Source organism: Acipenser ruthenus, chromosome 4, assembly GCF_902713425.1.
Source record: "Acipenser ruthenus chromosome 4, fAciRut3.2 maternal haplotype, whole genome shotgun sequence".
Lineage (NCBI taxonomy): Eukaryota > Metazoa > Chordata > Actinopteri > Acipenseriformes > Acipenseridae > Acipenser > Acipenser ruthenus.
Window position 1 is genome coordinate 36,768,623 of NC_081192.1, and position 72,089 is coordinate 36,840,711.

At 37.9% G+C, this 72,089-nt stretch overlaps 1 protein-coding gene across 1 annotated transcript; it reads right to left on the reverse strand.

Moving 5' to 3' along the window:
* Positions 1-2,581: 2,581 nt before the first annotated feature.
* LOC117399463 (enhancer of filamentation 1-like) lies at positions 2,582-37,043 on the reverse strand. The gene is made up of 7 exons (XM_033998662.3): positions 36,705-37,043; positions 22,531-22,962; positions 9,585-9,686; positions 8,665-8,769; positions 6,050-7,234; positions 5,398-5,487; positions 2,582-4,551 (listed from the first exon to the last, which is right to left on the reverse strand). The coding sequence occupies exons 1-7, from the start codon at positions 36,714-36,716 to the stop codon at positions 4,042-4,044; spliced, it is 2,436 nt and encodes an 811-aa protein (XP_033854553.1). The 5' UTR covers positions 36,717-37,043; the 3' UTR covers positions 2,582-4,041.
* Between the last annotated feature and the right edge of the window lie 35,046 nt (positions 37,044-72,089).

The window sequence follows — 72,089 nt, forward strand, 5'->3', positions numbered from 1 at the left end:
TAGTTTATTAACATGCACTTGCCTACTGCTTTTCTCTTAATTATTCTGTTCATTTCATATGTTGATGAACACCCATCATGACAAGTAATAAATATTTATTTATTGATTGATTCATATTGTGTCTGGTGTTCAACTCCGTCTCAAAGACTAGTGTTCTCTTAGCCGGATACTGCTGTAGATAGAATGCTAGCTTTTTTCATTCTATTTATGATGTTTTTTAAAAAAAATAATTACAAAGCTTCTTTAGGGACTAAATTATATCAATCAAGTCAGTGGGTAATATTCTAGTGTGTCATTACAGCATGTGTATTCTTTTTTGTAAATCACATGTATAATTAATAGCATACACATTGTACGCATGCATCTCTTCACCATAAAGAATAGGTTTAAAACAGTGTGTCTGGATACAGTCGCAAACGAAAGTAATGGCATCCTACAATTTAAGAGAATTCAAGAAAACATGTAACATGGAAATAATTCCCTCCTTTTCTGGCTATCGACTTTATAATGCAGATTAGTTACTGTGTAATGCATTTCAATCAATTAATACAATCTTTTATTATTTCAATTACATTTTCAGACTTCATATTAAGCTGCCAATACTTTTGTCATGAACAAATATTTGAAATTGCTTAAATGCTTTTATTTTTTTTTATAAAGACTGTTTGTTAAGCTACCAGAAATTGTGTATTTTGGTCTTTGTCATATTAATTAGTGGGTAATGTTCACTAAATGCTTGTATTTAATGTTTTCTTGAATTAGCTTGTATTAAGTGTAGAGTGCCAACACTCTTGTCTGAGACAAAATTTTACTGCACAGCTCTTCAAAGTGATAGTAGCTGACAAATGATTTCACAAAACTGACTGGTTGTGTACATCCTTTTGTTTTTATATATATATATATAACACTCATAGAGTCAAGATTCGGTCAGCCACCGACAAATTATCAAAGAACGAAATGAAAGGTTATTTTGGTCTTTGAGCAAATTACTTTGCTCAAATTGCGAAATGGAAAATATCAAACAAGCAAAGAACGAAACACAAAAGAAGAGACAGCTTCTTTGGTCTTCGGTCTGCTGGAGGATCTCTGGAGCGCCTTTACAGTCGAACTGAATTTCAATTGTCCGATAGTTCATTCCTAACTTTGGACAAAGTACCCAAGGAAAACAAAAATACATTTCAAGAATCACAGTACAAGTATTAATACAATTAAGAGCAGGATAAAATGCAATGACAAATGCCACAGCAAACAAGCCTTGCAAAAACAAATAGTGATTTGTATGTTTCTAAATCTAAATAATTTTTTTTTTAAATGAGCTCTCATTATGGTTTCTTTACATGTCGCTAATTTTACCTGACTCTTATTATCCAGTGGAGCTCTCAACATGGTTTCTTTTGAAAATGTTAATTAGAACATAAGAAAGTTTACAAACGAGAGGAGGCCATTCAGCCCATCTTGCTCGTTTGGTTGTTAGTAGCTTATTGATCCCAGAATCTCATCAAGCAGCTTTGTGAAGGATCCCAGGGTGTCAGCTTCAGAAATTGCAAAATGGTTATTTATGTCGGTGACTGACCAAATCCTGACTGAGTGTAACATTTACATTGGGTCTACGATGTTCAACACTAAGTACACATGTCTTATGGGGATACACCTGGTTAAATAAATATTTTTGCAATCCATGCTTTCGGTTAGGGTTGCACTTCCTTGTAGGGGGAACTTTTCCCAACCCCTTCAATGGCTTTTTTTCTGTCATTAACCAGCTGCTTCCCCTATTGACTTACATGCTTTCATCCAGTAACATGCTTTGGCCCATAAAACACTGCTGATGTAAAAAGACAGAGGAAGCGTAACAGATATTGTGAGAATAAAGCTTGGAAACTTCCTGCAGTACCAGGTATATTATTTTTTTTAAATAAATGTTTGCTAGAACATGTGTTTCTTTCAAAACTGCACATCCGAGACCAATGTAGCCAACGGAAGTGCTGCAGGTACGCTTTATGGAATTATTCTGTTAGCTTGTTCACGCTGTTATAATGAATCAGATCTGCTAATCAGTTGCCAGTCCAAATTTTACCTATGAAAAATTATTGCTGTGCTAATCTGTAAAAACACAAAATGTGCAGTATGTGTCTGTATTTTTATTCCCATATTTATTTAATCCTAAAATAATAAATATATTTTTCTGCTGGTATATTTTTATTTTTAACTTCCACAATTTTTCTATACATATTTTGTAAATAAAAAGAAGAAAAGCATAAACACCAAAAGACCTTTGCAAAATATACCCACGTCCAATTTTCAAAGATAATTTTGCGTAGTGACTTGGTGTGGACCACAATGTGACCAAATTCTGTTTTGAAGAAGATATATTTCTGTAGTTGTTAAATAGATATTTTTTTGTTTGTTTGTTTTTACAAATGTATGCCCCAAAGTGATTTTTAAATTCCTTTCTAAATGTTGTTTTTTGTTTGGTTGGTTGTTTATTTCAAAAGTTACTGAGAAAAAAATATATACATTATTGTTTTGTTTATAATTGTTCAGCAGGTCACTGATTCTTCCAATTGATGCAAGCTCAAAGAGATTTATTTTTGCAAAGGAATTTAATTGAAATCCAATGAATTATTGGTCTAGGAGAGATTACACCTAACAAAACCACAGGGAAAACAATAAACAGTTGTTAATATTTGCAAAAGCTCGAACAGCTACCAAACTTCCTTGTAAATTCAGCTGTATTTGATAGTAGGTCTAAGTAGTAGCTAATAGGTCTAAGTAAATGTGAAGTGCTTTATGACCTAATCAGGAGTTTACCTGGTTCAGCTAAATGGATTAAAATACATGGGTAGAACAGACTTGGACAACAAGGACTAAGGCTGCCCCAATTAATTTTCTCTTAAAAACCTGTTCACATTTTTAAAACAATAGAAAGTACAATGGAAAATGTATTATCCTTTGATCCTTCATTTTTATGAAGTAATTTAACCAATTAAGCACAAAGACACTAAACAACTGGTCCTAGTAACTTACATTATGTATTCTTTATACATCTCTTTGAGGCATAATAATGCAACACAAGAATGATTTTGTTAAACTTTCTAGTTAATTTACCCAACACAATCAGCTCCAAATTGGTTTCAACTTCCAAACAACTTTAACATATTGATTGCTGAATGTATTACTGTCCTTTTTACTTACCAATCAGACCCCTTTTCATGCATATAAGAATAGACAGGCCATATTTTCACCAAGTTCAGGTAGATTACAAAATAATAAAAAATACAGTATAAAAAACATTTATAAGAAATCTTTAGACAAAATATATCATATCAATATGTACAAAAAACTAAGCTCTAATAAAATATCTAAAACAACTGATTTGTGGCAAACAGCTGAAATAAAGACACTGATACAATAAGCAATGGATAGTGAACAAAATATAGTCTGTTCAATTATGCATAAATATGCTGGTGGAAACATAGGCTTCTCCTTAACTATTGAGCTGAACTCAAGTACCTGATTTTATGCAGTGAAAATACAGCAAAAGACTTGTTTTGTTCTATATCTTGGAACCCCAGTTTCATCAACGAAGAGTCATCATTACACATAGCAAGAACACATTGTGACTTGTGATCATGTATACACCCTTCATCTTTTTTAAATTCATAACATTATAGTAAAAAGCACAGAAGACAAACAGCTTTTTGATTCTTTACATAAGTTTCTATGAAACATACTTTGTACAGAGGAGTGTATTACCAGTAAAATATGGCATTTAATAAACCAAGATATAGATCTACTGATGGAATATATCTGATGAATACTTCATAAGGTGCTTAATATGAATATCAATGGTGGAATGCTGGGACACGTCATCGTACTGTAAAAAAATGTTTTTTTTAAAGCTTCAAAATAGTCCTGTCAAGCTACCTTCTACAGGAAAAACACTAGACAAAAATACATACTAAATATGTACAACATATAAAATGCATTGGTGCTTCTTTCCAGAAGAAAGTTTAGAAGTCACAGTTTTTTTTCTTCTTTCTTTTACATAGACGCCATCTGTAGCAGCTGCCCCTTAAATTGTTGTGCATGATGGGAAAGATCCGTTACCCTGTCCACCATGTCCTGTACAGCTGCTGTGCTGGGGTAGTGCAGGGCGGCCATTTTGGTGGATGACACAATTGATTTTAGATGTTCGCACAGGATGTTGCTGCAGTTCATAACTTTATTCCTGATCTCCAAAGTGGATGTCTGTCTTGACAAGGTATCCCCAATAAACACGAGTTTGTGAGCACTGAGGATGACAAACTTGCTGTGAGCAACAAAGATCCGGGGAGGCTGGCCTGCACTAATGCAGCTGAAGAAGGCGTCAATGGCGTTCAGAAATGTAACAAAGTGGGTCTCGCACTGCTCAGAATAGAAGAAAAGCAACTGTTTGTCCTTAGCACACTGGCCACCGTTCATCTGGGGAATGTTCTGGGATGTGCTCCACATAGAAATGTCATTTTCTACAGGCTTGATAACCTCTTTCTCTAGCTGTTTGAACTGATTAAGCTGAAAAACAGATTTTTTTGTTTATTAGACACTATCTTAAAAACACAGACATGCTGTTTCCAGGCTGCAGGGAACGATACAGGCCATAATTGGGGTTAAGTTCAAAAATACATAAGTTCAAAAATAGGCTGGTTATACACTGCTAACTTGTGCCAGTTTCATAATGCGCATAGCTGAAGGTGCCACATTGCTGAATCCTTTCTACTGCCATTCTCTTACAATATCTTAGCAGAACTGCTCTACTGCCTATTGGATTTCTGATGGAGTATTCTGTTGTTTTTTTAAGCCTTGCATTGTGCTATTTTTATAGGTATCTGAAATGATGTTGTCCTTTCAAAAAAATATTTGGGATCTATTTTAAATACCTAAACTTTTATTCCAGACATTGTTTCAACCATGTCCTTAATAATTAAAACAAACCAATTTAACATCTGACCTGATGCTACAATTCTGAACAAACCCTGGCATATCTAAATACTGCATTTTTTATGGTAAATAAGATATGACATTTCTATTATCTGAAAATATGTCCTTACTGCTTTACTTGACTCTAAAGAGAAATGAAACATTTATGCTGCAACAAGCCTGTTGTCATATTTAATTTATTGCCACTTTATTTTAGGGGAAAAAATTGTAGCAGCAAGTGAATGTCTTTTTTAAACTGTGTGCACATGTATGTGGCCCATGACTGCTTAGTATTAGAAACATGCTGTCTATGGACAGGATTATTATATGTAGCTCAGGGACATCCAAAAAAAATATTTATTATCAAAAGATAAATCGACCATGAAAAGCACACCTGAAAGGGCATAACAAAGACGTGTCTGGAATGTAGCCGTGCCATACCTGTTCCTGTTCCAGCTGCACCTTGTTCTGTTTGATGATGTTCTCTTTCTCTAAAAGTTCTTTCTGTTGCCTCTCAAATTCCTCTTTTCCCTGTTGGAATGTATACATTGTGGTAATGAATGAGAAGGTCCTGTACTCGCAGCCTTTCTCTTAGTGATAAATTCCCTTCACAGGTGCACTGTCTCTTAGATCAGTATCAGAAAATACAAAGCTAAGGTTGCATTCATCACCCATTTTAAAATTAATATTACGATTACTATATGTAATACTTAAATACAATATCATCATTGTATAAGGCAGCCCTTTATAGAATGCAATAATGTGGTATGGTCATGGCTCCCATTTGCCTCCACTTGCCATTCCACTTGCACTTGAATTGTCGTTATAAACGATGAACATAAAATGATCTCTTACTGTGGCTCCTGATGAGCATTGTAAAGAGGGAGCAATGTACAAATTAAAATAAATGAACTGCCTAGTTTGTGTTTGCATGGGAATTGAACAGCAGCTAGGGTCCATAATCACACAGAAATCCCATCTACGTCAAGCTAGAACTATTTGGATGTTTCAAAGTTAGACAGTATCACCATGATACTCTAACCTACACCACCAGGACCATCAAAGAGAGAAGAAATGAATCAATGCTCCCTACCTGTAGATGAACGTAGTCATAATCTTCCATCCAGCTCTTCACACATTTCTCAGCGATGCTGTTTGACTTTTGGTCAGTATCAGCCAGACCAGACAAAGCCCTGCACTGGATGACTGTCTTGTCCTCTTTTCCCAGGTGTGGCTGTGGGCTGCTATAAATGTAGTCTTTTGAGTTTTTATCTTCAGCTCTGAGGTCATTGACACTATTCAAACCCAAGCCGGACGGGGACCTTTGAAACAGGAGCTCGCCGTTAGTGCTGACGGAGGATGCCAACTGCTTGACATCATCCGGAACTGTCCTTGCCACCATGACGAACCGGTCCAGGTCATCACATTTGTTGTGTGGCTTATTGGTAGCCAAGACGTTTAAGGACCAGCTCCAGCCATCCAGGGCATGGCTGGTTTGCGTGAGGATCTGGTTAGAATCCTCCAGTCTCTGAAGCTGCTTTTTAAGTTTGGTGTACAGGGGGAGGTCTGATAGGCCTGACGCATTGGCCGTCGCCCCTTTGCTGAAATTTAGAAAGTCGGTCAAGTTTTGCTTGACTTTGTCTACAGCTACATGAATCTCATTCGCATGCTTCTCCATATATTCGTAGGACCTCCAGTTGGGGGCCACGTAACCCACGAGCCCCGAGACAGACAACTCGATACTCTGCTGAAGCCAGGAAACCCTTTGGATGGCTGTGTCTAAGTCTAAAAGGAGTTTGTTCTCCTGTGTAGGGGTAGTGGAGATGGATGACTCTTTGGAGGTGGTGGAGGAGGTTGACATGTTGCTTCTTGTGCTTCCTGTGCTGGAGAAAGACAACCTGTTCATCCCATCGGTCACATCAAGGAAACCTTTAGAGTCTTGCAAAACCTGAGGAGGCACGTCATATATACCTTCTCCCTTCTCTGGGGCTAGCCTGTCTCCAGCAGCATTTTGCTTTCCAGGGAGTTGCATCCCTCGAGGAATATCGTACACATCTTTCTGGGCCGCAAGTTGGTGCCCAAGCAAGTGGGGGGGTGGGATGTCGTAGATGCCTTTGTTGTTGCATGGCACCATGTCAGAACTTGGTGGAAAATCATAGTTGGAATGTCCCTGTGGTTTAATGCTGGGAGGCGGTACATCATATACTCCTTCAGCTTTATTCCTCATTGGTGGAGGAAAATCGTAGTTACCCTCTCTTTGAAGGGGGGTGGAATACACCTAAAATAAATAAATATAAAACATATATATATATACACACACATTTTTTTAAATTTAGTAATCACCAATTATTTTTTATTATTTTCTCCCAATTTGCCATATCCAATTATTTTTAGGCTCAGCTCACAGTTACAAACCCCCATGCTGACTCGGGAGCGGTGAAGACGAACACACGCTGTCCTCCGAAGCGTGTGCCGTCAGCCAACTGCTTTTTTTCACACTGCAGACTCACCGTGCAGCCACCTCAGAGCTACAGCGTCGGAGGACAACGCAGCTCTGGGCAGCTTACAGGCAAGCCTGCTGGTGCCCGGCCAGACTACAGGGGTCGTTGGTGCGCAGTGAGCTGAGGACACCCTGGCCGACCTAAGCCCTCCCCCACCGGGCGGCGCTCAGACAATTGTGCGTCGCCCCCTGGGAGCTCCTGTCTACGGTAGGCAATAGAATAGCCTGGACTTGAACTGGCAATCTCCAGGCTATAGGGAGCATCCTGCACTCCACTCGGAGTGCCTTTACCAGATGCGCCACTTGGGAACCCAAAACCACTTGGGAGACCTTCATTTTTACCACACAGTCTATAAAAATAGGAATGAGAGTGAAAAAATATTTGGTGTTATTTGAAAATACCACTGACAAAACTAGTTATTTCAAAGTTATTTGCAGGTTAATGCTTACAGTTCTGAACCACTTCCAGATTGTTTTTCGGGCTTATTGTATTTATTTAAAGAAGCACCTATTACAGCCCCAGATCCCCTTCTCACACACCTTCTTGAATTTTGAACTATAACTGATAAAAAGAAGCAAATCTGCTTTTGCTACTGCATGTTTTTTTATTTGTTTTATTATTGTTATACATTGTTGTTGAAAATGCAGTAGCCAACAGTGCACTAGATATAGAACAGCTGTCGTTTTGGATGGTTGAACATTTGCATATAGCTGTGCGTAACTATAATAATATATAGATTTTATCTTGTATGTGTGAAGGTGTCTGCATCTATTGATCCGTGCATCTGTTTTTTTCTTAGATCCAAATATATAACATAACACGTATCTGTGGTTTAGTCTGCTTTCCATCTAATGACAAACTTTGGTTGTAGGTTTTAAAAAACACCAAAAAATTAGGACCTAAGTAAATAACAGATTCACTCAGATAGAACATTATTAGCCATTTCCTAACAACAAACGCTTATCTTTGCTCTTCACACTTTCGGAATGGTAGTTCAAAAAGCAAAAAACACATTTGACAATAATTCTCTCCTCTATTACCCTTCCCTGCTTTTACAAATACTCAAGTGAGTGGTGGGTGTTCAGTACATAGAGTGGGAGGCAATTTAAAGACCATTTAACACACCTTTGTCAACTCTATATTTGTAAAGAAATCGTTTGGTAGTGATTTATTTCAGTGAATGGCAGTTGTGTTTTAATCCACCTACCCCTTGTGTTGAAGGTGGGATATCATAGACTCCCTGAGCCCGAGGATCTCCCATCTGGCCAGGGGACATGGGGCCCTTTTGCATTGTTGGAGGGATGTCGTACACCTGCCAGATCAAAATGAACCCTCCAATTAACACAGAGAGTAAAATGTATTTTCAGGGGGTAAAATGCAACATTACCTTGAAGTCATGAGTAATCTTGATAAATACTGTACAATCTTTAATGGTAATTGGGTAGGCATTAAAAAAGAGCCATCCATTTTAACTGTAATGTTACTTTGAACTACTTTACAACCAGGTGTGTAGTGTCGAGGAGTCGGCAGGGAGCGCCGACCCCTCACTTCTTGAGCAGGGAGAGCACCGCTTGAATACTTCACGTGCAGAATATTGAACTTTTGCTCGTATTAATACATGTGTATAACCCATACAAATAAGAATACAATAGCCATAAGAAACCCTTCAGAGATAAATAATAAAAAAGTTTGAGTATAGCGTGCCTGGTCTAGAACAATGAGTAAGAGAGGTGAAGGGAACCTGTATCAACGCTGTGCTGAGGTGTCAGCGTTTTACAATTAGATGTAATAATTGGAACGGTTCTTATTTTTAAATGTCTTGCCGGTTTTATCATTAAATCGTGGTTTACATGACTACGAGGCACATACCGACATAAACCTGCTCATGGCTTTAAACCCCTACACGTCGTTTTTTCTGTTCATGGCTTGTGGTGTATAGATAAAAAGAATGGTTAAATGGTCATTCATTCTGGTACAGACTTGAGGTGAATATAAGTTTATTTTTATAGTAACATTAAATTTTAATTTAGTGCATATTTCAGAGTAAATTCATACATGACTCAGAAAGAGAACAGCGAGACAGTTGTGGACTTCCAAGTGGATCACACTTCAAAGAGAGGAACATACCCCTTGTGGTCGAATGGGCGGCACGTCATAAACATCCTGCTGACAGATCCTGGAGAGAGACTCATAGGCATAGCCCTGTCCAACCCGGACTGGGGTGACAACCTGTTTGTCAAAAACAAGGAAAAATGTCATTCAATTACAAAAATTATTTTCCCAACAATTACATTATCCCAAGTTGGCATAACTATACTCTAAGTTTACCAGCACAGAGAATATGAAATACTGTAAATACTTTTTATGTCCTCAACATTATTAAAAAAAACAAAAACAAAATTAAAAGTTAAAAGTGAGTCCCTGGCCAGTGTAAAATGACTCAATGATGTTTAATTCAGAACTATTTAATTTGGCCCCAACTTTGGGACCAAATTTTAAAAGTATAAACCTGAATTTAGGATGTGTGTAAGAGTTGACATCTATAGATGCAGGCCCTTATCAGGTTCAAGGGTACATACCAAAACTCCCCCAAAGAAGTTTTAATTCCCCTCTCTAAATTCTAAGTAAGCATGCATGTCTGCATAAATATCTCAGAATTACAAGCTCTGCAGTAAACATTTCCAAAGCTCGACAGTCTTAATCAGGTATAGTCCCTCATCTCACCCTCCCACGGTATTAGGTTCCCCTATCGTTAATCTTGATCATCTCCCAAGAGTATCTGCTTTGGGCATGTTTACAGGAAAATGCATGATCAACAACAGCAGTTAGATTTTCACTTTAAAAGAAATGGCAGAAGATTATTTTCTGTATAATTAAAGTAAAACAAGTCCTATTCTCGTCATTGTGCCCGGAAGGTTTATTTGGGACAAACATGAAAAAAGAAGAAAAAAAAAACAACTTTCAAGACCAGGCTTGACTCCCACAATTGTTGATGCTTATTAGTCAAACAAAAACAGCAGCCTTTTATACTTGGTCAGTTTAATTGTGTTTCTGAGAAACCAGAGACAAAAGTACAGCACCTGCTAATGACGTTGTTTATGACAGGGTTTCTTTTTTATCCAGACAAAGGTATCTTTGTTTTCTTACAATAACAACAAAATACATACCACAATGTACCCAGCCATTTTGTTCCTAAATAAGGAGTGTAGTATACATTATATTATACCTAGGGCTTCTGATTTTTTATTTTAACTGATAAAAAATGATAAAACAATAAAACACTGGAAATGGTTACTCAATTCACGTTGACTTCAGCCCTTCCCATAAAAAAAGAAGCCTACTACAAAAAATTGCAAAAAACAAAACTACCTTTCCCAGTGCTGCTGGGCAATGTCCCCCTTCCTGACTTGTATCTATCATTGATTAGATCTGAACACTTTAAACCCACCCAACTACTGAGTGGCACCAAATTCCAACATTTCTAGATTGTAACAAGATTACAATTAGGAACTTTGTTTGTGGGATTAGTTCCAGCTCTGGAGTGGCTCCGGTAGCTCTGCTCCAGCTCCAGGCTGGCTCCAGCAGCCCCTGCTTCAGCTCCGGAGCCACTCCTGAGCAGCTCCAACTGCTGCTCCAGCTGCTTTTAGCTAGTTCCGAGGGCAGTGTGCGCTTTTTGATAAAAAAAAAAAAAGTTGTGACATTTTTATATAGCTTGAAGTATTCCCTGAAAAAGTAACTTATTTCGGGCTTCGACCGGGCAAACCATGGTCTGCCCACTGCTTCTCGGGCAGAGTCCGAATCACTCCCTCTGTTCTTTCTGAGTAACAGGCAGACCTTCGGAACACAGAATTAACATGAGAAACCCCATTCACACTTGTGTATAAAAAGGACAGTATTATTAATAACGTAATAACAACCAATAATAATAATTATAATAATAATAAGGAGTTGAATTGAACTGTCCAGTCATAGAGATGGATGCAGTTACTGGGTGGAACATGAATGATTAGCTGATTCACGTTTGACAGTGTTTATAACAAGCGATCTAAGAGTTGGAGAGCATACCGAGTGGAGTGACAGAGTGCAAGTTAAGTACGTAATACATATCTAGATTTTAATAATTTATTTAAAGTCTTATATATCTCATTATATAATTTGATATAGTCATGTCGTCAATAAAAATACATTTTTAAATATATGCCTATTTTCTGAAACCGGAATTCCTGTGTAGTTTTATGAACGAGATGAGTGATGGAGTGAGTGAGTGTGAGTGAGTGAGTGAGTGAGTGAATAACGCTACTTGGGTAGACGGGTCAAACAAGCTCTTCATATCGTAGCTCTGTCTCTGTCCTTTAAACATAAAATAAAACATATTTGAGATTAGTTTCGGACATTGACCGGGCATTGTTGGGAACGCCTAGATCTACCCGGGCAAAACCCGGAATGAAAGATCTTTGTGATTCATTTTGGACTTTGCCAGGGCAATCCGCGAATCGCCCAGGCAATCCACGAATTGCCCAGTTTCGGGGTTTACCCATAACATATATATATATATATAAAACAGAAGATCTTGGTCATTTATTTACTTCTGGCTGTTAATAAAACTAGTCCAGATTAGGCTGCACACGAAACACTAGCTGCCAAATAGTGGTCTCTACACATATGTGAAGTTGCAATGGTAGGGACTGTTAAAACAATATGTGTTGTGTACTTTATGTTTTTACCTGAAATGCACACAAGATTTTTTTTAAACCGTAACTACTGTATGGCACGCTTTGTTTGGTAATTAACTCATGAGGGTAAAGGTCAGGCCTTTCTTAATTCTGGGATATTTTTCAGCTTTTATAGTGGTGCATATAATGACCGATAACATTTTGCAAATTAACAAATATTCAAATACATGTCTGAATCCTGAACAGATATCGGAACATAAGCATCCCATGTTCATTCCAGCAGTATAATAAATATGTTACATGGATAAAACCAGTGTTCTATAAATTACAGTACTGTATCTAGTACGTCTCAAGTTACTTATTACTATAATATACATTACACATTTAATTTAAAGGTCTGTCTGTCACACACTATATTGTGAACATGATACTGCCTTGACTTTGTACCAGTCTTCACCAAGCTTTTATTTCATTATTCAATCCTCGACTTCTTTGTACACTGGATTGCATTTGATTATAATCTTTCACTGACTGTCCTCTTACTGCGCGATTATGAGGACCCTCTCCTATATGCCTCCACTGGGTTTCATAAAAGGTAATGGCTGCAGATACCGGAATACATGATTCTTTTTGATCATTTTGGACGACCCCTTATATCAACAGAAATATTATGTACATTAAAGTACTTCTGAATTTACATTTAGGATACTTATTTATTTTGTGTTTGAACTGAATAATTCAGGAAGGAAATAGTGGAGCTGCTCCAGAACCTCAGCTCTGACTCCATGCTCCAGAGGACTCCAGTGTCTCAGCTACAGCATCCCAGGCCTCGGAGCCAGAGCATGGCCAACCCTACACAAAAACCCCAGAAGAATGTACTCGTGACCAGAAGGATTTCGTTGAATAAGACAGCAAAGGAAAGAAGGTACAATTGAAGTAAGCAAGTACAGTCAAGTTATTAAACATATTGTGACAGCATTTTGGAAAGCAACCGAAAACAATAATTTCATCCAGTATATAAAAAGCTAAAGCCCCCCCCCGCCCCCCCCCCCCAAAATAAGCACGAAAAAAATGAAATAAAAACCAAAAAACAGAAGCCCTAATTATCCCTCTTGAGATTATTCCTTCAATATCCAAGCTTTTTAACACAGTCAAAATAACTGGATTAATTGAACATGGCAGACAATTGGAAATCTATATGGAAATCTATCACAGTTTATCTTTAGTTTCAACTGAATAGCACAATATTATAAAGGAATGGTTTTAAAAAAATGCAACCATCACATTCAATTTTACTGCATTCATTCACTAACCTGAGAATTCTAGTTTATTAGAAAGAAGGCTTTAAAAAAAGAATTGCATGTTACTTAGGCCAAATAAATGTGTGGTTCGGGTTACCTAACCAACCCTATTTTTTCCACCCGACCCTAAATATTGTTTGCTGATAACAGGCTAAACTTTTCGCTATCAACCTGTGCGTGGCCATGTTTTCGCTCACGCGATTTTCCGGAAGCCGTGTATCAAACAAGACCTTCAGTTTAATAAAATGTTGGGGTCTGAGCAGCACGGCTGCAGCGTATCACCAAGTAGTTGTTTTGCACTACTGTTTATAAAATGCGACCCCATACCTGAAAAAAGAATTATAACCAGTGTTAGACTCGAGGGTGAAATGCCATTTTTCATGCTCCATCTTCATTGTTATTTATCTTCAATAGTAGCCTATTTTATTTTTCACCAATACTTCATCGTTTAATGTTCCTGACACATTTTTTCCTTGTATTGTGTCTCTGGCTAAACAGTAGCCTACTGAAATTGACAAGCAATATCGGGAACTGAAATTGACATGGCAACTGGTTTTTAAAGGGCGATTTTAGTTTTTTATCACATACCGGTAACACGTGTTGATTCACTTATGACATCTCTAAAATAAACTAAAGTACAAATTAATTACTAATTACTAAGTACAATAGCTGACCTTGTTTTTTTTTCCTTCCAAAACTGACAAACTAATCAACAGCACACAACAGGCACTGCCTCCATAATCGATCCTGCGTTCCGAGCAAGACCTCTCGATTTGCTGAAAATAATTGTGAAAGCTTATAAATACAAAGCGAAAGCTGTTTAATATCATATCAGTGTTTACAAATACCCCACACACCTGTTTTTATTAGGCTATAATATAAAGCCTTGCATTCTTTATTTTATTGCATACATATTGTCATGTTAATTTTGTATTTGTGACCTGAAATTTTGTCTTATTTTAAAGTCTTTTTTCTTTCTTTTTTTAATTTTATTGCTTGTTTCTTATTTCTGTGATCTGTGCTCGGCAGGCTGTGTTCTGCATCACCCAGTACTGTGCTGAGAAATCACAGGAAGCATCAACTTATTGATGTTCAGATCTGTGATGTTTTACTGTATATGAATACTAGTTCACTTTGACCCAGTCGATCATTTTTCATTTGTCAAAATTGAAATATGACATAGATTTAATTTTACTTCCAAATCTTTAAACAAAAGCTGTTTAGTGTCTAAACACAAGTACCATGATAATATTAATAATCAGGGGTTAATAACAGAAAACTAGTACTGATGTTAAGCCACATGCAAAGTGAAATTCATGCAATTTAATATGTTAATTTGAAAATGCACAAAATACCTCAACTTATGTAGGAGTTTTAAAGCTAAAACTCTGACTTGTTTCACTTAACTTTGTTAATTCATGACCACATCTGTTTTAAGTTATTTTCTGCATTCCATCAAGATTAAAATTATTGCAGATGTGTTATTTTTAATATGAGACTGTCATCTTGTTTCTTTTTCTCTTTTATCCCTCTGCTACAAAAATTACTTTATTTACAGCAGACGTTTTATGGCAAAAAATTCAGTGTAGAAAACAATTTACTGTCAGTCATTAAGCGACGCAAAAATGATGCTGCTATATTTAAGTCCCAGTGGTTTCACTGCTTAGAGCTACCTGCCTATAGCATAAAACAAGGCAGTCGGAAAGTTTATTAATGAAGATGCACCCTCAAAATGAGACTGAGCCAGCTGTGAGGTGGAGAAAGGGGTGGGACAATTATTATTATTTATTCCTTAGCAGACACCCTTATCCAGGGCGACTTACAATTGTTACAAGATATCACATTTTTTTTACATACAATTACACATTTATACAGTTGGTTTTTTTACTGGAGCAATCTAGGTAAAGTACCTTGCTCAAGGATACAGCAGCAGTGTCCCCCACCTGGGATTGAACCCACAACCGTCTGGTCCAGAGCCCTAACCACTACTCCACACTGCTGCCATGAATGAAGCAAGATGACAGTGTAACTAATGAAAGTACAACAGGGGTACCTATTGGCAATGTATTGTAAACTATCACTTGCCACTTTTACCATGAGCACACTACTTGTTTGGGAAATTACAAAAAATAAAAATAAATTGTACCTACCTATCTATCCTATTTTTTTCCTCAGCATAACCCGAACCATACATATTTTTTATTTGGCCTTACTAAAAAAATTCAAATTTCAACAAAATGAAGCCAGACAGCAGAATACATTAATGTCATGCATGGTTTTACTTGATTATATGGAACTTGAAACTCACTGCTGGGTTATGATAATAATTATAAAGTCGGTGGCTTGCGTCCTCTCCCAAATTCCACTTGTCATATTCACTATTCAGCCAGCCAAGATGGGTTGCTGCACCGCAAATCTGACACATGGACAAGTGAAAGACAACCCAGACACTTCTGTCTCCAAAAAGTAAAGTGTTAAAACAAATGCCTAGCTTGCCAAATTAAAAACACAAGTACAGACTCCCCAAACTGCCATCAAGCTTCCTTTTTTTCCATTCTTAAGAGTGGAGACTATAGCACTCTAGCAGACTGGACAATGTGAGCAATGCTGTTCTTTAGTACTCATCGAGAAGTGATGGAACAGGGCCATGCGCCCATACAGCTCACAGTACTAGGAAACAGTTCCTAAATGCCTGGAAAATAGAACCATACGGTCTTCTTTTAAACACACAAGCATCCACACACCTGCTTTATAGAACAGATGCCATCCGTCGATGAGGTAGATCCTTACCAGATAAAAGTTTCCAAAAGTCAAAATACCTTATCATATTAAAATACCGTACTGTACAGAAATAAATCTGTAGTCAGGGGAAATACAGGCTATTGTTTGGGTATTCTTAAAAAAAGAAGAAGTGACCTAAACGTATTAAAAATAAACTTTCTATCTTACTGGCTTAAGATTGAATAGTTTAGCGCCGTTTAAAACAGTATTAGAATGTCCTTAAAAAAATTTGGAACCAAAGCATAAGTCTACTAAAGCAGAATACTGTATACAGCACTCCCAACATTCTTACCATACGGAATCATATGTCCAACATTCCAGAGATCTAATGACCTACAGGCTTTAACCTGAAGACACAGGCACATTAACCATATCCAAAAAAAGGCAGAGTTTGTGAATCGGTTTCCTGGGGAACATCAATGAGCTACAAAGGCTGTTTCTGTTTTCATGAGTATCCGTGACCATCTGTTTTCTTAAAAACCAAACCGTACATTCCAAACCACTCATCTTGCTTGTTTATGTCTTTGCAGAGACCAGCATTCCTCTGTCCTGTCACTATGCCTGGCTGTCCTATTTGTGAAGCTAAAGATTAGCCTGTTACTTAATGGAAACGGAGCGAGCCAGCCCCTGTGGAAAATTGGCATTGCCAGCCTGTCCTTTATTTAACCATTTATTAAATCTCTGCAGTAGTAGCAGGTGCTACAGTATCATTGTAGTTCGGACATCCCATTTTTTTGTGCAGTCCTTCCAGTCAAACAAACGTTCAGTCATTTATAGAATGACAATGGTACTAGCTATCAAAGTCATAACATTGCTGTAGTCCTTTCAGAATTCTGTAAGGAACTTGTATATGTTTTCTCTTTGTGTAATGAGAGTGAAGCACAACATGGCTCCTAGTTACCAAGCCTTGAGGAAAACGAACAGGAAAGGTGAAGCCCCTCCTAATTTTTTTCACTGAAAAGCATGTCAATATTGATTCCACACATGAGAAAAAAAAAATTACTATTGCAGAGCCTGTGAGCCCAGGTGTTAAAGCAGTTTTACTGCTGGGCTGTCCTTTTAGAAGCCTTTGTTCTGACTCCATACATGTTCGATTTCTGCAAGTGTAGGTGGTAGTTGCAGACTTTTCTATTATCTAATAGAGGATTCAGTTATGACTAGGTGCCAGCATTTCCATAAAGAAACTTTCACGCACCTCTAACAAACAAGCTGTTGTATTTCCTCCTCACATCCACAAATTACACCATCATGGGAAACCATTCCCTAACCTTTCTCAGCATCTAGGATTAAGTCAATGATTGGACTTTGGAAAGACCTTTGCCTTGATGTGTACCCATCAACAGGTTCAAAGAGGTGAAGGAAAACAAGAAAAACGTGGGAAACAAAATAAGCTTATAATAAAAGGGGCTGCCACAACCAACTGTCTAACCCCACCACTCAGCTCTCTCTGGTGACACAGGCCATAAAGAAGTCTCCATACACACACCGTGACCTCCAGTGCCCCTCAGTAGCCCTCCCACAGCACTGTACAGACATGGGCAGGTGCACCCCCCTTTATCCTCAAAGAGAAGCTTACTCATTAGCACCTAGGCCTACCGGAGACAGCACTGCAAGATGTGGTTTCCTTTTAACCTTTGCCCTCCTTTGCAATGGTGTTTGAGGCCACCTGCTGTCAACCTTTGATGAGGACTATTCTCCCCTATAACAGGATCTGTAGCCATGCATTATTTTTCTGGTACAACTGCAAAGGAAGTGTTTCCAAAATTACAACTATGAAAATGCCACGAGTTCATGGTAAACCCTTCCAATGAAAACAGTATATGACAGTGGAACTGTGCACCACTTACTTCTACAGAGATTACAATTCAGTATATCCTACAATATATCAACTCAATACAGAATCTGTATATGCTGCGATAAACTAGGGTTAGTGTTAAAAAAAATATTAAATCCTGAGATTGTAGCGAACAGATCCTAAAATATAATTCTTATACGGGTAAATTAGACTTGCTCGGACACCATCAGCTATTTTTATAGGCTCCTTGTAAACCTTTTCCAACTCCGTCAAAATACTGTACGTGCTTTGAAGGCTACACTGCGTCACTTTCTTTGAAATAGAAAGGTATTTGTACTATCTAAAATAAACAAGGCAGGACAGTGATGCAGAGCAATATTTGTTTCTTTACAGAGCCAGGCCCTATTGGTGCAGGTGGAGAGAATATCTATTTATTCTTGCTGTGACACAGAGGGAAGGGAGAGTCTCTCTGTGAAAAACTTAAGTTAGATGATGAGGTTTTAGTTAAAAAAAATGTTGTTACCCACCACCTTAAAAAGAAAGTTTGAAAATATTGTGCAGCACTGCAATGGTAAAGATAAATTGTGAATCACAAGCGAGGCGCCTATCTCTAGACGAGACGTCTAGCTAGGAGGGCTAGATCTAAGTTACCAGTTTGTTGTGTCTTGTGTAATATGGCAACAAGGAAGTTCCATACACTATAAAGCCAAACTTACATATTGTATGTGGTTGCACATATAATATGTAACTTATTTGCTTGTAATGTGTACAGAAAACATTTACTGTAACAAGTGTTGCTTTAGAGTCTCAAAAGGTTTAATAATGTTTGACATACAGTTTTATATGCTGGCACATCTACATTATTGTGCTTTTTATGCGAAGAAAGACCTTTCAATTCAACAGTGCCTCTTTTATACAGTATGCCAGCTACTCCTAGCAAAATTTGCCCCTTGGGTACTAAAAAACAGAGGAGATTCCTGTACTAAGCATAATGTTGCATTGGCGACAGAATTTAACTTTTACATAATAAACATCAGTGACTGTACTGTATAATGCTCAGCTGTGGGTGGGGAGGTGAGATCATTTACTTACTCAACTCGAAGCAGACTAATAAAAGTGTGTCCTATTTAAAAAAACCAACCCCTGCTGCTAGTCACAACATCAGACAGCTCCTTGTTGCTCAGCCAGACTCGTGGCTTGGGGCCCGCACAGATGCCTGCATCCAAAACCCCAGCTCCTGTCAGCAAAAGACAAGATTAACTAATAATCACTGTTGTGCTTTTCATCCGCTGTTACTCACTCCTACACAGAGAAAGATAAGACCACAGAGCACAGGAAGCTTGTTTGGCTTGGTTTTCAAGCACAATGCACTTACTTGCTCTGTTATGTGACAAACAATGATAGCTTCCAACATAACTGCCAACATAGTGCTCAAAATGCCCCCCACCCCCTCAGCTATTTTATAGGACTGCCTATCAACATTGGTTCCGCAATGTCTGTTGATTCAACCGTCTAAGGATGCTGCTCCTCCCCATTCTTGCAGGAAGATTTCTTCACACACCATACCTAGCATCTCTAGGTATACATATACTCAACCAACTGAGGTTAATCACAAGAGAGATGCCTGGGAGCGATGAGGGCACAATATTGTCGCACAATTATTATAAACCCTGTCAGTATACAGTGTACACAAGCCAAAAACTAAACAAAAACAACATTTGTTACAAAAATAAATAATTAATTAGGATGTTGATGAATAGTAGTAGCCACAAAGCACACATATCCATGCAAATCTATATAATATGCCTTCCGTCCCACATCAGTAAATACACCTGGGAAGACTGTGACATTTACAAACAATTAAACCTCATGAGGTCTGCATAAAGGCTTAGTCCCCCTTCTGCCCCTTTTCACAATGAGTGTCCATACAGCAGCACGTATGCTGAGCTATTGTAGTTAGCTCTAACCAATGATAAGCCTGCTTACTATTTTTCCATGTCAAATTTTCACAAGACCTATTCATAGATGACTGCTGCTGTACATCCGGAGAGTACTGTTGACAACTGCTTCCAGTCATTCACCTACTGTACTTTATTTGCACTTTGGGAAACAAAGTCCTATTTAAAACCAGTTTATCAGAAGACAAGGGCATATGAAACTCAGCTTTGTTTGGGATACTGGGGAACTCAGTAGTGCCACACCTTGTTTATCATTGGTAATATGCCAAAATGAGATTACGGCTTTATTGTTGTTTTGCCTACACCAGGCTGAGATGTAACTAGCTAATAGTGTGCCATCAACACACAGACGTATTAAGTGGTAAAGCAGTATGGTTTACTTTTATAATGAAAGTCATAAAAGGTCTAGTAGTAATTCATTCTGTACTGAATCATTTTAATGATTCAGTACAGAATGAATTACTAGGGAACAAAAAAAATTGTCTTATGAACTAAATTCCCTTTTTGGTTAGGTCATAGAGGTTAAGAGTATTAATTATATTAATTAAAAGTCTTCCATCCAATAAAAACTAATACCACTTCTGAATCACCAAAAGCCAACAGCAATCCAGAAATGATAGGAAAATGACAACCACCATTTTAAGTCAAACACAAGTGAATCTTACTGGGGAGTATGCTACAACATCCCTGGTCACGGCTATAGATACAAAATTGGAGCCGTCAGTATCATGGGGAAGTAGTTTATAACCATGACATTCTCCCACTGTACATATACAGTGCACGTAACATGACATATGGTCAGACAAAACAGGTTCCTCTAAATATCTCATGACGATACTCTGAATGTGATAACCAGGTTTTATCACACTTAGTGTGCAATTTGTTCAACCACCCCTCTCCACCGTTTCTTATGTGATCAAAATTAAAAAGTTATTTTCTTTTTTTCACAAAATGCAAACAAAGCTTTGGATTATAAAAAACCTATCCATAAAAGGGTGGAAGTCAAGAGAAAAAAACTGTCTGACCTTTCTGCCAATATAAACTGGATGGAAAACTTAAGCTGCAGTACCTTTCAGCCAAGCATTTCCTGTCCTGTCCTCCTCCAAGTCCCTGGGTAATAATATAAATCTCTTCAGCAAGCATTGTAGATGCTTTCACTTTGCAGAACTGCTTTGTTTACAGGCTTTCAGTACTTTTCCTTTTTACTGCTTCGTTTAGACAACACCTTTGCCAGTAAAAGCAAGGAAAGAAATTATTTTAGCAAGCTGTGCAGCTGTTAGACGCTAAATACTCCCCTGACAAGGGAGAGCAGTGTACCTGGGGGCTAGAGCTGCTCCCAACAGTTAAGTGTTTTTAACTTCAAATTCGTGCAGGACTACAGAATTGAAGTTCAAACTGATAGGCGTCTTAGGCAGCTAAAAATTGTAATGGACTACTATCCACTCCATGGTCACCCAGAGGACTATCTGTGTCTTAAAAAAATGGTGCATGCTTTAATTCGACACCTGCCTGTCTATCCATCAAAAACATAATATTTCACCTGGAGGAACTGCCTTGTTTACAGGAGTAGCACAGTTGTAAATTTCCAGGTTGAGAACCTGAAGCTAGGTAATTTACTGACGCATGAAGAGGTAGGTGCGAAGGGGAAAACTGGCAGCACACATAAACTGATGCACCAACCTCAGAAGCCATTAAGGCTTATTCACGCGGAAAGAAACACGATTTAACAACTAAGCACATTTGATGGCACAACATTACGGTATATATATGTGAATAATTGGCATCCAAGCAAAAATCATGGATTAGACATAAATCCCAGTGAAAACAAAGTTTATATTCCTTCAGACAGATTGTACATTTTGAAAACTTTGTTGGCATTTACACTCCTTATTTACTGTAAAAAATAGATTAAACAAGCATACTACCTGCTAAAAACACTACGGGGGCTCACAATAAAGCTGCACAAATTATAATTATTTCTTTACCACTGGGGAAGTTAACACATACCATTTTCAGGAAGCAACTTAATTGGTAGTTAGCTTGTCAATATTGTAAATCATGGTGCCATCACTTCAGGTTTGCACTTTTCCTACAAACATCTGAGAACTACTTAATCCTGAACACATTTTTCCAATTTCCAAAATGCACAGATTGCTGATAAATACACACTTTTCAGAACACTCACAAAGGTAACCATAGTAGAAAGAACACACTAACAAGCTTGCTCCTAGAACAAGGCTGAGCAAGCCTAATCATGTGTTTAGAGGCAAGGATTCTGTAGGAAATTAAATATCTTGCGTTATAAAATGACTAATGCTTGTATTTAAGGTTGTCATGTCTCATTGAGTATACACAAGTTTTGCAGACTAACACAGCTTGTTTTTGGTCTATACAGCCCTTATAAAAGTTGAACTGTAACGTTAGTATAATCAAGCACATACATAATTATTTATTTATTTATTTTTTAAAAAGAAACTTACTGGTGAGCAGCACCTCTCAAACCAGGGCTTCTAGAATCCTATAACTTCTAATCGCAACACATTTCTACATTTCCCATACACTAACCTTGCTGGACAGTCCATCCGTACCCCAGATGCTCCTCTGAACAGAGGGAGGCACTTGGTATATATCTTTGCCAGTCGGGCTGTGGCTTGGGGGCACCTGGTAGATGCTCTGCTGGTTCTGATGACATGGAGGCACTTGATAAACAGAGTCTGTGAAGGAGGAGTTCTGTGTGATGGATGCTGGGTAACCCTGCTGCTGGGAGGACTGGGTTGTGGTCGTCTGGTTGGGGGAATGGCTGTCAAACATGGGCCCTATAAGAAGCTTCAAGCGGTTGCCTGGGGCGATGCCTTGTCGGCCATGCAGGGAGCAGAGCCACCATCCTTCGAGACCTCCGGTGTTCTGCTCAATCACAGTCAGGATGTCTCCTTTGCGGAATGCCAGCTCCTCTGGGGACTCTGGTACATTGTCGTACAAGGCTTTTGCCATCAGGTTCTGGAAAAACAAAACATGGTATAAATTAGCCCACTTGAAGAAAAAGGAGAAATGTTACCAAGTAAATTAGCAGATTTCTTCTACCTGGTGTGTTTTAGAGCTCTAACATTTAGACAGACGATGACTAATGAAGTATGGAATTTAACATAACATACATAGGTTTAAATGGCAAACCTGAATCTTCTGTCTTCTAGTCCTTAGTTCTAAGCTCTGTGTTTCACTACATAAATAGATCAGAAAGATACAAAATGCTTACAGGAAGCTGACTGCTGACCATCATCAGTGGTTTGAATGGGTGACAGCAATTTTCACAATTCTTGGCCTTTAACCAATTTTTTAATTTACAGTTACTGCTGCTTGAAATATCACACAAAGCAGGATTACATGTTAACCGATACACTTTAGAAGATGATACAGCAAATAAAAAAGCTATTTATGGTATGGTGTCCAAACAATTCTACTGAAGTGATACTGTGCTTTATCAGAATTCACAAAGACTGAGGCATTACAAAAAAAGTGTTGAGCCTTAACCATTCTGCATTTGGGGTTGAGGAAAAATCATAATTGGAATTCTTTTGGATTCATTTCACTCAAAACAGAAATTATTCTGTGGTTCAAGTATAGAACAGAGCTAATTTCGTCTTTAAAACTCGAAATTTCGACTTTTAAAGTCTTTCCAAACACAAAATTTCGTCTTTCAAAACGCAAAATTGACATTTTACAATGAGCTGGGTCATGGGAAAAGCCGGAGTAGGCGGAACTCAGAACTTTTGCTGACAGCTTTGCTGCCTGAAGCGTCCGGGTTTTAATAAAGAAAATGCATGTTCCCCACATATATTATAGAATCATATCAGTTTGAAAAAGCAGTTAAAGTTTGGAGTACGCATGTTTTACACGGGATTGATCAATAATTAATCTAGCTTTGAACCTTATCAAAGGCTTTATTAAACATGATGTGGTCGTAATGACACATTTTAATCAGTTGATGTTCACTTTGTCTATTGAACTGTTCAGAAGACAATGAAATATTCCATCCAGTCCACATTACTTTTAGAAGAGGTTAACAAAGTTAGCTCTTAGCTAGGTTTCATTTTCCCACTATATTTCCAAGGAGACAGATTAAAGACTCCCATGTGAACTGTCGAAAACGGGTTATTATCTCTGCTCCAGTGACCTCCTTACCACCTGAGTCGCTAGTATTGTTGTGTCAGCCCCGTGTTCTTGCTTTTCACAGAACACGTTTTAGACTTGACCCCATTGTTCTTGCCCTCAGCAGCACAACACTGAGCGAGACGTCCTAATTGGATTCTATCACATGAAATTAATTAAAAATGCAGAAGGAAAAGGACAACCGGCACCATTAAAACTTGAAGGGACTCTTAATGCTGTGAGCAACTTCCCTCACAGCCACAGTGACGTATTTGAGATGTACTGCTACTATGAAGCTCAATTCTTCAGGATGTACAAGTTTCATACACATGTGCTTGAATACTGAATGGATATTGGCTGTTGATAGCAGTACAATAGGTACTGTAAACATTGGGTTGAGGAATATCATTCACTATTGTCTTGGAAATAGCCCACTTTTTGGTTCGCTGTGAAATTAACCCAAAATCATTTGAGTTTATCATCTTCAACTTTAAACAGAGAGGACACTTTTCTACTCAGCCTCCTGTAGTATAAGCAGTATTCCACTAAATAAGATGGCTGCCACGCACTCTTCACCTACTGTAAAACCAATGAGACTCGGCAGCAAAATGTACATGCTAACGTCAACAAAAAAAAAAAAAAGACAGGAAGAACATTTTGGTGAAATAGTAGCTGACAAGCATTTTTTATTTGTAAATACAAATTAGGGAGTACAGCAGCATTCTATAATTTTAAAACCCCAAACCACACCAGTCTGTGCCAGCCATGATTATTTTTCTCCACTTCCATCTCAAATTAGATGTTCAATAGTGAGGCCCTGTGTTCCAGACATACACAAGCAACACGTTGCAAGCAAGGCTTTAAAAGATATACAAGACTGACCATACAGATTCAGCCTGCTTATCCTCATCTGCAAGATATGCATGAGCAAGGCTACGAGTGAAACAGCAAGAGTGTGACAACGAAACCCTTGCCTAATGACTGGCAAATAAGCTCATTAGGGCTATTTCTCGGTCATCTGTGAAATGTGCACAGTAAATAGAAATCAGAGACAAAAGACCATGGACAGGGTTCACAGTGTTTCATTTTAAACAGAGCACAAACTATGTTAACATCTTATAAAATGGCTTCGGTCAAATAACCTGTACTGCACCGCAACTGACAAAGACCACAAAAGTACACAGCAAGCAAGACCTCAAAAGTTAAATACTATGTACAGAAATGTTCTCAATACATTGGGGTTCATTCCAATGCATTCAAATACCTATTTTAAATATTCGCACAAACAACAACAACAACAAAAAAAAAAAAAAACTTGGTTCACCAACATATAGAACAGACTCTCATACAAGTGGAAAACAAATTCTCAAGACCTAGACTTCAGTAACTCAACCTACCTGGACTCCATTGTGTGAAAATGTAGGTCACTCTACTGTACATTCCCAGTGGGTGCAAAAACTTGCATTAAAACAAATGTTCAGGCTGAATTTCCTTAAATTCAGTCAAGCCATTTATTAACCCAACCAATCAGATGTCAGAACTAACTTGCAAAGCAACTTCAATACAATTGGGATAGCGGGGGAACACAATGCATACTGTAAAGTATTATTGCTCATCTCCTGTTCAAAAAAGGCCTCATCTTGTCCTCATTTTCTTAGCAATGGATAATTATTGAATTGCAGAACTCTATGAAGTGGAGGATCAAGTCTTTGTTTACGTGACACCACAGCAGGCTCACCAAATGTAAAGCCACAATATAGATGACTGCATGCCCTGATTGGCTATTATTAGAAATTATATTAGAGTTAGAGACATATAATATAACTGTAAATAACTGCATCACTTAAGTAAGGTTGTCACTTACCTGTAGCTTGTTAGATTTTGTTATTGTTTATGCTCAGACGGGATACTCAAATGAGCAATGAGAAAGCTGCGGTAACATACACCGCCTGCACAGATGCTGACAAACCACAAGCATATAGTTTGTAGTGTATAGCAGGAGAACATTAGACCTAGTTACTAAGGCTTAATTTGAGGTTTGTCAATGCAAGACATATTAAACCAACAGCAAATTCTTGTATAGTCTCTGGCAACCAGCAGGCAGTGGTTTTAGAGAGCTATGTTTCTCTATTAAAGAAAACCAATTGTCTCGCTTTTTAGATTTAAGTATAACCATGTAGAACTTGACTCCCATCTGTACTGTACCATAAAGGTGCTAATGAATTTGGCTATGAACCATTATGATCCTTATGTCCAGGAGGTGAAAAGCTGCATTTTGGTAACAACTGCTTTGGTCAGCTGTTGAAAAACAAAGAATGGATTCTATAACCATTATTAAATTAGTTCAAATTAGATCAGATTACTAGTATTTTCTTTTTTTTTTTTTACGTGGGACACACAGAAGAGAAAAAAAGTTTTATACAGAAGATCTTATGTCTCCAAAATAGGTTCATGTTGGATAGAGGTCAGGAAATGCCAAGATACATTTGCTATTAAGGTACAGGTAGTGTACAAAAAAAAAGGAAACACCTGGGTAAATGAGGGACACCAAGTATATTGAAAGCAAAGGCATCCACACAGGTGTGGCTTGTGCGTTAATTAAGCAAATATCATCAAGGCATGCTTAGGGTCATGTATAAAAATGCTGGACAGGCCTGGTTGCCTATAATTATGGCTAGCATGGCTGCATGAGGAGACCTCAGTGACTTTGAAAGAGGGGTCATTGTTGGGGCACGTTTGGCAGGAGCTTCAGTGACCAAGACAGCTTAACTTGCTGATGTTTCACGAGTAACGGTGTCTAAGGTGATGTCGGCATGGAACTCCAAGGGAAAGACATCATCAGCAAAGGGCAACAGTGGGCGGAAGCGCATACTCCAGGATCGTGATATCCGTGCATTAATTTGAAATGCAAGGCAAAACAGGCGAGCAACTGCAGATCAATTGACTGCAAATTTCAACCTGGGGCGCGAGCAGCCAGTTTCATCAAAAACGGTCTGCCGAGAACTCCACAGAGTGGGATACCATAGTGGCCCAACACCCTATTAAGTGACTTTACATTGGTGTTTCCATTTTTTTGTCCACTACCTGTAGCTCGCTAATATTGGCCATGTTTGAACTAATTTGTAACATATCTGAGGTTTTATCAGCTATACAATAGAGCAGGCACAGTCTTAACACTTCCTGTGCACTACATAAATAGTGCATATGTTAAAAAAATAAATACAAGGCTGCAGAGTAAATTCAATCCATCAACCACTCACATAAAACACAAAATTAAGCTCACAATTATGTGTTGGGCAAAGCTCAAAGTACAGTCGTACATTTTTTAGTATTGGGGCACACTATGTTCTAATTATCGTTGGAGGGTAGTGTACAATTAATAGGCATTTTTAAAACTGGAAGTATACAAAAATCACATTTAAAGGTACTAAGCATACTGGATGGCAACATGAATACAAATGTTATGCATAAACTGGTAATGGAAGGATTTGAAAAATTAGATAAAGTTTGATTAAACATGAAGCACCTCTTGATTAGTTAGACGCCATTCACACTTGTGATTTAAGGTGGCCCAGGGCCGCCTTTTCTCAAATGTGATCGCTCCAAAAAAGAAAAGGCAGCCCAGGGCCGACCTAGATTTAGGCCACCATTTCGATGCGGCCCAGGGCCTGCAATCTAGGGCCGGCCTTTACATATATATGAACACAAAGCAGACTTGGGGACGCCTTTTCGTATCACATGACCAATGTGGTTACGCATCTCAGGAGACACTCCCACACACCCGAAAGGTAAATAAAAAGGCGAATGCTCTGCTAGCCAAGACGGCAGTGGATCAATATTGAATGGCAACTCTTTCTACATCATACAACTAATTATAAAAATATTAAATTAAAAATAATCTAGCGGGTTAACGTTCAGCTTGTTTCTTTCACATAATATATGAGCTGCAGTGCATTCATAATTATGCTTAATTTGTCACAATTACCTTTTCATCCTGTTATTTAGTACCTAAGTGATAAATATAAAAACTGCAGGATTGTGTATCTCAATAATGATCAATAATGCTGGCGACTTGGCATATTTAGCCAGCATTGTTTATTTTGCATGCAACGATATACATAGCTACAGAAGTGTGCGTCTTTACATTGAAATGCTGATCATTTCTTATAGCTGCTTGCTTTTACACACACATCAAATGCTGTTCTCATCCTCAAATATTAAGATTGTTGATGCACCATGTGAGGGTGAGTCCCTCACTGTAATATTTCAATGCCTGTTATTGTGATTATTATTGTTACTGTTATTCTCCTGGTGATAGAGCCGTGGTTTATTATGTATTGTGCATGCTGTTGATCAAGTGTACTTGATATGTGACGGTGTATTGCTGTATTTAGATTACGGCACTTCCCTTAATGAGGTTGCCGTAGCTATACATGTGGGATGAGGGTTTTGTTATTGACATATGTTCGGTAATCTTACTAGAGAAAGGGTAATGCTGATATTCAGTCTTTATTGGTAATGGTTAGGGACTAGAAAATAATAACGACAATGATAATAATAACGAGTAAACAATAGAATAGTTTAACGATTGTGTTTGTAAACAAAGACGGTATTCATGCAGGTTAAACAAATACGTATAAATGAGAAGAAACACGTGTAATGCAAAATATATGAATGTTTATTGTCAATGGAATGAACGTTTATTTTTGTATAAAATTATTCCAAGTGTAACCGGTTATTGAATAATTAATCCTTTGAGGAGTAGGCGTGGCTGGTTATTATGTAATACCATGTCTTTCCTTTGGAGGGCGCAGTAGTATTAGGTTTTTTTAATATATACCATAAAATTGCTACTGTGCTGCATTGACAAAAAATATATATATTAATAAGAAACATCTGCTACAAATCAAGGATTACTGTATATCCCGGTAGCTCTTCCATTCTGAGTACAGGCTAACGTTCCATAGACAATAAAAAGCATTTCTCCACATTTTAGGCCTGCTTTTCAGTCACATATGTGAATGCGCGAAGACACCTTAAACCACAAATGTGAACAGGGTTGCAGATCTAAATATGCAGTGGCCCTGAGGCCGCCCCTGAGGTGGCCCTGGGCCAGCCCAGTAGTGTGAACGGGGTCTTATTGTATGATAAGGGAAACCCTGTATCACAGCACTTACATACTCTTGTATCAAAACTTAATTACTATGGAAACGTGGTCATTTTTGGGAGGGTGTGTCTAACCAGAATTATATGAATGTTGAAAGACCAACTTTCGTTCACAAACAAGAAAATCTGCTTTTAATTACTGTTTGGTTTGCGAATGTAAACAAGTTATTTAGGCAGGTTTGTATTCAGTCTATTAGAACCAGTCAAGACATAGACAATAGTTACAATGGGACCACATATCGACCAACAACATAGGAGTTGTATTTCAGTATGTGTGTCTTTATTTATTTATTAGTTTATTTTGTGTTTTTGAAACTTCCTTATTCCCACAAAAGACGTATTTTTAGATAGCATTCATAAAGATGCTTTTTAAAGAAAGTGTGTAACAGACCTAGTGCTTGTACTGCAGTACACATGGAGGTAAGAACCTGTCTATGGGGTGACATCTACTTTAGTCATCTCACTTTGAGTAACAAATATCTTTCACTGAGAAAAACAACAGCGCATTGCAAATTTCACATGCCTGTAATGCAATCAAATACAAAGCAGAAGCCAATTAAGCCGTATTGTTAGACTGTTAGTGTTATTAAAGCATCTGTTTTCTTTACAGTAAGTGTGATGAAAAACGCATTACTGTTCATGTTTTTTTTCCTGTGCTGTCTACAGCCTACACAACATCTTAATGAATGTGGCTTTGCCCAAATGATCTCCCACCTAATGTAAAATCCTCCATAAATTAATGCCAACGCTGTAAAGCAGAATTTCTTAACCGGCAGCAATGGGCTGGGCCTGTAATTAAATACTTACTCAAGTCAGACATATAATCTAGCCTTGGGCTAGAAAAAGTGTGCTGGATTCCCTGAATGTGAGCTCTGGTTAAGAACAGCTCATAGTGAACTTTATTACAGCCGTGCACAACAACTAAATTTGAGATAAAGTTTGGATTAGCTGTAACATTAGAAAAGCACTTACACTTTCAACCATTTTGACAAAATAAATATGAAGCATACAGTACATCTTTTATTCTCTTCCTTTGATTGGTGACAATAACTCATTGTGATGAGAGGAATCACAGTACTCCCGCCTACCAAATCCTGCCCTCTTATCTTGGTTTGAATGCAAAGGGAGAGCTAGAGAGTACTGTGTGACAGTCCCTTCCATTTAGAGAGATTTAATCATTTTGCACTACTTGGCCAAACATGGCTGTCTGAATGAGGCAAAACTAGTTAAAGCAAAGCCTGGGTTGGCTCCAGTCCCTTGGGAGGAGGTTGATGTGGAAGGCCTCTTTTAGTTGTATTTGTGTGTGAGAACCTGCCAGCACTTGTGTATTTCTACTACACCCATTTCCTGCAATCATAATTGGGGTTTTCTTCTCTACTCCCAGATTTTCTTTATTTTCAGAATGAAATATAGGGTGAGGCTGGTGGTCTGAGACTTTTAGGCCAAATGCTGTAACTGGGTGGTGGCGACTCTGTGTGCTGGATGAAATCATGCCCTGAAGTGAAAATTCTACTTTTTTAGAAATTATAATTTAAAAAAATTAAATTTTGCAAATCAAATGTGGTGGCGTATTTACCGTCACATATTGTTTTTCAAATAACACATTCAAAAACATATTTGGAAATATTTAATCAGGAACACATTTTTTATTTTTATTTTTTTAATTTAAACAGAAGTCATTTAAAGAGTTTTCCTTTATAATATAGAGCTGACGTCTACATTTCCCATTTTCCTTGGAAAAGATTAAGAGATATACAGTAGTAGACAGTTACATTTAAAATATATTAGCAAGTACTGTATAAACCTTTATACTGTTTCAAAGACAATTGAATTTACTAGTCACTTTGTGGGTGGTATGGAAAAAACCTTTAATGCAAATCAATGAAACTTGGCAGGGGGGGGCACTAAAATATTCTAGCACATACCACCACAGGTCATAGAGAGTGCGCCAGACAAGTATTATTGCTTAATTGCTTACCTATTCATTCAGGGGGGATTTCCATGGCAATAACATTATAAACAGAATGGACTATGCCATTCTTCCCCACAGCAGTGATTTTAGAATTATTAAAAACGGTGAACGCAGGAGCCATCAGTCGGTAATCCGTTTGCAATGGGAAATATTAAAGGTTTTTGTGTATCTGTTTATCCATTAAGGGCCAGTCTACCGAACACTACTGCGCTATTAGAGTAACTCAAATAGTGAACCTGCCTGTTTATCTGCTCGACACATCTTTGATGCTCTGTACTGCAAGAGACTACTTTGTAACAAAATCTGGTTGTCCCGTTGATTTCATGCTACACGGGTAATTTTAATCCCCACTGGCGCATACCCTGGTTTCTTATCTTAGCTTTTATTTTACTTATCCAGTTGTCTTGGGGCCAGTACAGTCCAGGCCTAGAAAGTGCAGGCTTAATGCCAAAGATGCTCTACTCTGCAAACTTGAAAGTGTCCGTTTACACAGTTTGAACCTGACATGACAGCATAAGTTTTAAAACACTAAACCAACATGCCTTTAAAAGGAATTTATTTAAATTAAGACATCATTTGTGCAAAGATAAAACGATATAATGACCTGTTACCATATACAAAGTGTTTTTAAAGGCAGCTACAGCAATTTGCTAATATTTGGCAAATACCTATCATAGTTTTGAAGATAATCTGAAGGAAGAAACCTTCTAAAAATGAATAATGAATTAGGAAATATTTAACTTTTTTTTTTAATCGAATTAAAAGTTTTTTTTGTGGTTGTTGTTGTTCAATGCAAAGTCTGATTTTTATCTTATTAAGCATTGGTCATACACATATTTTATTTATGTAATGTTTTTAATGACCTCCACATGTGATCTCAAAGAATTACAAGAATGTTGCCTGATATTCATATGTGTATAATGGGTAACTTCCAACTGGTTAAACATTTAGAAGTCAGGAAACATTCCATTCAGTGGACAGGAATGTATTTCCCTGTTCAGAAGAGAAATAAACCAGTTACAGCAGTGCCAAAAAATCTTTAAAAAAAATAATAATAAATTACCTGTCCAAGGTTGTGACGGAAAATGCCCTAAAGTCCTTGAACTTCAACATGACCTCTATATTACTAAGAATACTGGCACATCCTGTACCTACAGTAACTTCATAAGACTTGACACAGTTGAAGAGAAACTGAATTGCAAAAAAGAAAAGGCATTTCAAATTGAACTGAACTACACTTTACCCAAAGCTGAAAACTTGTGTTTTTAAGATAACCAGTAGCTATCAACAGAAAATACCACAAAAACCTTTTAACAAATACCAGGTAATACAACTGAATCACATTCCTATTGTCTAGAAAGTGAAAGTTTTTTGGTTTGTTTTAAGCTGCTGCATGACCTACGATGTCCATACGCTACAACTAGTATCAACCTCTGTACACCTTAGCAACCACAGGCTTTGGGCAGGAATGCAAACAGTAAACAAAATGAATGGCTATGAGCCCCTAGAGGACAGTCATTACTCTTACAGCACAAAACAAAATAGCTTGAGCCTCTCCATGCCAGGGATACAAGTGTCTTCTCAGGCATTCACCCATTCTCTCCCTCTTTCAAGTGACAATGTGTATTATTTTGTTTGTCTTTTCTTACAGCATTACACAATTTTAATATAGCCATTTTGTTAACAAAGAACAACAAATGATTAAAATCCTGTAAGAGATTACTATAGATATACACTATTTTAGGAATATCTGGAATGGCAGACAGTCACTAAATGTTAACTGCCCATGAACTTGACCTTGTCCCGTGGTAATCAACCTTTTTGAGCTGTGTTCAGGCTACACATGTATCTACTTAGAACAAAACAACCATTTATGGTAAATGAAAGACCATTTAGCTACATTTATATTTGACATATCCCATTTTAAAAACTGCAGAAGCAGCAACAACAACAAAAAAGTAAGCATTACTTTTCTTAGGTTTTTAACAGCTTCCAACATTTATAGTGAAAGCCAGTTTTGAAAACATGCAGACATTCTAATTTCACAGTGATTCTAACGTGGAATAAAAGGTTATAAGAGAAATGAGTTTCAATTGAACTAAAGGTTTGGATCACATGTTTAAACGTACTCCTATAAAGAACCTTTGCATGCTCAAAAGTGTCATTGTGCCTGTGCTTTCGACCAAACAGCGACCTAGGACATGTATAACTCATAGACAATTCTTTTTTTTTTCCCTCAATATAATGCTTGATTTTAGGCCACCTATGGTTAAATGCTCTTTCTGCATGCTGCTGTGCATCTCAGACCTTCTCACAATCACCCCCCATGGTGCGCTGAAAATAAGTGTCTTCAGTGGTGCCTCCATGTATATTCAGCACTAAGACTTTCAACAAAAGTGCACATACAAAGTCTTCCTTTCCCATGCTATTTCACCTCTCATGTAGCCGCAAAGGTTTTCTGATACTGAAGCTAGCTTTCCTGTCCCTGTTACTCCATTTGGATCTCTCCCTGTAAGCTGAATAACACCATACCCCCATACCCTCCAAACAAATACGACTCACCTAACCCTTTATGTCTGGATAGATAGATAGTTCTAGTATTATTGGAGCAGTGCTCATGTGTCAAGTGTTTAAACACGAAAATGCGCTCAATATGCACTACAGCAAAGAATGACCATTTTTCAGAGATGGTTTTCTTTTGTTCTTTGGAATAATTTCCAGATAATGATTTGAGTCTCTCATTTGTTTTCATATCTTTTACATGCACATAATATGTTCTATATATTGTGATTGGTCAGTTGTCTTCTGAAGTAATTTTGAGGTAACTATCACATAAATATCAACAGTACTGTATTTATCATAAAGAGAAACCCCTTGTAGAATTAAAACTGTCTGGAATTATGTACTTTCATAGGAACTTTGAACCATTTATGCCTGTTGAATTTACTTCATAGTAACAACGACATCGTCGGCTAAACAGTTTATTATAAAAGCCGATAAGAAACAACTTGACTGTAGCAGTCAATTGATGGTCTTGAAAAAAATGAAATCACTGTGCAGTGCCATAAAAGCCAATTGCTTAGTCACTTTGCACTGCCTTAATCTATTTCTAATGGTACATCATTCAAAAATGGATTGTGGCCTTGAGTTTGCCCTGGTATTGTAGTAGTGTAATATGAGCTAGCTGAAGAAGGTGTGTGTGTGGGGGGTGGTGGTAACTACATAACAAGCTGGCCTCCCAGACAGAATGTTAAACCTCACTTCTGACGTCAGACCACGGCTGGGTGGAATCCCTTGATATATAAAGTTATGTGCTAGAATTTGGAGGAGTACATTCCTTTTATGGTATGATAACAAACCAAGCAATACACATGCTTCTAATGAACAGGAGTAATCTCAGGAACACTGGATGAGTAAGCAAGTAAGGTTACTGGTGACAATGGTCACATTTGACAATACAGAACTAAACATGAAACACTGTTACATTTCCCTTGCATTTTGGTTTCACAATCTAATAGTTAGGGGTATAAAGACATATATGCAAAAATAATTAAAAAGATTAGTTCAGAAGCAAACAGCTCCAAGCTAAATTCCTTACTCAAGACTTGTTTTTGGAAAACATCATGAGAAAGATAGTAGACCAATAATGTTTGGAATAATACGTAATGCTAGCGTTTATCAAACACATATATTAAAACATACTAAACTATAGTTACTAAACAAGATGATGCTAGGCACAAAAATAATGACGCGAACATTGATTACAACAAGCACTTATGCGCAATGAAACAGACCCTCCTAAATAATGTATTTATGGTACCAGAAACACACACAAATAATAAAAACACAAATTGACTAGATGCTGTAAGCATGGATTACGTAGAAAGAATAGTGCTGAAGCATAGCAAATGACAACACTCGTCATGCAATACCCGGGGACTGTATATACTGTGCTAACATCCCTGCTTACGTGTGCAGAGTTAAAACAACACAAAATGGGTAAAAGACAAGATTGAACAAGTAGCTGAAAAACAGTGTTGAGCAAAATATGGTTAATTACAAATGGTTGTACCGCACTACATGTGCAGACCCAAGCTTCCAATGTAGTTTTTTTTTTTTTTTTTTTTTTTTTTTATAACTTTTTGAGCACCGCATTTAAATCGGACCCGCACAGGTTAGTCTCATCAAGAGATAATAGAGACAGAAATGATCCTGAAAAATAATAATAATAATAATAATAATAATAATAATAATAATAATAATAATAATAATGCAACATATATTTTGTATTTGTGAACCGCTATGGAAATAAAGTTAATCGATTTTTCTCTAGAAAAGTTTTTTTTTTAAATGAGGCAGTACGCCAAATTGAAATAGGGGGCGCAATTTGTTAATCTATATACTGTACACTGTAACACTAATTTTTACTGACTTTACTTAGATGGATAAGAAACCTATATATTTTTTTTTTCCTGAGTCAAAACTCAGATGATAGTATGTGGTAATATATTTTATATATATATATATATATATATATATATATATATATATATATATATATATATATATATAAAATAGTTGGTAAATGGTTGGTAAATCTTGTCTTGTTCCATGTTGATCTTGCAAGTTTGATATAAGTTGGAGTTATTCTTGGGTTCAAAAAACTGGTAAATCTTGTTAGTTCTTGGAAGCACTGTGATGTTATTTTTCGTATGGAAGTCATAGTTCTTAAGTAGCAGTAAAATATATATGTAAAGTTTGAGAAAAAGGAAAACTGCTGTGTACCAAAATGATCAATAAGAAAAAAGAAAAAAATTAAAGGATATTTCAGGTACTTAAAAGGTAGAATAATTGATTACAAATCAATTATCAGGACGTTTCGGACTACAAGTCCTTCATCGGCTGATACACACACACATAGCTGGTATATATAAAATGAATATGCCTCTGTAATAATATACTACTGTACAAAAACTATTAGTAAATGATTTTATGATGCATAATCAAGCTGTTTTATGTTTTTTAAGGATATTAAGTTTAACAAAAACATTCCAAAGACTTAAACTCTCTACCTTGTGTCCCCTTCCATAGTTAAACACTTGTACAGTTGGTTTGCCCCAAAACATTTCTAAATCAAATCAGTTAATATTTTGCCACCTGCCCATTTAACAACTGAATTTCAAAATCTAACGAACCTGAACGCCCCCCCCCCCCCCAAAAAAAACTTCCAATTTCCCCCAACCATTCAATAACAACAAAGATTATCTGTAACACTTGCTGCTGCACCGCAACACATGCAAACTTGCAGACAACTGTGTCAATCAAATTGTAACAACATACTGTGACTGAGCTTTACAGTTCAAACCAAAAACTTGACAAGTTTGTGTCTACGGCACCGTTCCACATGACAGGTATTAACACAAAAACATACGTATACTTCAGCGCGGGTACTTACTTTATACTTCATCTTGAATGGCTGTGTTTTATTTACGTATTTATTTTTTATTTGTTTTAATATCCGCTTTGGTAATCAGAGAGAAGACATCTGAGATGTGATGCTTAATTTCTTTAATAATGTAAGCCGAGCATAGAATTTAAATGTTGTCCAAACTGTAGTTCTTAGTTCCAGACACTTCAACGAGGTTTCTGGAGTAACTGATCCAAATGATTTCATTACTCCAGCAGTAAGGCTGAACTCGTTTACGTAATCCGGCCACTATTGGACAGGCTGTACTCGTCCCCTCCTACAGCCTAAAGAGAGAAAGTCCTTCGTGACGGATTCGTCCTGATTCGCTTCCTGCAACCCCTCAAGGAAAAAAGAGGGGGTGCTCAGTTTAATAAACTGAGGTATTGAGCCCGCAAAGAACGATATCTAACAATGTTGTTTAGTGCGCCCTAGCAGCTGCCTCATAAATGCACTTATTTCAACGGCATTCATTCACTTTACTTTCTCTGCATGACATCGACATAAGAAACAAAACGTTTTTTGTTAACTTTGCTTTCTGCCGCCCACCCTGCTGGAATCTTTTGTTTCTGGTCCAGTTTCTGTTATGTTCACTTTTAATTTGGGCAATATAGCGTTTACCCAATTATCATATAAGGGATACAGAGTTTACTCATTTCTACTCTCCTGTGATATGCAAATCCTGGATTAAAGACGCAAGATATTGCGTGTGTGTGAGTGTTCTGTGATTGTTTGTTTATGTTCTGTTAATGTTATGTTGTTAGGCACACGGGACCTGCAGGGTGGTGCTAGAAGCCTTCATCCTTGACCACGAAAGGTCGCTCACAGAACTGTTCAGTGAAGTGCACCGTCGGGTCTGTGACTATTCAGACGTGAACAGCACCTGAGAGGGGAAATAACTGTATGGGGGGCTCTGGTTGGCTGAGGGCCAATAGCAATGTGTCTGTTCATATTTATCTGTTCAATCTATCTGTTCAACTCCACTAAACAGGGGCGTTTACCCACTTTCTTATTTACCACTACACCACTGCTTACAATGGTACTACACAAATTAAACATAACACCACAGACAGTTTCACATTTCAGGTTGAGGTTAAAACCCTTAATAATACACAGTACAGCAGCATTCAACTACTACAGTTGCATGGATGGGGTTAAACGAAAGCTGATGTTTTGGCCACTATCACTAAAGTAACCTTGTTTCATCAACTTTACCTTGACATCTAAAAGTTACTCACAGAACTTGACAAGAACAAAAAGAAAAACACACACAAATACACACACACACAAACACACACACATACACACACACACACACACACACACACACACACACACACACACACACACAATAACTTAAGACACTTGGTCTCTGCTAATCAGCCCATCTTCCATGTAATAGATCCACTAACTTATTACTTCCCTTCATTTGCATGCAAACAGCTACATCCCAATGTAGGTGTGAATGGATTTCTTCAACCTCTACCTTAGTTACAAGTCTCCCTTTCACATAAACAGATAGGAATAAAAAAACATTATACAGTAATGCATTATACAATGCATCTGTACAATTGGAATGAGTGTATTTCCATGAAGAATGCTGGACCAATAAGAAGGAAACCCAAACGGAAGTGCATGCCTTTGCAAACTGTTGGTGTACATTCCATTGTCAACATTCCTTAGCTGTGATGTAATCTACCCTGCCCTTGATTGTTAAGACAACATCATGTTAGAGCATTTTTTCTCTAAGACATTCACTGTGAACCAATGCACAAGCCTTTAAACGTATCTACTAAAGGCACCACCTTTTAGGTAGTTATACTGTAATAGTTACATTTTAAAAGAATATCCTATTGATTTATCAATGTGATTGAACTAATCCTGACATTTCAAAACCACATGGTTAAAGGAGTACTGTACAACCAGTCGTTCAGATCTCATTTAATTTCAATCAGAAAAATAATAATTTCAAAATCATAATGAGACATTTTATAAGCTCCATAACACACATGAAGGTGTAGGTGGGTCGGATACAGTCCACTCACAGGTGGTGGAAGACACAACACACCTGAGAAATCACTGTCTGTTTTAAACATGTCCAGTAAAAACATTAATGTGAAGTGCTCATTGGTGACTGCCAGGAAGGGTACCACATTGAATGTAACCACTCAAAGCTGACAGGCATGTTTTGTAAATTGAAGATACAATAATTAGGCTGTTAAATGAACGTTAGCCTGATTTATTTCTGATTTCACCTTGGGACAGTTAGCTTCATTATCTGATAATAAACAGCTGCTTTTACATTTTGGGGGGGAGGGTGAACAGTTTTTTAAGTTCTCTACAAGTATGTATGTATTCAAGCCATACACATCTTATTATGGATACTTTAAATACATCTTTACTCACATATGTGCACACCAACGGAAGGAAATGGGTTGGTTGAGTAATATACAGTATGTACATATACGTGTGTGAAAACCACAATGTACTTCTACTAGGAACATGTCTTATAGTCCTTCCTGAGTGGCTGTTATTAAGGGTGCACATTTAGCAGGTGCTAGTGTTACAGCGACTGCACACATCACTAAAAAATCACGCCTGTGTCCCAAGCCAGGACATCTGCCAAAAGGACTTGTAAAACCGGAGTTGACAGACAGGAAAAGGAGGCAACAAAAATGCACGGTAACGCAGAACAGATGCTCCTCCTTGGCCAGTGTCTCACATATTGTCAATTCAGCCTAATCTCAAAGTATAAGGCCAAGAGAACTTCATATGATTTGATACTATGTCTGCTATAATGTAACAGTAAGGGCTCCATGGTGTACAGTAAATAAGAACTGGTCACTGCTGTTTGTATTAACCAGAGGAATCCTGGTTCACAATGCTAAAAAGTGTCAGTGATGCATGCTGTTTGCAGAGAGGAGCCGTGCATGGAGTCTGTATGGAGAAGCAGTTCACTAGTGGCACCTGTTTGCCAGCTGCGCTGCTTTGATCAGTCAATTAGCATCGGGACTAGTGAAAATAAATACCAGAGACCGTGGAGTTTTACAACGCAAGAAAATATGGAGTTGATGTCTTGGATCAGATGGTACGGAAGTATTCCGTGAAAGCTGGCTCCCGATGGTGGTCTGTTCAGGTGTTTTACAATGTATTGGACCATCCTGGTTCACAATGATATGAAGTGTCAGTGATGCATGCTGTTTGCAGAGAGGAGCCGTGCATGGAGTCTGTATGGAGAAGCAGTTCACTAGTGTTCTGGAACTGCAGTTACCAGGAAGGTCTATTGACTCAAATGGGAGGTTGGGTTACACAATCATCTTGGATCCATCCCTGTGTAATGTGGCATTACTTATTCACAAAGAGGATATAGTGGAGGTGGGTGCCTGAAGATATGCGTTTCTTCTAGAGAACCACATGTTCAATTGTGACAAAACTTGCTAATGACCTTCTTTAGCACAGATTATTGAGTGTCTCATAATCTGTGGGTATATGGAGACACTCTGTTTGTCTCTGTATCACCATCCATATGTCACACCAAGAGTTTATTCACGTTATTGAGAGCATCAGAATCTAGAGGCATATGAAGGCATATGTCTAGATGTCAAACTTACATTTATTCATGTGCTTAAAGTGGATACAAGTCTTCATCTATCTTTTCATGTTAAGATGTGGTGGGGGATGAATTTGGAATATTTCTGCACATCCTGACTTGCAGCCGGAAGAGGACATGGTGTGTGGTAACATACCTTTTAGTTGCTTGTGGTGACAGAGCACAGATAACATTACAAATTTCTTCCAAAACTTGTAACTGTTTTTATTCAGTGTTAAGTAAAAAATATAAATGAAAGGAATGCTTATTCTTTACAAATAGTTTCAAAGACTGGTGGAAGCAGCTTGCAAAGAGACTTGTCATGGTTGAGCTCTTATACATACACAAATGAAAATAGCTGATCTGCATTAAAAATCTACCATCTTCTGGAGAAAAAAAAAACCGAATCTGATAAATAAGTTATTGTTTTGAGATTTGGAGTTTAGCCAATACCGTAAATAGTCAATCATAAGATCTGAGCTTAAACTATAAGTCCTTGTATACACACAGCCTACATGTGGTCGCACCTTTATGTGGTTTGCTGACACACAGATTGGTCCCGCACAACAGGAGTTTTAGGAACAATTCAGTTTGGTTTATTATTATTATTATCCACATTTACTGCATGTGTTTACTAAAAACAGAAACAAAACCACAGCAGTTGGTGCTTGTTCCATTTCTCTATATGTTGTAACAGCAGTAGCACTGTAACATGCCTTCTGATGGAGGACTCACTCGGCCTGAACAGGAACTTTTATTTCTGCATTCTGAGGAAGGGATTCAAGGATAGATGGATCTTTTTAATCATGTGTCTTGTTGAAGAGGCATTCAAAATAATACATCATATTGTAATTTGTATCAAACATAGTATACATGTACATTACCTAAAATAACATACTGCTATTAGTACTGTACTTCTAGACCTAACTGCCACTTGCCACAACCATAACAAAAGCAGTTTTGAAGTACCAATACCATGGTTTACATTATGCCTTTAGAAATATTTACTGACAAAACATTAAATAACCCAAAGGTTAAACCCACTGAATAAGTTATAACCACTAGGAACTACCAAACAATAGGATTATGGGGTTTACCCTCTTATTAGTGGGAGTTTAGGCATTTATTCCACAACAAGCCATGACACATCTGTTTATGCTGTTAATGCTGTATACAAAATGTATACTGAATCTTATATTGGTTCAAAGTCAATTGATTGTTTTTTTTTCTGAATTTGCAAGATCTCCCCTCTGTATATAGGCTTCTTCGTTGATGTAATGTTTCAGCTAATTAACATGCTTCTTTGTATGTATTTGAGCTTGACAGATAACATAAAGCATCAATGTCTAACTAAAAAAAATGCAAACTACAGAATGGGTCTCATTCATACATTTCTTTGCCTGTTTACCATGGATCTTGTGAAGAAGATGACTCCCTAGTGACTCAAGGTTTACCTCCAGTTGAGGTTCACGTGACACATTTTCTGAACTGCATCTTGGCAGTGTTCAAAATGGCAGTTTAGGAATCTTTGGTATGCGCAGGCCGGAGAAAGCACAGAACAGACTAACAGTTAATGGGGTCCCAGAGTGGCTCATCCAGTTAAAGCGCTGGTGCTGGGAGTGCAGGATGAGTCATACAGCTTGGACAGTGCAGGTTCATGTCCGGGCTGTGCAATGAGGCCGAACTTTACTGGGGACTCCGAAGGGGGCGTCACACTGGCTCTGACGCTCCCGCGGTGGTGGATGGGAAACCGTCAGGGACTCCTTCCCCTCATCGCGCAACAGCAAATCCTACTGGCCAGACACCAAGCACATTCAGAGTGGATAAAAAGCAGGACTGATCTCTGTTCTCCGGGATCGGTAGCCTGCCCAGCTCTGGATTGCTCGGCGTACAAGTGTTTCTGGCATTAGGCGTGTGAGATCGAAGGACACTCACACACCCTCAGAACATCTGTGCCTTGTGGGGACTTGCTGTGGTGAGAAGAAAAAACATAATTGGACATTTTAACACTAGAAGCCCTGCGGAAGTCATTTTGGCGGTTTTTGGTTTTAAAATGTAATTTTCTCCAGTCGTGTAACACATATGGGGCTGTGTGTTCATGCACCTTTCTGTCCGTATGTGTTAAATATTCTCACAAAGCATTAAACGCCTAAGTGCAGAAATAAAGGATATATATTACATTATACCTAAAAGCCCCAGGAGCAGTCAAATTATTTTTATTTACCAGTCCACAATGTGTTTAACTGTAATTAGATTAGTCTCTATTCTCTGCCTAAGTGAATGACTGACAGTCTATTGTTTTTCAATCAGCCTTTTGAAAGGCTGGCACCTGTTTGCCAGCTGCGCTGCTTTGATCAGTCAATTAGCATCAGGACTAGTAAAAATAAACACCAAAGACTGTGGAGTTTTACAACGCAACAAAATATGGAGTTGATGTTTTGGATCAGATGGTACGGAAGTATTCCGTGAAAGCTGGCTCCCGATGGTGGTCTGTTCAGGTGTTTTACAATGTATTGGACCATCAACTCCTGGGTACTTTACAAAGAATGCACGGAGAAGAATCTACCAATGAGAAAATATATTTTACAGTTAGCACAGGAACTTCGCAAGAAGCATTTGGAACAGAGTTAGACTGCCAAGCGTGTGCCCACAGCTGAAGCTGGCAACCCCGCTGAGAGCCGCAAGAGACGCCAATGCCAGGTTTGCAAGTGCAATAAAAATAAAACTTCGGACAGCTGTGCCCTGTGCAGAAAGGTGGCGTGGAGAAGCGCATTATCTATGTTGATTGTGAACAGCCTTGGACTCAAGAAAAAGAAATTAGACATTTTTGTATAACTTCTTGTGCTGTGCGCTTCTGTAAAATGTTTTCTTCTAAGTTTATTTATCTATGTTTAGTTGCTTTTGCGCATCTGATAATAAACCGAATGCTGTTGAAAAGTTAAAAATGTATCGCTATCGTTTCAATTTTATAAATATGTATGTTGTAAACCGATGTCTGTTCAGATGTTTATTTATTTACATTTTCTTGTTTTGGTTTGTAAAATAAATGTTTCTATCTATCTCTCTATCTATCTATCTCTCTATCTATCTATCTGTATATATATATATATATATATATATATATATTGTAAGGAAGCAGGTTGGGTGAGACAGCAGGGAGGGGGTTAAAACCTCCCTGCGAGAGAAACCTGTGTGGAATGCACTTTTGTTTTGGATTGATTGGTTTATTGTTTGAATTGTTTTGTTTAATTGTTTTATTATTAATTATCATCCGCACCTGGGCGTTATTAAAAATTAGACCCAGGTGTGGGGTTTAAAAAGAGAGCAGGCAGTCTGCTCGGGGCTGCTGAGTGGAAGGAGGCAGAGAGGTGTGCTGTCTCCGAGTAGCCATTGAATTAACGTAAGTGCTGTGTTAAACCGGGGTTTTTGAAAAGACGGGGAAACAGCTTAGCTGTCCCGTGTTAGTCAGGGAGTTCCTGTTTGTGTAGTTAGTGCTCATAAAGAGCTAGGTGTTTGTTTTTTGTATTTGTTGTTTTGCTGTTTATTAAAATAGCGCAACCGCGCAAGAAAAATCAATTTCTGTGTGTTGGGTCACTGTTTTTAAAGGGGCAACGAACTCGAGAGAGGTGCAATTCATTACAATATATATATATATATATATATATATATATATAGATATATATATATCTCAGTTGCACCCCAGGAGAGACATGTTTGTGCCAGAGAAAGCTGGCACCAAAGGCTAGTAGTGAGCAGTGAGCAGCATAGAGCTTTTACACCAATCTAAATGCACAATTAGACAACCTTTCAAAATCATTTAACAAAATAGGAAGTTTCAGCTCTTAATGGCACGTTATGTAACACTCCATCACCCATGCTAAATTACCTGATTCAGCTGATGTATACTGTATCTAGGATTTGGTAGGCTGCCTCACACACCAAGTGCCTGATTGTAATATTTTGTACAAAGTAAAAACTTGCTTTCTTTGTCCTTGGAAGCAACCTTTGTACAAAGGAAAATAAGATTATTGCACAACCCCTGCACTCACTTAACAACATTTTCATGGAACTTGAAAAGAAACCCTGTTTGCACTGGGCCACTATATTATTCTCATCCAGATGTCAGCAAAGCATTCATGAGTGATACTGTGTACAAATGGAAACTTTAAAATTTAAGGGTGGCAGTGCCAAACGATGGGCAAAAAGATTCTAGAACTATCACCTCTGCTCATAGAGAGCACTGTCACGTATATGCAATTTTATTAATTGATTATTATTCTACAGCCTGGGTCTTAAACCTGAACCTGAAATGTTATGCCCATAAACCATTTTTAAATGTAGCTATCTGTCCAGGACAAATACTATGTTATCAATCTGCAGGTTTCTGAATCTACAGTTTGCGCTAATTTTCAATGACATGCATCAGTTAAAGTGGCGTTAAACTTCAACTCATGCATGATGTGTGTGTTACAGGTCTCAGCTGAGTGTCTGAGGAGCCCTGTAACTGAAGCACACACCAATGTGTGTGTTTACTCTGCCCAACACAATTTAAGCATGTCATACATTCATTCAATATGAAGCAATTTACTAATGTTAAACTACTGTGTCACAATGGGATTACTACAGCCACGGTATTATGGCTCACACAAATTTAACTGTCAACAACCCGATTATTTTTTCAGGATCTACGGCATTCAGGTCATGTTGCTAGGTAGAAACACTAAACCACTGTTCTAATTAAAAATGTAAATTTGTTACTTTCAATACCCTTAGTCATTTTGAAAGTTAAACGTAAGCTTTAGGACTTGACTGACCTCCTCTCGACCCAGACGCGTGTACGTCGAGGAACAAAAATAGCGGTTAAAGTTACTAATCATCGGAATATGAAAACGTCACAGCTATAATGCTTCACTGATAACACAATAGCTGTCCATCTCCATGAATTTCCTTATTCCCACCCTCCAGAGCCATTGATTTGTCAACATTCAGACTGAACCCGCCCCTTGGATCCGTTGCAAACAGCTATTGGTTAGAAAACCGAGTAAAAACCGAGTAAACTGATCAAGTTGTAACTGCAATGCTATAATATTAAGCAGGTGTTTGTCTTTGAGACTGTATAAAGTAGGACAGTCAGACAAAAAACTAAAATGCTACTCAACAGGTTTGAAATTGCGTGTTGTTGACCTGTAACAAGCTCCAGTACGTGACTGGAGACGAAACAAAGACAAACTTAAATATGGCGAAAGAAAAACGAGCTGATAGAGGAGGAACGTGTTTATGACCCGATGTACAAGAAAATATTTTGTTTGAGTGGAGTACTTTGAATGACTTTAATACATACTGTAACTTGTTCTAATTTTCAGTGCAACGCAGTGGTACACTTGTAAAGTATGAGTATGGTTATGGTTCTGATTAACAAAACAAAATTAATGTATTTGTACAGCTGGAAATGTAATGCAATTGTACTGCACCGTATGCAACACTAAGATGTTTTGTTTAATGGGTATTAGATGGTGCACTGTTTAGTTTATTCTTTTTTTTTGCTTTTTTAATTGATGCAAGCAGCACTGTTAATACTTTTGAACTAATACAACAAATATGTAAAAGCCAATGCAGCTGGAACTATTGTCTAAGTATGGTTTTGGAAAACATTTTCAGTAAAGAAGATATGTTCTTGAACTTGTTTGAGTACTTGATAAGTTAAAATAAAATTGGTTAATACAAATGCGATGTTGGATGTATAACTTGATTTTAAACTCTGTTAATTATTACTTTTTAAATCCATTCAAGTACCATTTGTCAGTGGTTTACACTGTTACTACTGGAATTTACAGTACTGTAATAGTATTATATCTATATTTTGATGTATTTCGTCATTGCATTTAAATTTACTTGAACCAATTATTTAGAAAATTTGAAAAACGGAATAGTTTCTAGCAGTTTAACTAAAAACCAAAAACAACCCTCGCTCTTTGACAAGCCACGACTCACGGGTAGAGGTGGGGGCACTGCTGTTATTGTTAAGTCTGTGCTTGCTGCCTCAACTCTCTCTCTCCAAGTCTTCTCTTCGTTTGAGCATCTCGCTATCAAGCTTCCCTCTCCCATGTCCCTCACCCTTGCTGTTATCTATCGTCCACCAAAGAATAACTCTGCTTTTATTGCTGAGTTCTCGCAATTCCTCTCCCTAATCTGCACTTTAACTGACACAATTCTACTCCTAGGTGATTTCAACATCCATGTCAATTTGCCTTCTTCCCCTCTAGTGACTGACTTTGTCATGCTCCTGGACTGTCTTGGGCTCTCTCAATCTGTCAACATTCCCACACACACCCGTGGACACACCATGGATCTGCTCATCACCAGGGGTCTTGATATCTCCAATCTCTCAGTCTCAGATATCTCTCTCTGATAATTTCTTAATCACTGCCAATATTAATCTTCCCGCACCTTCAGCTACTACGAATACTGTTATTTCCTTCTGTCCCAAAAATCTGCTAAATCCTATAATACTCTCGGAATGTGTCTCTTCTTCCCCTCTGACTGGACCGATCACCTCAGTAGCTACAGGCGTGCGCTCGCTGCTGCCAGGTTAAAGTACTTCTCTGAAATCCTATCTGTGGGACATGGTAAACCAAATATTCTCTTCAAAACCACTGATCAAATCCTGCATCCAGCAATCGATCCCATTCATCCTCCTCTCTTACCTGCCATGATTTCTCCTCTTTCTTTTGGAACAAAATTGATACTATTTATTCTACGCCACAAACCCAGTATAGTACTTGAGCACCTTGACTCCCCTCCGATTGCCCCTCCTGCTCTCTCTTCCTTCTGTCCTCTCGGAAAAGTCTGTTTTCAAATTCTTGGCCTTGATCATGACGAAGTTTCGGCAGGGTACCCAAAGCGAGGGATGAAATCGTGAAATCTTCTCTGTTGCTGTTTTTCTTGATTGATTCCTAGCTTGGTAGGCCTGAGCAAAGTGGATAAAATGGTCTACTAGAACCAGTATATAGTCATAGCCTCCTGTACTAGGTTCGAGGTGAAGATATTCCACTGACACTAATTCAAATGGAGCACTTGTCTTTATGGAACCCATGTCTAAACAGAATAAACAGAAACATTCCTTACGGAAGCGAAACCTTCACACAGGCGTGGCTGTTTGTTATTGCGTCGGCTCACGAATGGTGGTCAAGCATTTTGTCTCACTCAACCCGGATCAAAGCGTGTCGACCCACATCCTGAGGTGGGTAAGTGAATCAGGTCCGTGGTTTCACACTACACGGTTAGCCAGGACCCGGGTAGGAGTGCCAGTGTGAAAGGGGCTTAACTTTATTGTTCACCGGTCTCTCTTTGCCAAACACAATAGTCCAAAACGAAACTTTAAGGTGCAGTCCTCCAAACCCGACACTGATAAATAAATGTAAATATTTCAGTCTTACATTAACATGGCATCCAAGCAAAGCATTGTGAGTAATGTTTTTCTCATACTGATTTAATTTTGTACTTTGCACCTTACACATTTTGGAGTGCGTATGCTTTTTCTTAGTAAATCTACTTCATTAAAATAAAAGCAATGTTTACGGTTTTCAGTCTGTTTTCTGGGGTACACCGCTCACAATACTTTAGTTATTTGTTTATTTACTTTTAAATAAAGGCTACTTATTTGATCTTTTTGGTAAGAAACGATTTCTGCGCAATAACTGTAGATAAAGCATTCTGTATTGGAAGCCACACAATTATTATTATTATTATTATTATTATTATTAATGGATAATTTAGAGTTATCACTGACATAAATGATGTTGTTATGATGTTTTCTTTCCGATTTAGTTCCTGAGAGTAATAGTCGCCAGAGTTATTATTATTGAGGTGTACTTGCCGCTAATGCAAAGCTTGTCTTAATGTTGTCGTTATTATGCCGGCCAGTGACCCGCTGTGGCGGAGTGTCCCGCCCCTATGTAGTATTATTTGTATTTTTGTTTGCGGCGCGGATAAAAGCGCCTCGTCTTTTATTATTATATTTAAAAACCCTGTGAGGATGCATGGCTGATCAGATACTGATTATTTAACTAGCTGACAGTCATGCATCCTTACCAAACACGTGCAGACTCTGGCCGAGGGATAATAAGATAATTAACAACTAGTTAATCCCTCGGCCAGAGTATATAAACCTGCAGCTCTCTGCACTCGGGGTTGAGTGTAGAGAGTACGGGAGAGCGGAGAGAGAAAGAGCGCGAGGAGAATAAGAGATAATTAACAATTGCTAAAACGTGCTGGATTAGCCAGCACGACACTTACTTGTTTGTTTATTCGTTTGGCCCTCGTGCCCTTTTATTTGGTGTTTTGTTAAATCTTTTGTTTTTGTTTTGTTTATTAATAAATACGCTGAGTGCCGTAGCATTCAGCTTCACCCGCCCATCCACTGTTTTGGTGTCAGTTACTTCCTGGTCCGTGACGTCACCACACCTCACCACTGCGAGCCAGACTGTCACACCCGCGTTTACAACTGTATTGTCATATTTGCTACATTTTCTATAAATTCTCAAAATAATAATAATGAATATGATAAAGGCATTTCGCTAAATGAGACGTTTCCAAATAGCATAAAAAGCAATGAAGTTGATATGACCCATTCTCTGGTTGAATTGAAAAATAAAGAAAAAAAAACCGGTAAATTGTTTCTAAAATAAACGTCGATATTAATCAGCGATTTCATAAAAAAATAAAAATCGAATAGTAGCAAGCCTAAATATAATCTACGAACATTTCAGTTTTCAGAAACTTGTATTTGGTTGATAATACGAAGCAATGGTCCTACTTAAAGAACATTGAAATGTGGCTTAGCAAGTTTTTCAAAGACACTCCTCAATTTATATACATTCTTTACTTTTTGTTCTTTAAAGAAAAACATATACCATGAACTAAAACTTTAATAGGGAACGTGAAGCAGCAGGGTAATCTCAATACAATCTGGCTCACGTGTAAACAAAGTAATTGCATTTGGCTTATCGGGGAACCTTAGAGGTGTCATTTTTTGTTTCTCTCCTTTTCCAGTCTGAAAGCTGCATTTTATCATCTCACTACTAATCTGTGAGACACCTTTTCCTGTTCCAAGTTAATGGAGTTTTCTTGATCGGAGCCTCTCAGGGCTCATTCCAGACCTCAGATTAGCCTCTTCTTATTGTCTGGTCTGCACTGCCTGACAGCAGCTCCTCCCTAGGCTACCCTGAGCAGTGGTGACATCATCTCCTCTGCTTTGGCTGCTGCTGGCACTTTGTGATAGAGGGATAAAAGGAGTCTTAGTCACGTCAATCAGATAAGTACCATTCCCTGCCAGACATCATGCCTCTGATTTTGGTTTTATTCACAACTATAAATATATAAAGCCTTTTCTTTGTTCTTTTTTTTGTTTGTTTGTTTAAACTAGGTCTGTGTAGTTGAGCTTGAAAATGCAAACCTACAACTTAAAGTGTTGTGTTCAGTGTTACACAGATAACAACATTGTTGAATCAGCTTTAAAGTACTTTATTTCTTCTGTAAGACAAAAGGAAGTCTGTGTGCCGGTTACAGATAAAATGCAGGTATTTGGCTGGCTGCAAAATATTAATAAGTGGAATATTTCTTTTAAATCCACCTCTAGATTTTGTAAGGTTAACCATTGTTGTGGAAATACAATACACACTCTTATCTTTCCAAAAAAAGAGATGCTAACTTTTCTGTACTCCTGCCAGTACCTGCGGTGACCGGTGGAGCACGGAATTCTAACAATTGATTATACCATTATACTGTATCTCTATGATAGTGGCATAGTGGGAGACAAATAAGAAAAAAAAGCTGTTCCTTATGATCTGTAAGCATGCAGTACAAAGGAAGGGAAGTGCATTTTTGTTCATGGACTAGAGGACCACTATGAGATTGACTAAATTGAACAGATCCACAATTGCACGTTTGTTTGTACAGCCATATGGCTCATTCTGTTTAGTCTATAAACTATTAAATTGCCATTATAAAGTACAACCTCTGATGGTTTCAGACTCTTGACACATATTCAGGTTACCTCAAATAAATTATGACATGAACTGCTACTTTTGACAGTAGTTATAACTGTACAAACTTACTCTTTGTTTCATTTGGACCATACTCCATTGTTCAATTTTAGCCTAGTCACCACCTGTGTCTAGTTGATGCCAGTTTGTAAAAGATAACACTACTATATTTACCAATGGTTTTAGCTTGTATGCTTTGTTTTACTACCTGGGTGGCATTACTAACAGCAACAAACAAAAACTGGGCTTACATTACAAAGCACTGTATATCATAGAATAATAAGTCATGATCCACAGAACATTTTGACAATTTAAAGAAAACAAATGGGGTTTTGCTCCTCAAAATGAAGGCTTCCCAGAGTATATGTTAAGTGTGTCAAAGAATGGTCTGACTGTTTACAACCTATTAAGGGAAGAACATTAGCACTGCAGTGTTTTTAGCTATAACAAGCAGTAGGGAATTCACAGTGTATTGGAGACTATTTTAACTTCTAGGACTAAAGCTGCTACAGTTTGAAAACAAAATACACAATAGAAAACCATCAGAAGAAGAAAGCTGTCCAATTCAGTGTTTAACATGTTACATAAATTTAAAGTAATGATTTACTGCTACTGCCTTCTGTGAAGTGTTCATTATTGAAGTAAGTAATTGGATGGATATTTATTTCAAGTTCCGTGAGTACCATAGTAATGTCAAGATCTATGCTACTTAGACAGGCTACCTTGGTTACAGAAGACTACAGTAAAAGATAACCATGGGAGCTGGGATTATAAGGATGAATGTTTGAAAATCAATTCAATTCTAATGAATTTATCTTATGTGTTTCCAACACCAGTCATTTCTCTTTTCCTGTGGTTCTGAATTATGTATCAAAGGCTCCTCAGAGATTGATAGCTGGACCTCTTTTGGAAACAAAATAAAATGTGAATTAAGTACAGACAGCAATCCCCTCCATAACTGGACTTGAGCAGCTGCTTCCCAATATAAAGGGGAACGATATGAATGGAGCCAAGGACTTTGTACTGCTGATGTGCCAGAGATCATTAGGGGTAAAAAGATAAAATGTAAAATAAACCAAATAATCAAACTATAAATCTCTGACATTTTATTGAAGTGTTTGTCTACTTAACTATACAGTAGTTATAGCTCCGGATTTATGACTGTTATACACTGTGTACATTTTCCTAAAACAATGAAGTATTTTCCGTATTTAGCTGCATGTCTGAGAGTATAAGCATGAAAGACAAACATGAAATGACTGCTATCTTAAACTACTTGCAAGTATGGTTTCTTTTTCTAATTTAGGAACCAACTCAGTGAGCATCACCAGAAACCATAGTTTTTAAAACATGTAATTTATTCCATCGTTTTTTTTTTTAATCTTTTTAACCAAAGTGGTTGTTTGAGCAACCTGCTTTTTTGTTGGAAATAAACTAAATACAGTAGCTTGTCATCCATGTGTTTTTTTTTCTTCAGAGCTGTAGTTTTATTACTCTTACACACCCGAACCAACTGGCCAGCTGCAGGAAAATAACTCTTTGCTTTTCTATGGGGGTCATTCTACTGTGACAAGCAACAGACATGTATTTAGCTACACCTACACCCAAAACTCAGTGCACACAGGACATTATTCATGTTTTCTAAGGCCGGGCTCTGTTAAGATGAGGCTAGTGATTACTCCATTTGAACTCATCATTGTAATGGAAAGAGGAACGATATGTATTTCCATGGTAATATACACCAGTACACACATCAGTTCCTTGGATCCCTATGTTTTGCACGTTTTGTTTCTTTTGACACTTATATAAAATATCCCTAGTCCAATATGGCTAGCTAACCACTTACATACAGTACACATGCAGCACACATTATTGATGAATGTATAGTATTGTATTTTTTCAATTTGATATGGTTGTATTGCCAGTCCATGATAAAAAACAAAATATTCACTGTTTCTGTTTATGCTTGTGGAAAGGTGGTTTACAGTGCACAGGTGTAGTGGTGATGTGATTGTGAAACAGAAGACAGACAATAAAGTTCATGATCCAAACAGGTTTTATTTTATAATCCTGGTCTGGCGACCACAAAGAATAATCCCAGGCAATACACAGCAATGTGTATTGCACTGTTTCAAAATGGGTTGCAGTCCCAAAATAATAAGACACAGTTCGTAATTAATGAAACACAGTATAACACACAGAGGCACACGTTCACAAGTCCAGAGTGATTGTTATTGTGCTTGTGGTGAAAATACAATTTATTTATGTACAATGGTGCAGTGTTGTCCGGCCTGTAGTGACAGCTCTGGATCGTGTTAGCCGTCTAATAAATAACAAACAGTACAATTAGAACCGACAAAACAAACAAACACTAGACACTCATGGTAATATTTCGCTCATCCTTTAGCGTTCTCTTAACCATAAACAAAGGAACAAATCACCTAGCCACGTCCTCTTTCTCCTCCAATCCGCAGTTGCCACATCACTTTCCCTCTGGGGCGATGACTTAATGTACTGCAGCTGTGCCCCCTTCTAGATGGCCGACTTCCACCTAACCCTGGGAATGAATTATCAGGCCATCCACTCCAGGGCACTCTGTTCCCTTTACAGTGTATCCTCACAGGTCGGGAGGGAGATTTATCACCAAGAATCATTCTGTCTCTGTCACAATGCTTTATCTGCATTGCCGTGTAATGTCTCTAAAATAGCACCACTATAAAAATATTGCTCTATAGTTTAATAAAACATATAAATCACAAAAGTGAAGTCAGCTTTAGCAGTCAAGCTATTACGACCTACATATCTAAGACAGTTTCATGAAAGAAACATGTTTACTATAAAATCACAGCATGAAAATATCAGTCCTGATGATGTAAACCGCTATTCTGCCATAGCAAGTTTCTGGCCTGGAAGCAAGCAGATGACCTACATTTTTCCATTTGTGAGATACACCCAGATGTATATGTTATTGATGTCATATAATCCACCCCCCCCCACCCTACCTGCTCCCCCCAGAGAAAACCCCACTATATTGTAGTGCCTGTAACCATGTCAACAGAGAAATGCACCTCAGTAATTACTGTAACACTGAAGTAATTTCAGTACAAGAGTGTATATGACTTCAGGGTAGCAGGGGTTTGTAACAGGTGCCAAGTGAAGAGTTAACAGTTCATTTATGTCCAAACAAGATGAACGTGTGTAAAGAGATTTGTGTTTCATGTTGTGAACCCTACTCTGAATAAGGGGTCATACGCATAAGAACACACATACAAACCATCTTAATATCACTTCAAAGGGACTGAGCATAAATTATGACAATAAGCGGAGTTGAGATTATCAGAAGTTCATCATTATCTTAACAAACCAAATGACCATGTACACATTTAAATCAGTTAAAGTTCTCTTTTAATTCCTCGTACATTCCTGTATGTATTCTTTTTGTAGTAGAAGCCACTTGAGAGTTGTGCTAGGCATTCATGTTTTTATGAATCTTTAAGCTCATTGACGGGTGCGAAAAACATTTGTAATCAAGAGTTTGTTTGTTTTTCTCTCCTTTCTCGGATAGAGCAATTATTTCAGCCTTCATGGCTCTGTTTAAATCTTTTAATTTCCGAGACGTGTTCATTTTAATATGCACTGGTCAAAAAACCACTGAACATACACTTCTGATCGCCACGAGTCAAGCTGGGTGATCATGTGACCATAAGGCTGTCGAGTACAATGTATACAGAATGTGTCAAAATACAGTACAGTTGATGCAGGCATTTTGAAGTGGGGTGGAAATCAATTGTATGACTGTTACATTTACTTGATATTAAGCGGAGTGTGACATTAACCAGAGTGATATTATCAGGAGTTTGCTGACATTGACACCATTATATTGTGGTCGGGACATTTCAATTTGATGACACTAAGCGGGATGTTATATTAACCAGAGTGATATGAAGCAGGTTTGACTGTATATATTTATATACATAGAGGACTTCAGTCTCAATTTCTGCTTATCCAACACACTCAAGAGCCAACATTTTCCCCCCAAAAAGCCTATATAACTGTAAATAAAAACAAAAAACATTAGTGAAATTAATAATTGGTACTAATTGGACCTCTTCCTTAAGCAATGATTACTTCCTAGGTCAGGGCCTATCAGTCTGGAAAGGGTTACAAAGACATTTCTAAGGCTCTGGGGCTCCACCGAACCACAGTCAGAGCCATATTGTCCAAAAGGAGAAAGTTTTGGACAGTAGTGAATCTTCCCAGGAGTGGCCGTCCTGCCAAAATCTCTCCAAGAGCAAGGCGTAAAATCGTCCAGGAAGTCACAAAGAACCCGTAGAACAACATCCAGGGATCTGCAGGCCTCTCTTGCCACGGCTAAGGTCAGTGTTCATGACTCCATCATCAGAAAGACACTGGGCAAAAATGGGATTCATGGCAGAGTAGCAAGGCGGAAACCATTGCTCACTAAGAAGAACATGAATGCTCGTCTCAAGTTTGCCAACAAGCACCTGGATGATCCTCAAGAGTTCTGGAACAATGTTCTATGGACAGATGAGTCAAAAGTGGAACTTTTTGGCCGACATGGGCCCCATTATGGCTGGCGAAAACCAAACACTGCATTCCACAGTAAGAACCTCATACCGACGGTCAAGCATGGTGGTGGTAGTGTCATGGTTTGGGGATGCTTTGCTGTATCAGGACCTGAACGCCTTGCCATCATGAATTCTGCTCTGTATCAGATAATTCTACAGGAGAATGTCAGGCCATCCGTCCGTGAGCTGAAGCTGAAGCGCAGCTGGGTCATACAGCAAGACAATGATCCGAAACACACAAGCAAGTCTACATCAGAATGGTCTAAGAACAAGAAATTTAAAGTTTTGGAATGGCCTAGTCAAAGTTCAGACCTAAACCCCATTGAGATGTTGTGGCAGGACCTGAAACGAGCAGTTCATGCTCGAAAACCCACAAATGTCACTGAGTTGAAGCAGTTCTGCATGGAAGAGTGGGCCAAAATTCCTCCACGGCGCTTTGAGAGACTAATCAATAACTACAGGAAGCGTTTGGTTGCAGTTATTGCTGCTAAAGGTGGCGTAACCAGTTATTGAGTCTAAGGGGGCGATTACTTTTTCACACGGGGGCATTGGGTGTTGCATAACTTTCCTTAATAAATAAATTAAATATGTATCAAATTTTTGTGTTATTTGTTCACCTCAGGGTCCCTTTTATCTAATATTAGGTTTTGGTTGAAGATCTGATAACATTCAGTGTCAAAAATATGCAACAATGCAGAAAATCAGACAGGGGGCAAATACTTTTTCACGGCACTGTATATATATATATATATATATATATATATATATATATATATATATATATATATATATATATATATATATATATTTCCCTATATGCACAGTAGCCAAAAACTCCAGTTGAGGAGTTAGGGTTATGAATCCACACATTTAGTAATGGTCTCTTCCTGCTACTACCAATACCTGACGTGTCCTACATTTGTGTTTGCCCAACAGCATAAACAATCCTCCCAACTCGTCTTCTGGTTGCATCCATTTTTTTCAATTATAGACTTTCATGAAATGGAAACAGCAACACTTTATTTAAATATCCTCAAAATCCACTCACTGTAAAATCGGAATGCAAAAAATGTACAGACTGCAAACACCAAATCCTGCATGTGCTTATTATAAAAAAAGAATTGATACTGGGCATCTACCATGTTTATTATAAGAGAACTATAATTGGAAGTATGTAAAAGTGCCAACAATATCAATACAAGACTCAAGTATGTTGCTCTGAAACATTTTAGATAAGTGGGAATATGCTACATACTGTATAGTTACCCTCTATGAACATAAATGTTTGTATTTTTTATCTTGGAAACAGCCTCAGGTTTAAAACTACAAATGTTAAACTGTATAATTATTAAGCATGCACACCCACATTGTCATTAACTGTTTGCTTGTATACCTTAAAGTAGTAGTTTTCAACCTTTTTTTAGAAACCCTGTACCCCTTCTGTCTGGAGGTTTCAGCTCAAGAACTCCTTTACAATTTTAGCTCTACTGAATGGTACCACAGTTGCAATAAAATGTAGAATATTCTGTTTAGCAAATTACATTTGTTCCCTGTTTATTTCCTATATAATATCACAACAGTTTGGGACTGACAGACGGATGGTTTAGTCCAGAATACCAAACAGTAATTTGTAAAACTTTTATGCATAGAATCAAAAGACAATATTTGGGAATACAACCCGCACATAATAATAAAAGCAAAAAACATATTGTGATTATTATTTATGTTTACCGGAGCATTTATTCTTCTAAAAAATGCAGAAAGATTGTGCTTCAATGAGTTGCCATGCTGACCTGATAAGATCTTGCTTTTAGGCCCTCAGGATTACATTTTTCTTCTTAGTCTGAGAAAACTGGCACCATAATCTCCCCATCTGAAATAATTTGTATTATAATCCCATTGAAATAAACCTCCATCCCACCCTCTCCCAGCAAGAAAGCAAGAAAGGCAGCTGACAAAAGCCCAGGAGCGCTCCGAACAATACACACTGTCTATAGCTCTGAGCTCAACATTTTGTGAAGTCAATCAAGTGTTTAAGGCTGCCAAGCATCACTTAATAATATTATGCAGTCATTACGTAATGTGTTTTTGTAATTTTCTTTCGGTTAACTTTCTGATGGAATTGTCATTCTCAGTAGATAAGACACATTATTTAGTTTACTGAAGAGTTTAGAAAGAGATGTCAACTTGTTTACTGTTAACAAGTGCATTTGACACCTTTCCTGCTTCTGGGAAATGTGTTAACTGGGTGGGTTAATCTCTGACATGTATAACAATTCATGGATTTCCATGCTTAACTTTGGGATTGTTTGGTTCACAACTGTTTTGTTTAGTTCTTCCTTTTTGAAAAAATAATAGAAAGAATGTATGTTTTACTTTCTACTGTAAATTTTCTTTTCAGTTGTAGCACTAGTTAAAGCAAACCAGAAGTCCCTGTTTTGAATAGAGTGCAGTGTTTTCCTCCAAGGAATAACAGAAAAGGAAAAAGGTGAATAAGCAAGAAAAAAACAATAAAACTGCATTACCAGCAGCTAAGCTATTTCTTGCTATAATATTGATGATGGTTTGTTTTCTTTTTCAGAAAAAAATTGTAACTTTTCTTCAAATTAGTTTTGTATTTCACATGCAAATCTTTAAAAATACTAAAAACAACTTAATAAACTCAAAAACAAACATCAGAACGTTTGTCATTTCTAATGAGTGTTTAATAGTTATGGATAAATATCTACTGTTAAATATTTGCATGGCTGGTTTTATAGTAAAACATTCTGTCATGTAATACTGGTGTAGTTTCTGAAGATCGCTGTCTTGGAGAACAGTGCAGCTGCCTTCCAAGCTCAATTGTAGTGTAGAAAATTAATTCATATTTATTTTATTAAGTACTTGTACTGGAAATGTATTTGTTGTAACTTGCCTTTGCTTTTCTTGAAGAAAGCAATAGACAACAGGACTTCATTTCTACAATTCTTAGTTTTATTTTTCTTGTAGTGCATTGACTCACAATCATGGATAAACTAAGGATATTCACTCATCGTTTCCAGTTTTCACATTTTCAGTTTTATCTTGTTTCTGTACATGCATGTGTCAATTACTTGTGCCACTGTTATAAACTGGGTTGATTGGAATGATGATAGTTCTGGCTTCGGCCCGTGTTTGGAAAAGTTTAGAGGTTATCTGGCAAGGCCCAGGTTGGTTTGGTTTGGGTTCTGTCGAGTTTTGAATTTAGGCCTTCACAGACTGTTAGTACAGAGTGTATGAACTAAAACTTCCAAAGGAGTCATTTGAGATTAAAAATCACTTTTTAAAAGAGGCCCCTGGCCAAGACAGCAATGTGTGTGTGTGTGTGTGTGTGTGTGTGTGTGTGTGTGTGTGTGTGTGTGAGTGCGTGTGTGTGAGTGCGTGTGTGTGTCTTTCTGTGTGTTGACAAGATGATGAATAAACCTATTTTGGGAGTACTTAATAATTCAAAAGCTTTGCTGTTAACTGCAAACACAAAGCTTTTTAACTCTCCAGTAAGTCTGCTGTACAATCCTGGCACTCCACCAAAGTGTTCTAAACTTGACAAATGAAATTTCAATAAAGTGTCAAGAGTTCTTTCTTTTCTTTATAGCTCCTCTGGTAACTCTTGTGTAGAGCTCAGTTTTTTTTTCCCCAGAAGAAAATGTCTCCCAGTCATCTTGGCAGCCACAAAACACTCACCATTGGAAACCAAACCTGTAGCATGGCTTTGAGATGAGAAGGTTCAAATAACATTTCTTAAACTGGCCCAACCAATGGCTAATGAAGCATCCCATTATTTATTTTTCTTTCTGGCTGACTTACTTATTTTCTCAGGGAGTCTCATTATACCTCAGTATCTCCATTCTATTAAAGTGAGACCGGACAGACAATAGGGCCCATAGTCTACCTTGAAAACAATAATAGTTCTCTACCATAGAATAGAGAGCAAAGGTATTCAATACCAGTGCTCCATAAATAATATTGTCTTCTATGTACTCCTCTGTACATTCTCTCTCAGCTATTAAATAATAGAATGCACTTTAAATGGATCACATTGTACTGTATTTTGCCTTTTGTTGAAAATAAGTTTTTTTCATTATTAAAGCATGCAGAGTCTATAGCTGGGTTTACATGCATGTGAAAATCGACTCTACAGTCATGACTGTGTGATGTTATCATGCGAATACATCAAATTCATTTCTCTTGTTAAATGTTTTTATCTTCCAGGCAACGCATGAAGCTCTCTTCACAATATTCAGAGTCGTTCTTTTCCTACTTAGTAAGCAGACACTGACATTTAAATATCCCCTCCCCTAAATGACTATGAATTGAGTAATCTGAGTAATTGGTATGGCCGATTTTGTTTCCTAAATCAGAACTGCATAGCAACGCATTTCCTGAAAAGTAAGGCAAACACGTTGTGAGGAAAACTGTCATGTCTTGTGTATGTAAACGCCGGCTATGTTTGTTTGTGTGATTGGTATTTGTGCGCTTGTGTGTGCAAGAAAAAATGCTTCACACACATTTACTGTGATTTATTCAGATATAAGTGGAAATTGATTAATTGTCCATTTTATATATACTGACTAGTACTACACATTTTGGATTTTTTTTAAATAGAAAAACAGATGCACTCAACGATAGTGTAAAAAAAATGTAATACAAGGTTGGAGAGAACCCAATGAGAACAACAAGTATTGACACGTTACTTTTTCTAATTTATGTCAGGACAACTTCAGATATCAACTGAAACTCAGTTAATATATTTTAAAATAAAACACAATGTATACTTCCAAGACCACAGCATTCTAAACCAGTATAATCTGATGAATTTATAAATGTGAAAAAAGTAGATCCCTTTTATCCAAACTGCCCCCTAATTTGAACTACCAAAACAAATTGACCATTTTATTTCCATGTGCCCGTAGCAGTTTGGTTAAAAGTGTCTACTTTACAACACTATTATATTGCAAAGGTTTATAAAGCTAATTGTATTGTGGTCCATGCTTTGTAAGGGTTAAAATAGTTTAGAAAAATACTATTTAACTAGGATTTCTGTTTATACTTTTACCCCACTAGACCATTATTGTTTCCTAATTACAAGCCATTAACAAAAGGGTTAAAATAATTACTCAGTTAATAGTGGTCAAAGTATACAACATATTCAAAGTATAGAATCTCTTAACTATGAGTCAACAGGGTGTTTGTAAAGTCTAAAAAGTATTTTTTTTTAGAGTGAAAAGAATGTGTAAAAAGTTTCCCATGAAATAGTTTTGTTAATCTAATTTTAAAACATTGTGCTATAACCTTATTGGTTTTACATTCTTTGTATGTGAATCTTGTTATTTTGCAAAATAACAGTATAGTTTAGTTGGGATCACATGTTCAAAGTACAGCTTTTCTTCTTCCTTGAAACAAACCATCCAGCATCTTATTTTAGAACTTAAGGCCCCATTTCTATAATTGCCTGCTGTAGACCTCAAATTGACCACTGAGAAGTACAGTATACTGTTGTGACCATTGCAAGTTTTGCAGACAAGCCTGTAGTGAGACTTTCAGATTCAATTTTTCTGCATAACCAATATAATTGACAAAACAAAATTAAGGAAATCCTGTATATTTGGTAGTACTGGAGTAATCAGTCACAAACCAATAGACATTTCATCATGTCCATTACAATGTACAGACAGCCAAAGTTTATGAGATTTTATGATTTCAGGGAGACCTTAACAGGGACTGAGTCTAAGAATTGTTTTTACATTTGTCACCTCAATATAAACACTTTAAGGGTATTTACAGACAGAGCAAAACACAAAGATAAAACATCAATATATATATATATATATATATATATATATATATATATATATATATATATATATATATTGCCCCACTGATCTCCATTAAACATCTGTGTTTGCAATTACATACAGCTGCTTGAAGCCATTTTGGGGATATTATAATTAAGAATACAATTGTGGCACAGTGATTTTTTGTGCATTTCATGGGCGAGTTGTGGGAAAAAACCAAGAATTCACGGAAAGGTCATGGAAAGGCCATCAAATAATGTAGGTTTAGCTACATCAACATACACAAGAGATTTTAAATATACACCAAAACCAATAATATAAAGACTATTGCTTTTGACTGCTGGTAAGTTTTAATGTTACTTTAGAGTATAAAACTTAGTTAAAGGTCCTTTCATACCAACGTAACATTCTTTCACACCGGCCTCGTAGCAAAACAGACAGGGTCTGAAATAAACAGCGTTCCTATTTCTCTGTGCACGTCCAGCATAAATGTACATACAGTGCCTATAGAAAGTCTACACCCCCTTGAACTTTTTTCATATTTTGTTGTGTCAGGGCCTCAGAGTTTCATGCATTTAAATGAGGATTTTTTCCACTTATCTACACACCATACTCCACACTGTTAAGGGGAAAAAAGTTTTTATTGAGAAAAAGATTATATATTAAAAATACAAAACTGAAAGATCACAATTGGATAAGTCTCCACCCCCCGAGTTAATACTTGGTGGAAGCACCTTTGGCAGTAATTACAGCTGTGAGTCTGTTGGGATAGGTCTCTACCAACTTTGCACACCTAGATTTGGCAATATTTGACCATTCTTCTTTACAAAACTGTTCAAGCTTTGTCAAGTTCCTTGGGGAGCGTTGATGGACAGCAATCTTCAAGTCATACCACAAATTTTTGATTGGATTTAGGTCGGGGCTCTGACTGGGCCACTCAAGAACATTTACCTTTTTGTTCCTTAGCCACTCCAGCGTAGCTTTCGCTGTGTGCTTTGGGTCGTTGTCATGCTGAAAGGTGAACTTCCGTCCCAGTTTCAGCTCTCTTGCAGAGGGCAGCAGGTTTTCCTCAAGGACTTCTCTGTACTTTGCTCCATCCCTTCTATCCTGACAAGTGCCCCAGTCCCTGCCGATGAGAAACATCCCCATAACATGATGCTGCCACCACCATGCTTCACAGTAGGGATGGTGTTCTTTGGGTGATGCACTGTGTTTGGTTTGCGCCAAACATAATGCTTTGCATTTAGGCCAAAAAGTTCCATTTTAGTTTTGTCAGACCACAAAACTTTTTGCCACATGGCTACAGAATCTCCTGAGTGTTATTTTGCATACTTCAAACGGGATTCAAGGTGGGCTTTCTTGAGTAATGGCTTCCTTCTTGCCACCTTACCATACAGGCCAGATTTGTGGAGTGCTTGGGATATTGTTGTCACATGCACACTTTGACCAGTCTTGGCCATAAAAGCCTGTAGCTCTTGCAAAGTTGCCATTGGCCTCTTGGTAGCCTCTCTGATCAGTCTCTTTCTTGCTCGGTCATCCAGTTTGGAGGGACGGCCTGATCTAGGCAGGGTCTTGGTGGTGCCATACACCTTCCACTTCTTAATAATCGTCTTGACCGTGCTCCAAAGGATATTCAAGGCCTTTGATATTTTTTTATATCCATCCCCTAATCTGTGCCTTTCAACAACTTTGTCCCGGAATTCTTTTGAAAGCACCTTGGTGCTCATAGTTGAGTCTTTGCTTTGAAATGGACTACCCAGCAGAGGGAACCTACAGGAACTGCTGAATTTATCCTGAAATCATGTGAATCACTACAATTTAACACAGGTGGAGGCCACTTAACTTGGTGTGTGATTTTGAAGGTGATTGGTTACACCTGAGCTAATTTAGGATTGCTATTACGAGGGGGGTGGACACTTATCCAACCAAGCTATTTCAGTTTTTACTTTTAATTAATTTTCTATAAATGTCCAGAATATTTTTTTCATTTGGAAGTTGTGGGGTAGGATGTGTAGCTAAATGAAAAAAAATATATTTTAATGCATTTTAATTCCAGGCTATAAGGCAACAAAAGGTGAACATTTTGAAAGGGGGTGTAGACTTTCTATAGGCACTAATATATATACAGTATATATATATATATATATATATATATATATATATATATATATATATATTGTAACGGCCCGGCACTCACTCGGGTTCGTGCCCCTTTAAAATCAGGACCCAGCACACAGAAATTGAGTTTTTTTAAAGCGCTGACGCGCTAATTTTTAATAAACACACAAAAATAAACAAAACACAAAATAAACACCTAACTCCCACTGGAGCGCTAACTAAACAGATTTTTCCCCTTACTACCTTGCAGGACGGCTAAGCCGTTTACCTGCTAACACAAACGCAAATAAACTGCACACAGCACTTACTCTTCGGACTGCTCGGAAACAGAGCACGTCTTCTGTCTCCTTCTACTCAGCAGCCTCGTACAGACAGGCTGCACGTCTTAAATACCCCGCGCCTGGCATTAATTTACAATACCGCTCAGTTGCGGGTGATAATTAACCAATAAACAATTAAACAAAATGTGCATTCCGCACATGATTCTCTCGCAGGGAGGTTTTAACCCCCTCCCTGCTGTTTCTCATAACCCGCTACTTCACAATATATATATATATATATATATATATATATATATATATATATATATATATATATATACACACACACACACACACACACTATATATATATATATACACTGCCGGTCAAAAGTTTTAGAACACCTCCATTTTTCCAGTTTTTATTGAAATTTACACAGTTTAATGTCTCAATGTACTCTGAAATTAAAGCATAGAACAAATAAACAACTGGAGATAAAAAAGAAATCATGGAATCGTTTTGTTTAACAAAATTTAATCTAAATTTTTGACTCATCAAAGTAGCCACCTTTTGCAGATATAACAGCCGAACACACTCGTGGCATTCTTTCTACAATGGAAATCAAATATTGTTCGGAAAGTTCTTCCCAACACTGTTGCAGAAGTTCCCACAAATGTGTTGCACTTGTAGGTTGCTTTGCTTTCACCCTTCTGTCCAGTTCATCCCAAACCAGCTTGATGGGGTTTAAGTCTGGAGACTGTGCTGGCCATTCCATGATTTGAAGCCTACTGTCTTGTTCTTTTCTTCTAAGGTAGTTCTGACATAGCCTGGAGGTATGTTTTGGGTCATTATCTTGCTGTAGGATGAACCCCTGACCAACTAGGCGTATACCAGAGGGTATTGCATGGCGCTGCAAAATGCTGTGGTAGCAGTTTTGGTTCAGGGTGCCACTCACTCTGTGCAAGTCGCTGACTCTGGATCCAGCAAAAGAGCCCCAGACCATCACGCTTCCTCCTCCATGTTTGACTGTTGGTGTCACACACAGAGGAACCATCCTTTCGCCTACTCGACGGCGTACAAAAACCCTGCGTGATGAACCGAAGATTTCAAATTTTGATTCATCGGTCCATAAGACCTTCTTCCAGTCTTCAGTAGTCCACTGGCGGTGCTTCATGGCCCAGGCAAGCCTCTTTTTCTTATTTTGCCATCTTAGCAATGGCTTTCTTACTGCCACTTGACCTGTCAAACCTGCAGCTCGAAGTCTTCTCTTCACAGTTGAAACTGAGACTTGCTTACTTCGACCAGTATTAAGCTGTGCTTGAAGCTGTTGTTCTGTGAGCCGCCTATCACGCAAGCTGTTGACTCTCAGAAACTTGTCTTCTGATTCTGTTGTGGCTTTGGGTCTGCCAGACCTCTTCCTGTCAGAGTTTCCTCCAGTTTCCAAGTGCCTTTTGATGGTGTAGGAAACTGTACTCACTGACACCTTGGCTTTCTTTGCAATTTCTCTAAAGGAAAGACCTACACTTTTAAGGGTTATAATGGTCTGTCTGTCTTCCTTTGTTAATTGCCTTTTTCTCGCCATTATGAGAGCAATATACTACTTCCTGCAGTACAATACTGTCCAAATAATGCTTAAGAAGGTGTAGTAACACAGTCTGTTCCAACACTGCTTTTATACAGACAGAGGGTTTGTAAGTAATCAACAAAAGTTGGGACACCTGTAGGAATTGTTAGCAGCAACTTTCAAGGCTTAATTTACTTCCATTGCTGCAGAACAGCTGTAAGTTGTTAACCCATTACTGTCCCCTGAAAAAGGCCTTTTTGTATAACTCTGAAATGTACATTATTTTTCAGTTTTTGGTAACCTAAACTTTTTTTTTAACCTCTGGCAGTTTACCGCTTACCTTTGGTACCATTTCAGGTTATTCACTGGACTTGAACTGCTTAAATTTCAATACAAACTGGAAAAATGGGGGTGTTCTAAAACTTTTGACCGGTAGTGGATATATACAGACGTGCTCAAATTTGTTGGTACCCTTACAGCTCATTGAAATAATGCTTCATTCCTCCTGAAAAGTGATTAAATTAAAAGCTATTTTATCATGTATACTTGCATGCCTTTGGTATGTCATAGAATAAAGCAAAGAAGCTATGAAAAGAGATGAATTATTGCTGATTCTTCAAAGATATTCTAAAATGGCCTGGACACATTTGTTGGTACCCCTTAGAAAAGATAATAAATAATTGGATTATAGTGATATTTCAAACTAATTAGTTTCTTTAATTAGTATCACACATGTCTCCAATCTTGTAATCAGTCATTCAGCCTATTTAAATGGAGAAAAGTAGTCACTGTGCTGTTTGGTATCATTGTGTGCACCACACTGAACATGGACCAGAGAAAGCAAAGGAGAGAGTTGTCTGAGGAGATCAGAAAGAAAATATTAGACAAGCATGGTAAAGGTAAAGGCTACAAGACCATCTCCAAGCAGCTTGATGTTCCTGTGACAACAGTTGCAAATATTATTAAGAAGTTTAAGGTCCATGGAACTGTAGCCAACCTCCCTGGGCGCAGCCGCAAGAGGAAAATCAACCCCAGATTGAACAGAAGGATAGTGCGAATTTTAGAAAAAGAACCAAGGATAACTGCCAAAGAGATACAAGCTGAACTCCAAAGTGAAGGTACGTCAGTTTCTGATCGCACCATCCGTCGCTTTTTGAGCGAAAGTGGGCTCCATGGAAGAAGACCCAGGAGGACTCCACTTTTGAAAGAAAAACATAAAAAAGCCAGACTGGAATTTGCTAAAATGCATATTGACAAGCCACAATCCTTCTGGGAGAATGTTCTTTGGACAGATGAGTCAAAACTGGAGCTTTTTGGCAAGTCACATCAGCTCTATGTTCACAGACAAAAAAATGAAGCTTTCAAAGAAAAGAACACCATACCTACAGTGAAACATGGAGGCAGCTCGGTTATGTTTTGGGGCTGCTTTGCTGCGCCTGGCACAGGGTGCCTTGAATCTGTGCAGGGCACAATGAAATCTCAAGACTATCAAGGCATTCTGGAGCGAAACGTACTGCCCAGTGTCAGAAAGCTCTGTCTCAGTCGCAGGTCATGGGTCCTCCAACAGGATAATGACCCAAAACACACAGCTAAAAGCACCCAAGAATGGATAAGAACAAAACATTGGACTATTCTGAAGTGGCCTTCTATGAGTCCTGATCTGAATCCTATCGAACATCTATGGAAAGAGCTGAAACTTGCAGTCTAGAGAAGGCACCCATCAAACCTGAGACAGCTGGAGCAGTTTGCTCAGGAAGAGTGGGCCAAACTACCTGTTAACAGGTGCAGAAGTCTCATTGAGAGCTACAGAAAACGTTTGATTGCAGTGATTGCCTCTAAAGGTTGTGCAACAAAATATTAGGTTAAGGGTCCCATCATTTTTGTCTATGCCATTTTCATTTGTTTTATTATTTACAATATTATGTTGAATAAAAAATCAAATGCAAAGTCTGATTTCTATTAAATATGGAATAAACAATGGTGGATGCCAATTACTTTTGTCAGTTTCAAGTTATTTCAGAGAAAATTGTGCATTCTTCGATTTTTGTGGAGGGGTACCAACAAATTTGAGCACGTCTGTATATATATACACACACACATATATATACAGACGTGCTCAAATTTGTTGGTACCCCTCCACAAAAAACGAAGAATGCACAATTATTGGTGGAAGGAACTACCGTTCCTCTCAATACCACTCACCCACTCTTACGTTTCTCTCGCTACTGATGGGTAAAACGTGTGATGCACTAAAAATGGTTTTCTTCATACTTTTTATAAGGTACTTTTTCACTGTTCCAAATGATGTGTTCAACAATGTAATGGAAATAAATATGGCCACTATCCTGCAATTGAATGGAGTGGAGGACACACATTTCTGTACCCCTGCAATTGGACGCTGTTAACTAGATCCTGGACGTACATTGGCCCAGGAACTCTACACATCATTTAGAATTAAGAAAACCTATCAAAGAATTGGGGCTCCCGAGTGGCACATCTGGCAAAGGCACTCCACATGGAGTGCAGGATGCACCCCATAGACTGGAGATCACCGATTCAAGTCCAGACCATTCCACCGCCGACCGTGGACGGGAGTTCCCAGGGTGCGACGCCCGGGTGGGTAGGGCTTGGGTCAACCAGGGTGTCCTTGGCTCACCGTGCACCAGCAATCCCTGTAGACTGTCCGGGTGCCTGCGGGCCTGCCTGTAAGCTGCCCAGAGCTGCGTGGTCCTCCAACACTGTAGCTCTGAGGTGACTGCATGGCGGGCCTGCAGAGTGAAAAGAAGCAGACAGCTGACGACATACGTTTCTGTCTTCGTATCTCCCAAGTCAGCACAGGGGTGGCAGCAAAAAAAAAAAAAGATTGGGCTTTCCAAATTGGGGAGTAAACAGGAAAGAATAAGTGGTGGTTCCAAATTAAAAAAGAAAAAAAGGTCAAAGGAAATCTTTGTTTTCTTTTCTTAATTACAGTTTTACAAACAAAAGGGACACACAATAACTGCCCTCAATTTTACTTAAATTACGTCACATTCCAGATCAAAACAGGCACTAATGTAGGGGATAATTGAATTTCCAAAGAAAGTTAAATTTGTTAGCCTGTATACACCCTCCCCAAAGTAATACATGGTAAAATACCAGGAAACTAACCTGGAGGTATAATAAAACACAATAGCCACTTCAGACATGCTATGCATTCTATCTAACAAATGACTCTAATGAAAGTGTCCACAGACTTTTCTATTGACCACGAGGTCAAACTGTGGGCCACTTTATGCAAGGTGGTTGCTAGGCATTTGTTCCACATTGTGATTTATTCAGCTGGAGGGGGGTGGAGGCAGGCTTGTAATACCAGCCGAGGCCCTGCCTGTGGAAAACTGGTATTAAAGGATCAGAAAATCTGGCAACTGAATAGAGGCAGAGCTATAGGCTCAGTATACCCTGCAATTCCATTCCAAGTTTCCAAAAGAGACCAAATTGAGAGTTCAATGGGGGCCACCACCCGGACTGAGGTTAGTGATTCTCACGTCGTTGGGACATGTAAAGAGTGTATTTAATTACTTCAGTTGGTTCTCTAGTTACAATATTGTAATGAAACGACTTGCAGAGAAGGTTTGTGGAATTCCAATTATCCCCTTAATCTGAATGTTTTTGGTGCATAAGAAAATAAAGCTTTGCATTTCATTTTGGCACAATGAGGTGCTAAAGGTAATTCGTTTTCACCTGATCCTAACTTAAATCCAATTTCATGAGCCATAATATACAGGCAATTGTTAGACTGCTTTGTTACAAAATGAGCATAATTCAAATAATGAGGTAGATAAATACTTTGAGTAAAAACTACCCACCAATTTTCTTGTAACTCTTTCTTCAGGTGCCAATTGAGATGAGATATAAACATGTTCACTATAATAAGATACAGGATTATCTGAGTAAAAATTGAGAACATTGAGAAAAGCTATGGTGGAAAGTTAATGTACACAAGAATACAAGACAGCACTGTCATAGATGTGGTCAAAATTCTAAACATATGATTTATAAAAAGACATCTATTGCTGTTAAACAAGAGATTGTGATACAAGTTGGTGGAACTATACATACAATATGTACAGCTCTACAGTCAATATAAAAATAAAATTATGAGTTTCATAGACATCAGAACCCACTATATTATTGGAAAAACAAATACACAATCACATTGATAATATTTCACATGGTATTTGGTGACATGGTAAATTGACAAACAGAAGAAAAAAATTCACAAATTAATATATTTTGGTTACAACATGGTGCTGGTCTTGAGGCATGTCAGTGATTCAGTAGTTACAAATTATTAATCTAAACTATACCAAAAGGTATGTGTTTCAATTTTGAAAAGCTAATCATCTATAACTCTTTCTGTTAAATCTATATTGCAGTGATCTGATTTGAAATTGAAGCGACCCAAATAATAAAAACCACACAAAGAAATATGAAAACTACAATGCATATGTGGGCAGGGCTCGGGCCTGCCCCTGTAAATGAATATATTTTGGTGGAGGGTTTGTTTGTAATTAAAGAAGGTGTGTTTAATTTAGATAATTGAAAGGAATTTGCAGCAGGTGGCCAGATGTAATTTGAAGAATTGATAATCAATTAAACCTGGTCACCTGCCTTTAAAAAGAGTCTGCAAAGCCAGTTTTTTTTTTTGTTCTTTGTTTGGTTGGTGTTTTCATCTGCAAACCTGAAGGAGAAGAACCCTCACCACTGTGTGTGGAACCAGGGTGAGCTACAACCCGGTCACTGCGTGTTTAACTGGGATTGGAGATATTAATTTAGGGATTAATTTTAATCCCACAAAAGTTTAATTTAGTTTGTGCAGAGAGAAGGTTCCTGAAGCGGTACCTCCCATTTAGTGGGAGCAGCGCTTGGCCTGAGCTTGACCACCTTTTGTTTTATTAGCTGTTTTTCTCACTGTGTTTTGTTTTTGATTTTTGTATTATGTACACGTGTGTACAGTAATCCATCACATATCCGACTGCGGTGGGAGTAAGGGCGGATATGTAGATATTACTATATTCACACAATTATTGTTTTGAGATTCAGCTTTTATTAGGGATCTCCCCTAAATCCCTTGTTTAAAAAGATACAGGGTGTTAATGTTTGTGACCAGAGTAGCTGTGTGGGTGCGTGCATTCCCTGCTGAGTGGCAGGAGATCGAGACAGAGGTTGAAGTTGATACACCCCCCAGGCGAACAGGATTTATTTACATATCAAGTTAACACACTGAACAGCTCATGTGACACTACCAGCAATGGCAGCGCATGGAGCACACACAACACAGTGTACGAAAACTTTGGTAGGATCTATAATAGCTGAACTAATCTTCTTTGTTCAATAATAAACTAATGTTGCTGAACAGTTTGATCATGGCAGATAAAGTTAGGGCGGATATGTGACGGATTACTGTATTTCATTTGCTGGTACCCTAGTGGCGGCCACCAATAACTGCAACCCCTGTGATTCCTAATAAAACCCTCCGGACAGGATTTTCAAAAACCAGTGTTATTGTATCAAACTCACGGTATAGTAACGACAGCTTTAGTAGCAAGTGATTTTCAAACTAAATTTGTTAATAAAATGAATCCGTTAAAGCTTTGAAATTCAGTTGATGAGGTTGTTAATGAACGCGTTTGTTGTTAAAAAGCTCAGTTGTTGAAGGTACCCCTTCCTGATCACACATGTATATGCATGGTGCTGCAGGGACTTGAGTGCAACGCGTGTGCAATCGATGGCTCCCATTACTCTGGGAAATCCAGCAATGTCATAAAACTCCCTTTTAATATTTTGTAACCACTCCTGATTAAGTGGGCTACTGATATAATCGTTAACCCTCTTTATCAAGTCACTCATGACTCTTTGAAATGACCCCTTCATATGCAGGGTTACACATGGCCCCTTTTCATAGGCAATTCAAGGTCCTCCCGCAGAGTCTGACAGAGGTTGACAAAATACCCTGTACAGACACAATCGAGTTTTTACATTGTCATCTGGTAAATCTAAGAAATGAACCCCCGTCCTGTACACCCCCTCTCTGTATCGTCAGCACCGCAGCCGGGGTCTGTCAAATCTCATGACTCGCACTCAAGCTCTAAAATTACATTGTTGCGACTGCTGCTGCAACTGCTGCCATGCCTCCCAGCAAATCCATACTTTTCCAAGTCGCAAGAAGCGCTGCTCGTTAAGACATTAACATTATTTCATAAATCAGCATAATTTCAGAATTTCACATTAGCACGATTATTTAATAACGAAATAGGCAAAACGACTACTTGAAAATACCAAAACCAATGCGGCATAGCGATTTGTTCATTAACACTGGAGTGATCATTTACAACCTTTTGAAAATCTTGCCATCTGTGTCTTTCTCGTCGCTCAGCAGATACCCACACAGTGACAGAACACCCCTGTTACAGTATACTAAACAAATGACATTGATGTTTCTCCTGTTTTCATGTTCATCAAGGATAAACATGACCAGCTACTCTTTAAACAACTGGCTCATTGTGATGTTTTGCTATTTAATTTACTATAAGGCCAGTATTATCTTACTGGGGCCACAGCCAAGAATGTAAGCACCAGCATTGGCACATTATTATTGTTTAAGATGTGCTGTAACAAACAGAAACATTTAATCTCAGGGAGGATAAAAGAAACAGGTTAAAGGATAGCTGCAAGAAGCCCAACCATTCTAAAGAGATTAGTTGAATATTCTAACTGAAAAACAAGGTTGACAAAGGGTATGCATTTACAGAGATGCTACTATTTGGCCGTAGTAGCTGCTTGGAGGTTCTGCTATGGCGCTATGCTGAATAATACTATGATTTTTATTAAATAAATAAATAAATGAATGATGGATACTCCCTGAACGTTTATGAAATACTATTTCAATACCATGTGTGTGTTTTCCTGTTTAGTTTTTTTAATTAATTAATTGTTCTTCATACTTTATTTCACTATCATTTTATTGTGGCATTTTAACTGACATACTAAAAGCTCTGAGCCGGGTTGCTTAGTAACCGATTCAGAAACTGTTGCGCAAATGTTGTCTTGCTATCATTATCATCCACACGTTTACTTGGTTGCTTATCAGTTATTAGAATAGGAATTACAAATCAAACAAAAAATGTCAGTCACCTCCATCTAAAAGATTGAAGTTGGCTTGTCACAAATATCAAGAGGAATTTACCACAGAATGGTCATGCATTAAAAGAAGTTGAGTGTCTCAATCTCACATCTACTGTGAATACTGCCGGACAGACTTCTCTGTGAAACATGGTGGTGGTCATGACTGTATCACTCACATAGGTACAAAGAAACGGCAGCCATATGCAAAATCTGACACTCCCCATTACCCCATAATGTTT

Coding starts and splice junctions, on each gene's coding strand:
- LOC117399463 (XM_033998662.3), bottom strand. Junction 8,770..9,584: donor CGCCCATTCGACCACAAGGG/GTATGTTCCTCT, acceptor TTGATCTGGCAG/GTGTACGACATCCCTCCAAC. Junction 4,552..5,397: donor TGCAGCTGGAACAGGAACAG/GTATGGCACGGC, acceptor TCTGTTTTTCAG/CTTAATCAGTTCAAACAGCT.